This window comes from Petaurus breviceps, unplaced genomic scaffold (genome assembly GCF_028583685.1).
Source record: "Petaurus breviceps papuanus isolate PSGF00001 unplaced genomic scaffold, PetGlider_PUasm1.0 77, whole genome shotgun sequence".
NCBI classification, from domain to species: domain Eukaryota; kingdom Metazoa; phylum Chordata; class Mammalia; order Diprotodontia; family Petauridae; genus Petaurus; species Petaurus breviceps.
Genome location: NW_027186492.1, coordinates 3,005,681 through 3,075,076, shown reverse-complemented (window position 1 = coordinate 3,075,076; position 69,396 = coordinate 3,005,681). Strand labels below are relative to the sequence as shown.

The window sequence follows — 69,396 nt, the reverse complement described above, 5'->3', positions numbered from 1 at the left end:
ATCTATCTATCTATCTATCTATCTATCTATCTATCTATCTATCTATCCATCCCTCTCTCTCTCTCTCTCTCACACACACACACACACACACACACATTTATCACTTCTAAGCTCTCTGATGATTTCTAGTATCTCATCCACAACTGCCTATTGGACATTTTAAACTTGGCATGTCCAAAACTGAACTCATTATCTTTCCCCCCCCAAACCTTCTCCTCTTCCTAATTTCCCTGCCTTTCAGTCACTCAGGTGTGCAATCTAGGAATCACCTTGGATTTCTCATTCTCTTGCACCCTCCATAGCCAATCTCTTATCATGTCTTACCCATATTCTACCTTGGCAACATCTTTCCTAGACTCCCCTCTTCTCTGATGCTGCCACCAGCCTGGCTCAGGCCTTCATCACCTCCCATCTGGACTACTGTAATAGGAGGCAATTTGGTCTTTCTGCCTCAAGTATCTTCCTGCTTCAATGCATCTTTCAGTCAGCTATCAGTGATCTTCCAAAAGGGCGGGTTTTACTATGACTAGGCCCTTCCTTATAATCAATAAATTCCAAGTTCATAGAATTCTCCATTTGGATTTTAAAGACCTTTATATCCAAGTTCCTTCCTATCTTTCCAGTATTGTCACACCTTACTCTTCTCCATGTACTCTGTAATTCAGAATCAATGTCCAACCCAGTTGTTCCTCACATATAATGCTTTACTTTCTGACTCAGGACATTTTCACTGGTCCCAAAGCCTGGAATTTTCTTCCTTCTCATCTGTACCTCCTGGTTTCCCTGCCTTCATTCAAGTACCAAATAAAATTCTACCTTCTGCAAGAAGTCTTTCCTGATCTCCCTTAATGTAAGAACCTTCCCATTGTAATTTTATATATATATATACATCTATACATGTACTACATCTATACATGCATATAAAATATATATATATATACATCGTATATTATTTTTATATATCATATATTTATTTACACATCACATATTGCATTTATTTATATGGACATTATATTTATTTACATTACACACATTATCTATTATACACACACATATGCACATACATGTGTATATATCTTATCTAATAATCGTGTCTCATCCTTCTTAAGTCCTTTCTTCCTCCTAAGCACAGCCTTCAATCACTCTATCCCACCTCAATGCTTTTCTAAGCCATTCCATTTGTTGACTTTACCTTTTCTGCCTTCAAAATCTCAATCCTTTGATTAATCAGTTCAACTTTGACATAGGATTATAGACTTAGAACTGGAAAGGGCCTGGGAGGTCACTGAGTCTAATTCCATGATTTTGTATATGAAAAAACTGAGCCTAAGACTTGCCCATGGTCACACAGTTACTATCTAAGGAAGTATTGGAACCTAAGTCTTTCAACACCCGCATCCAACACCCTAACTACTACACTATGCTAGAATTTGAAATCTCATTGCCCTCTTACCAGACATCTTTTCCCAAACCCTAGCTTATCATGGCATACAGGAACATCACCGTTCTTCCAGTCATCTGAGTTCAAAACATAGGAGTTGTTCTTAACTCTCCATTCTCACTCATCCCCCATGTCCAATTAATTGCTAGGCCTTATAGATTTTCCTTGCACAGCCTGTATCACATTTGTCCCTTTCTCTCCACTAATATTGCAATCACTCTATTCTGGGAGCTAGTTACCTCTCTTTTGGAGTATTTCAATAGCTTCCTAATTGGCCTCTCTACATCCAGTCTCGCCTGCCTCTGAATCATCCCCTGAGCCATAGCTACCAAATGCCATAGTAGCAACATGTAGGTCTGACCATGCCCCTCCTCTGCTCAGAAATTGTCAGTGGTTCTCTTATTTGATAATTAGGATAAAATATGAAATCTTTTGCTTGGCATTTTTAAAGTGCTTTATGCTCTGGGTACAGCCCAATCTTGTAGGCTGATGGTCCATTACTCTCCTTCATATATTCTATCCTTAGCCAATATGTCTTCCCATTTCTTATACACAGCATCCCATCCCCCACCTCTGTATTTTTCATGATGTACCCTATACCTAGAATGCACTCCCTCTCCAACATGGCCTCTTGGAATACCACTGTCCCTTCAAGGCTCTGCTCTGGTTCCACCTCTTTCAAAATGCCTTTTCTGATTCCTCCAGGTGTTAGTTCCTTCCCACCCAAAATAATGTGTATTTACTTTGTATACATCCTGAATTTACTTCTTTGTGAACATGTAAGCATCCCCTCAGTTGAAAGTAAGCAACTTGAGGTCAGGGGCTCTCTCAATTTCATCCGTGCTGGCCAATGCTTAGCACAGTTCCTGGTCTATTGTAGGCACTTAGTTGATCAAGGTTTTTGATCAATGGATCGATTAGGTATAACTGAGGTGGGAGTGAGCTTATCTGCCCTTCACGTGGCTATTAAAGAATCACTTTGATAGTGGATTGTTTCGATGAGTGTTTAAAAAAACATTTATACCAACAAAGCCAATTAGTTAGCAGCTCAGAAAACAAATACATTCCTTCTTTCCAGTGGATTCACAGTCCAAAGCAGAAGGATCTGCTTGCTGAGTTCAAACTTCTGATGGACAGAACTGAGAGATTTGGGGGCTGTCTGAAATGCTATAAATAATTACCTATAAATGCATTCATTTTTGGTAGGTCAGGAAAGAGGGGTGGAGACATTTGGGTCTAAAGATCAGAAGTAAAAGAATATGGTGAGAAGGATACTAAATAGCTACTCCCTCTTGGAGCCAGTGTCAGGAAAGAAAATAGACAGGTCATAACAGAAGAACAAGGCTGCACTATGGAAGAAAATCTGTAAAAAGGTCTTGGAGGTGGGGGAGGGTGACATCTCCAGCCGTGTCTGCCAGCTCTAGCTTCGCCTTAGTCCCTTATCCTAGCAGCCTTAATTCTCTGGATTTCAGAACAGGGAGGATAAAACATCAGTCAGGTGAAGGTGAGGTACTAGCAAATATGCCTTTATTTGGAAAAGCAGCTAAGGCTTCATCTGATGGAAGCATGTTGAGGCAGGTAGCAGGTTCAGTGCATAAAACCCTGGGCCAGGAGTCAGGAAGACTGAAGTTCAAATATAACCTCAGACACTGACTAGCTGTGTGACTCTGGACAAATCACTTAACCTCTGTTTGCCTCAGTTTCCTCAAGTGTAAAATGTGGATAATAACAGCATTTACCTCCCAGGGTTATGAAGGCCACTTGAAATGATGTTTGTAAAAAGGACTTAGCACAGTGCCTGGAACATAGTAGGTTCTCTAAAAATACCATCTCTTTTTGTAATCCTACTTCTCTGTCACACACACACACACACACACACCACACCTGTATACACTGTGTCAATCTGGTATCATCTTGGCTCTGTCACTCATTTCTCTGGGAAGGAAGAGAAGACCACATTGGGGGGTGAATGATACAACAGTTAAGTATGCAGAAGTTATCTTCAGGGCTCTCTCTTTCTTTACTGTTGTTGCAACTGGGTCGGTTAGATATTTTAAGTTCCATTGTCCTTTTTTGGGGGGGTATCCTTATTTTTTTTTTTTTGCTTTTTGGAGGGGCAATTGGGGTTAAATGACCTGCCCAAAGTCATATGGCTAGTTTTGTGTTAAGTGTCTGAAGCTGGTTTTCCTGAATCCAGAGCTGGTGCTCTATTCACTGTGCCACCTAGCCATCCCAAATTTTAGATTTTTATTTTTACTTTTTTGGAGGGCAATTGGGGTTAATGAACTGCCAAGGTCACAGGGCTAGTTTTTGTGTTAAGTGTCTGAGGTCGGATTTGAACTTAGGTCTTTCTGACTCCAGGGCTGGTACTCTATTCACTGCACCACCTAGCCGCCCCAGTTTGATTGTCCTTTAAGAAATATGATTGAGTACAGACTGGGGTCTGTAAATTTATTTGTTCTTTAAAAAAATAATTTTATTTCAATATAATTGGTTTCCTTTGTAATCCTATGTATTTTATTTTGAGCATTTTAAAACATAGGGATCCATAGGCCTGGAATGGACTGGCAAAAGGGTCCATGACAGAAAAAAAGGCCAAGACAGACCCAAAAGGAGACTTAACAATGAAAGACTAAAAAATGAATGAGTCAAAGAACAAATCATAGAAACAATTATGGAAAAGAAAATGATAATGATGAAACAATATAGCAAAATTTCTGGGATGTAGCTAGAGAAATCCTCAGGGGGAAAAGTCTATTCCTACAAACATACATGAACAAAATAGAAAAAGAAAGGATTAGTGAACTGAATGTTCATTTAAAAATTACAAAACCAACCTAAAATAAGTACAAAAGGAGATGTTAAAAATTAAAGGAGAAATAGGCCAATTGAAAATAAAAAAATTATAGGAATGATAAAACTAAAAACTGAAAAGACTAAACAAAATGACAAACCTTTAGACAATCTGATTAAAAAGAGGAGGGCAGAAAAATCAAATCAAAATAGCAAATGGGCAAGGTGAAAGTTCAACAAAACTAGAAGAAATAAAAAGACTGATCAGAACCTAACATGCACAATTATATGTGAACAAAACTGAGAATGCAGAGGAATACTTTCAAAACCATAAAATACTCAAACTAATAGATCAGAAAGAGATCTTAAGTAATCCAATCTCAAAAAAGGAAATAAAACTAGCTATAAAAGAACTATGGAAGTGGGAAAAGAAAATTCTTGGTCCTGATGGATTTACAGGAGAATTCTGTCAACCATTTCAAGAATAATTAGTACCAATGCTATTCAAATTAATCTCAAAAATTGGAATAGAAAGAATCTACCAGATATCTTTTATGGGACAAATGCAGCTGCAATACCCAAGCCAGGGAAGGAAAAAGCACAGAACTGTATGTCATTAATGAATATCGATTCAAAAATTTTAAATAAAATCCTGTCTGACAGACTAAAACCAGTCATCTAAGATAAACCTCAGACACTGACTAGTTGTGTGACCCTGGACAACCTTTCCCAATCAATACAAGACTGAAATCAAAGATACTCACTTTCCCCACTACAGTTTTATATAGTTCAAGAAATGCTAGCAATAGCAATAAGAAAAAGAAATTGAAGGTGTAAAGATAGGTAAAGAAGAGATAAAACTATCTACTTTTGCTTCTGAGATGATAGTTTATTTAGAAAATCCTTGGGAATCAGCATGGATGCTAACTGAGATAATAAATAGTTTTAGCAAAATTGCAGGGTACAAAATAAACCCTCAAAAATCAACAGCATTTCTACATAATAATAACAAAATTCAAGAGACAATAATAGAAAGGGAAATCTCATTTCAAAGAGCTACAAAATGCACAAAATATCTGGCAATAAAATTTACCTAAGTATACAAAATTCTAATACAGCTTCAATTACAAAGTTCTCCTTAAAGAAATTAAAAAAAAAAAAATTTAAATAGATGAAGGAATATTCAGTGCCCATGGCTGGACTGTGCCAATACTACAAAAGTTAATTTACAATCTTAATGCTATACCATCAAATTATCAAAAAGGATACTTTATGGAACTCAATAAAATGATAATTAAATTTATTTGGAAACATAAAATATCCTTAATATCAAGGGAAATTATGAAAAGATGTAGGGGTAGAGGGGAAATAGCACTTCCAGACCTCAAACTATATTATAAAGCAGCAGTCATCAAAACCATCTGGTATTGGTTAAAAAACAGAAAGGCAGATCAATGGAACAGGCTAGACAAGGGAGAATAAGAAACAATGGAACTCAATAACTCAATGTTTGATAAACCAGAGAACATAAATTACTGAGGAAAGAACTTATTTGATTTTTTGAAAATCTGTTGAGAAAACGGAAAAGCAATCTGGAAGAAATTAGGCTTAGGCCAACTCTTTGCACAATGCATTCTAAATGAATACCTGACTTTTAATATTAAAAATTATAAGTAGATCATATACCCTTCATAGCTATGGGTAGGAGATATATTCTTAAGCTAGGCAATTACAGAAGATAAGATTGACTATTTTGATTACAGAAAACTGAAAAGCTTTTGCATAAGCAAAATTAATGCACCCAGGATGAGAAAAAAAGTGGTCAACTGAGGGAAAATGGGTTCCTAGACCTTAGGTATCCTGTCCTGACACTAATTCCCCCCATCAGTCTTCCTAGAAGAATTTCTCCTCCATCAGTGATAGGATTTCATCATTTTGGAGAGAGAGCTACCTATTAGAAGAAAACAAAGAAAACTTCTTGTCAAAAGTCCCTATTTGTGGGGTGGCTAGGTGTCGCAGTAAGTAAGAGCACTGGCCTGGAGTCGGGAGGACCCAGGATCAGTTCCAGCCTCAGATACTTAACACCCACACAAAAAAACCGGCTGTGTAACCTTGGGCAAGTTACTTAACCCCAATTGCTTTTAAAAAAAAAAAAGTCCCTATTTGAGGGAGTAATCATCAGAGAGTTTGGGGCTAACATTTCCCTGCAGTGAAGGGTTCTTATTGAACTGACTGTGCTCAGATGGACTTAGGTGGCAAGGTAGTCCTGATGTCAGATCCATCAAGAAAGTTTATAAATCCCTAGAAGCTTGGTCTCTGCAGCTTTGCACATTGCTTGGGGCTATCTCACTAATAGCTTTTGTATCTGGATCCCCAGTGCTTTGCACACAGAAAATAATGCTTTTTCATTAAAAATCCCTGAATTCTTTTCTAATCTTGGTGTGACTATTTGGTTAAACTTGCATATTTTCTCTTTGGGCTAACTCATATATTTGAAATAATGCTCCAAACTTAGAGATGACCAATCAATCAATTAATCAATCAATAGTGTAAGCATTTATTGATATATAGTATGTAGTTTTAACATGAGAAATTAGTAGTGACTTAAATGCCAGGTAGTGTATTAGGAGCTGGGAATACAATCATAAAAATGAAAAAAGTATTTTTGGGAGAAGATACTAGAATCTCCAAATTAAATAAAAGCCCCTGAAGAAGCTCAAAAGTCAGTCAATCAGTCAACTAGCATTTATTAAGAAACTACTATACGCCGGATGCCATGCTAAGAGCTGAGGATATAAAGAAAGGGAAAAAATCCCTGTTCTCAAGGAGGCCACAATCTCATGGGAGGCACAACATGCAAATAGTTATGTACATACAAGATGTAGATAGGATAAACTGGAGATAATCACCAGGGGAAAGCATAAAGATTAAGGAGGACTGAAAAAGCCTTCTTGTAGAAGGTGGAACTTTAACTGAGGCCTGAAGGAAGCCCAGGAAGCCAGGAGATGGAGATGAAGAGGGAGAGCATTCCAGGCATGGGGGACAGTTGATGAAAATATTTAAAGAGACAGGGTGTTATATTTGTGTATGTTGTGTTTGCCCTCCATTCTCAAAGACCAATGACATCATGAGGGCAATGGCTTGACTGCCTAGTGAATTGGATTTAAGTGAGGCAGAACTTTACCAAGTCACCAGCCTCACTCTCTCCTCCAGAGTAATTGAAGGATTTGAAGAACAGCTAGGAAGTTAGTGTTGCTGGATTGAAGGGTAAGGGTGGGAGGTTGAGTAAGGGTAAGGGTGGGAGGCTGAATGAGGCTGACTGATGACTTTGCAAAGTTCTACCTCACTTAAATTGTTCATCAGAAACAACTTCAAGTGCTTCCATGGTCATGACCCACTGGCCTCCGTATTAATTCCTCTTTTCCCTTCTAGAAGATGAGTTTTTTGAGAGCAATGTTTACATCACATCAGTTGTTGGATCTCCAATGCCAGGGAGGCAAGGGGGGCTCACTCTGAGGCCTGCACTTGTTGTCCTTGCCTGCACCATTTTTTAAGCAGGGTGCTACAATTAAAAGAATGCCAACTCTAGATTCAGGGGATCTGAGTTCATATCTTGCCTCAGACTTTACAACCCATGTGACCTTGGGGAAGTAGTCACTTAACCTCTCTGGGTCTCAATTTCCTAACCTGTAAAATGAAGAGGTTGGACTATCTAGTCTCTGTGGTCCTTTCCAGCTCTTGATCTGTGATACTATGATGTTGTCTAGAAATTGGAGACGATTCCCCTTAAATTGAAAGGTCCCTCCTTTCCTTCTCTCCATGTGAAGGAATTCCCCTGCCAGGGATGGCCTTCCCTTGCTCATCTATTAATCTTCTTTCTGATACAACCAAGTATCTAAAAGCCCACTTCCTCCTGGATGCCTTCGTGGGAAAGGTTTCAGTTGCTTAAAACTACTTTCTGCCTTACCAAACAATTAGAATCATATGTATCTGGGCTGGAAGGGACCTCAGACGTCATTTACTCTAGCTCATACCTGTCAGGTCAATAGCATTTATTAAGTATCTACTCAGTGCCAGACACTAGCACTGGGGATAAAAACAAAGGCAAGAGACTGTCAAGGAGTTCACAGTCTAATGGGGAGATAATATGTAAACAATCATGACAAACATGCTATGTAGAGGCTAAGTAGAAGATAATCAACAGAAACAAGGTGCTAGAATTATGGGGGTGGGAGTGGCAAAGGCTTCCTATAGAAGGTGGGATTTTAACTGAGACTTGAAGGAAGCCAGGAGGCAGAGCTAAGGAGAAAGAACATTCTAGGCAGGGGGACAGCCAGGAAAAATGCCTAGAACCAAAAGATGGGGTGTCTTGTAGACCAGTGTCACTGGAACAAAGAATGTAAATGTGGGGAAAGGGGAAAACAGGATGTAAGAGGTAAGAAGACTGGAAAGGTTGGTGGGGGGAAGGGATAGCTTAAAAACTCTGGACACCAAGCAGAAGATTTCCTCTTAGATCTCAGAGGTGATAGGGAGTCATTGGAGTTTGCTGATCTAAACTGAGCCAGAGAATCCAGAAGCATGGGGGGAGAAGGGAGAGAATCCCAGGCTTAGGGAATAACCAAACCTAGAAGAGAATCTCTTCTACAATATATTTGGTAAGTGGTCACCATCTCCCCAGGTGGTTTATTCCACTTGAAATCTCCAAGCTCCAAGCTCTTAGCAAGATTTGACCAGAATCAAACCTGAATCTGCTTCTAGGCTCCTTCCACTGACTGCTTTTGGTTCTGGTCCCCGAACCAAGTTGTACTAGACTGATCCTTCCCTTTCCTACATGGTGGCCTTTCAAACACTTGAAGACATGTATCATATCTCTTCTGAGCCTTGTCTTCCCCAGGCTAAATATTCCCAGTTACTTTGGGTGGGTATCTTTCTCTATTCTGTTCATCTCCATCTTATTAATGTCCATCCTAAAATGTGGCATCAGAACCAGACAAAATAATTCAGATACAGCTTGATAAGTCAGAATATAATAAGACAATCACCTCATTGAACTCTAATCTTGAAATAAAATACCATATATTATTAATATAGCCTAAGATCATATAGTATTTATTTGTTTATTTTTAGCTGCCAAATAACAACATTATTGAGCAACATCCCATCTTATATTTGTGAAGGTGATTTTTTTTAACACAGATATGGGACTTTATATTCCTTCCTATTAAATTTTATCTCATTGAATGCATGATGGGTGTAATTAGGTTGCAAAATGGTAAAAAAAAGAAAAAAGAAAAGAAGAATTATACAGTATAAGCAATGTAAAGGTATAATCAAAGAAATATATGATCAAAAAAAGATGAGTTGACTACATGGATAACTATATATTGAGGTTGTTGTGGCATTGAGAATTGGAGGGAGTTCCCTAACCCCACAACCTTGGGTGGAACCCTTTTGTGGAATTTCCAACTGTATGTATGGGAAGGTATGAATAGAGTTCCATCTCCGTCGTTGAAGGACCTTCCCACAACAAAGAGATTCCATTTCCATTGGAATATTGAAGTTTTAGCCCAACGTTCTATCAAGATCTCTTTGTATACTGACTTTGTCATCCAGAATGCTAGGTATCCCTCAGCCTTGTGTTGTCTACAAATTTAATGTGTCTTTATTTAAGTGAAAGATAACAATGTTGAGTAGTCCAGGGTTAAGCACAGATCTTCCGGGAGCTCCTGTAGTGACTTCCTCCCCAAAATGGCATTGACACTGAACCATTAACTACATTGACTACTCTTTGGGCCTGCTCCTTCAACCAGTTCTCAATCTACCTATGTTCTCTATTCACAGGAAGTAATCTGTGTTTACCAAAAGGAATCATATTATACATACTGCCTAAAACAATTGTGATAATGAATTTAAAGTTCTATGTGACCATTGTTATTATTGATGACTGACCCAGTCTTACAACCTAGCTATCATTCTCTCTCTCTCACACACACGCACCCTTATTCCCAATGTCCAATAAATTGTTCTCTCCTTTGACGCTACCACCCTACTTCAGGCTCCTAACCCTTCATGCCTTGGCTATTGCAATAGCCTGTGGATTGGACTCCTTGCCTCGTTTCTCCCCATTATTGCAGTACGTCTTCCATCCAGATGTCAAAGTTAATCTTCCTAAAGCTCAGATCTGACATGTCATATGCCCCCTTCCCCACCCCAATTCAATAAACCCCAGGGTCTTCCTATTACCTATAAAACAAAAAAATCCTCTGTTTGACATTCAAAGGCCTTCATCGCCTGGCCCCTTTTTACCTTTCCAGTATTCTTACACCTTACTGTTCAACCTCTCACCGGTATTCTTCAATCCAGTGATGCTGACTTCCTTGCTGTTCCTCGCATGTCTTGACTCTAAGCATTTTCATTGGCTGTCTGGAGCTCTCTCCTCCCTCAACTCCTCTGACTTCCTTGACTTCCTTCAAGTCTCAACTGAAGTCCCACCTTCTGCTAGAAGCCTTTTCTGATCCCTCTTAATCCTATTGCCTTCCCTTTGAGATTATCTCCAATTTATCCCATCTATATCTTGCTCATGCATAGTTGTTTACCTCTTGTCTCCCTCCATTAGATTATAAGCTTTTTGAGGGACTATTTCTTTCTTCTTTCTTTGTATTCCCAGCACTTAGCACAGTGTATAGCACATAGTAGGAACTTAATAAATGCTTGCTGATTTATTATGATTATTTACACTGAGGAAACAAGAGGAGACAACAAGACAGGGTAGATAGAAATCTTCCCCTGGAGACAAGAAAACCTGGGTCAAGCTCCAATTCTGACATAGCCTCTGTAACCCTGGGTAAGTTACTTCCTTCTCAGTTACTTAGGCAACTTTCTATGAATGTCAGTTTCAGAACAGCTGCCAATCTAACCAGGAGAGAGTTTCCTTACCAGGGTGGACTATAAAAGGGTTGAACTGGATGAACTTTAGGTCCCCTTACATTTCAAAACCCTATGATCCCATGAGTGTTTTGCCCGTAATTCAAAGACTTTAAATTTTGTCAGCAGGTACTGCCTCCACCAACATAGATAGTAACTCCTGCTATACCTTAGTAGAATATCTTCTTGAATTGTTGTTGGCAATAATATAGTAATATATAATAAGTAATGTAATAACAACATAATAAAATATATACACACATATTACCTGCTTTGCTCCTCCCCTCTCCCTCAACTAAACCTGAGGCCTCCCACTCCCCACCCCACCATTCTGGTGATGCATTACTCTAAACTTAGCTAAGCCATCCTTCGATGACAGATGCACCGGCCAGTACTCAGACACACACAGTATTCGAGGCTTTGCCAGCTTGGTAGGGCCAGCCAGAACTCACATTCCAGTGACACAGCCTTCCAGGACCTCAACACCACATTGAGGCATTGGAAAAGGACTTTAGCAGAGGCCTTGCTCAGAGAAGGAAGGCATAGTATGAATGTTTGTTGAACTGAGGCAAGTCTGCTCTGGGTTGACTAGAGACTTAACTCCTTTTTTTTGGTGCCATATACCTGTACAATCTGCTGTCATTTCTTGTAAATCTCCAGGGCTGTGTAGGGATGATCCATTAGTTGGCCTGGAATAAGTGTCTGTCAGACAACAACATCCAGAACTATGAAAAGTCTTAGAGATTATTCTGCTCAATGCAGATAAATGAAATGAAGCTGGGAGGGATGATATAGCTTATAGATAGTAGAATCAGGATTGGAACCTCGGTTCTCAGTTTCCTAGTTCAGCCTGCTTCCCAATACACAATCCTGTCCTGCTCTGTCTTGCTTTCTCTGGCTTTGATCCCCAAATTCCCTCCTCCCCTACAGAGGCCTTGGGAGATACAACCACAGGGAGTCTACAAAAGCACAGATGAGAGACACATCGGAACCCTGCCATATGCAGACAGAACAACTTTATTAAAAATGCAGCTGTTAGAAAAACCCTCAGAGGGGATGTCTGACGCAGACAGTGGCTGGCACTGAGAAGTACAAATCTTAAATAAACTCATCAGGATAGGCACATGCAAATACATTTTTCTTTAAAAAAAAAAAAAGAAAAAGTTCTTCCCTCCCCAAATAAAAGAATACAATAAAGAAAAAACCCCACCAATTTGCCAGTTTGTTTCTGATTGCCTGCAAGTTTGAAGAATCATGCAACTCAGTCCTTTTCAGGTCATTTCTTTGGCTAAGGATAGAGAAAGAGTGATGGGGGATGAAGTTTCAATAGGGATTACTTGGTTCGCTTCCTGGTTCAGAACTGAACTGCCCAGTTGAATTTTCATTGCTTAGTTTCTTCCCCTGGAAGAAGAGAAGAACCCAGCTGATAACAGAAAATATACTGAATCTGGCATTGGAGAGGTCATAGAAGGCACTTAGAAAGCATAGCACAGAAGAAGTGGAGGAGGGCAGCCAATACCACGGTCTACCATTATGCTTTGCATGGTTTTGTGGCTGGCCTTAAAAGAGGATTAATGTCACCTCCAGTCCTGGTCATGGGAAAAAGTGCAGCAGGTGTGGGCAGCTGTCAGCTACTGGGAAGAGGGGGCTTATGTTCATAGGCTCATAGATTTGGAGCTACAAGGGACCTTAGAGGTCACGGAGGCCCAGGGAGGTTAAAATACATGCTCAGGGTAACAAAACTGGCAAATATCTCAGGCAAATTTGAATCTAGATCTTTGACTCCAAGTTCCCTGCTATTTACTCTACCATTTTCTCCCCTAGTAGGGGGAGGGCCCAAACCTTTTCTCCAATATGGTCCATTTTTTTGTGTTCATAGGAAGTGGGGACTGTGGGAAATTCCCCTTTAGTTAATACTGGATGGAAAGGTTTCTATTTTCTGGTTGAAACCCCCCAGCCTCCACCTCCCAGCACCCAATAGAAGTAGCAGTGTATCTCAGAATGTTTCTCCAGGGCAAAAAATTCCCACCTTGTCCTGCTCCAAGGCATAGGTGGCTCACAGACCAGCATTTGGACCTGCTGGGTTAGCAGCTGGGGAGTGCCTAAAAGCCTTCAGAAAGAGCCCTTTGAAGGATGACCCCATCTCTCAGCTCTAGTGTCCTGCTGCAGCTGACAGGAAGTATAATTCCCTGGTTACATGAGAATTCTGATCCTTTTTTCCCACTCTGGGGACACTCTGGGATCCAGGCAGCAGTTGGCCTTGGGGTTACCAAAGGACTTTTCCTGGCAGTCAGCAGGGCTGGAGGAATGGTCACTGTCGACAAGCCTCCCTGGTGACATTGGGCAATGGGTAGGCAAAGAGAGAGAAGTCCAGGATATACTTGGGCAAAAGCTCCTGCAGCAAGGCCCTGGGGGTATTGCAGAGATGGTAGTGGAGGCTCTCAGGACTGGCTGGCCTATACCAGGTCTGTCGGGAGGGGAATCGAACTGTGGGTGGTGCTCTCACCCACTCCAACACTTGGTTGGCATCAGCCTCCAGCCGCTCATAGAAACCCACGAAGTCATAGTGCACCGCACAGGGTTGGCACAGTTGGTACACCGGCATCCAGTGCTCATTCATACGCTCTGGCTCTTCATCCACCAGGTATCTAAGGAACTCGGGGAAGGTGACGTCATCACCAGCAGGGCTAGGGCCTGCACCCACACGGTAGCGGCGGACAATCTCAGCACCATAACGCTGCTGGTATTCCCTGATCTCACCAAATTTGTTTCGGTAGGCAGAGAGGAGGCGCTCCATCGGGTCACGGACGAACAAGAATTTGAAATAGTGCTGTAAGCGGTATCGGATCTCCTCTGGACGTAGGTCAGCCAGGAATACCAGGTCACTCCGATGGTCCATCTTGAGCCTCACATCCACACTGTCTAGGGCACCAGCCAGGACCTTGAGGACACGCTTCCAGTTGGAGCAGGCCACTTTGGGGACATAGCAGTAGAGGAAGTGGTACTGGTCACTCACCAAGATGTGCCGGAAAAGAGTCCGACGCTGCCCTGCTGGGAGGTCCCAGGGGTCGCGGGGCATGCCTGGCTGCCCACAAACAGCCCGTAATGTACGGTTCCGGACATCCTGTCTCACCTGGTGGTCCGAGTCTCCATGGTCCAGCAGTATATCTGGACCACCAGCTGCCACCCTACGCCAGTCAGGGTCCATTCTGCCGTGGGGGTGCAAAGGTGGAGGTTTCATCTCAGCCAGGATGCCCCTCTCAATCATGAGCAGCAGCCCACTCGAGGCCACTATCACTCCAAACATCAGCATGGAGGGGAGAAGCAAGGGTGGCCCTCCTGACCCACCCCGACCCCTTCCCGCAACGAGTGGGGTCCTCCTCGATGCCCGCCCCAGGGGCTCCGTGCCCTTCGGGGCTGTCAGTGGGGTGAGAGGTCGGGGGAACATGGGCTTTGCTCCCCACTCCGGGGAGAAGGACCTACTCAAGTGTTAGCTTTTACGGAATGGGGCAGTCACTTGGAGACAACTCAGAGTCTAGGCAGCTAGAAAGGGGATGGAGGAACTGAAAGCAAGTCCAGTTTCAGGCCTAGCCTAGTGGAAGGGTAGGGGCTGCTGGGCTCTGGTTCTAGACGAGAGAAAGCGCCGGGGGACCTGGGAGGCGGCCTCGGGAGGGGCCCAGGGCACTTGACTCCGGCCAGGCGGAGCAGCCCAGAGAGGGCAGCTGGACGTTACCGAGTATGGAGCTGCAGACGCCGCGGTTCGGGCCGGCTGGGCAGGAGGAGGGAAGCAGCGAAGGCCGGATGTCCCGCCTGGCCCAGCTCCCCTTTCTTGGGCTCGGCCCGGCCCCAGCTGTGACATCAAGCAGAGGGCGGGAGGAAGGGCTCCGCCCCTACCCAGCCGGGGCTCAGGTTGGGGGCTCCCACTACCTCTTCCCGCTCGGGATACATCCCGCGCCTCTGGTCCCAGCCCCTTACAGAAGGGATTCCGGGGGGGCATCCGAGCACCGCGGGTCCAAGGTTGTGGGCGTCACAGCGCTCATGGGCCAGAGAATTGGAGCACCCAAGGCTATGAGTGAGCTCAGTCCTCAGTAAGCCTGGCGAGGGTCCTTAAAGAGAGGAACCCAGATGCCCCGCACCTCCCCACCAGCTGCATGGACAAAAGAAACCCTAGAGTCCTCTAAAGAGAATTGGGGCGGGGTGGGGGCGCAGCCAGGATTACTCAAGGGCCTCCAGGCACTGGCAGTCACTTTACTCTCCTTTCCTTTCACCCCATCACTCCCAGCTTCCTACAGCTGAACACCCTGGTGTGCCCGAGGACGGAGGGGGCCCGCCATGGGATGGATGGAGAATGGGCCCTCCCTCTACCTAGGATATTTTCCCTCCACAGAGGTTTCTCCTGCCTAGGTTCTACTCTGTTAAGCTTCATTCAGTCTGAATCCCAGAAAGACAGGAGGCTGTTGGTCCAACCTCACAGCCAGGTTAGGACAGGACTGGGATTCAGATTAAGGTTTTGGCTTCCTATTTCGAAGTTTCGCCCTCGAGTGGCCTCTCCCCACTCAGCCTCCCAAGTCCCTGTAGCTGCAAACTGTTGGACATAGTTTTCATTCAGAGCATGGGGAATTGCGCCATCAGGCACATTTGCAGTTTGGTATAGTCGGTGGAAAGGGCATTGGCTTTGGTGTCTGCAGGCCCAGGGCTTCTCTTCCTCTTTTTGCCTCTGTGACCTTAGCCAAATCCCTGAACCTCCCCTAAGGCTGTTTCCACCTCAAAGTGAGGAGAGGACTAGATGGCTAAGGTCCTTTCCAGCTATAGAACTACGATCCTCAAGCACTGACCAACATTATCACCCAGCTTGGCTCCCTTGGAGGATTCACAGCATGCCTTGCCTATCCACTACAGTAGTAATCACTCATGTAGTTGATTTGCAGTGGAAAGAGACCCAGCAATAAAACACCAGGGTAATGAAATCCCCCAGCTTGGTACCTCTGCTTTGGCACATGGATCCCTGGAATAACTTGTTTGACTGCAAAGTGGGGAGTGGGCAGGGACCACATGAAGAAGAGGAAGGAGGCAAGAGTGACTCCAAGATTGGCCCTAGCATGACTGATAACATGGAATGCCATCAAAAAAATGTGGGAAGAGCTGATTGGGGGAGGAAGTGTCTGGAGCGAATGCAGTCCACTCCAAGAGTTGCAATGAGTTGGTAGGAAGGAGGTGGGGTAAATTGCCTATCCAGATCTTCCCTGTTGGCTCTTCACAGAGTTGGGGGGGGGGGAGGAGAGGGATAAGATTTATATTATTGCAAGTGATTCTCTTAGCAGTCAACATCTACTAAGTTTGAAAGTTCAATATGTAATTGTCTGCACCATTTTTACTTCTCCAGCAGTGCAGATTAGTTTAGTTGATTGCATATGCCAGCTTCTATCATACATTGGAGTCTCCTGATGTCCTCCCTATGCTGCCTGCAGGCAAACTCCCTAAGAGCAGATACAATGTCTTCTGTCAGTATAGCTTTGTCCAGGATCTTTGTTCCATTTGCAAGTTCATTGCTAGATTACCTTTCCCATCAATGCCCCATGGGCAAAACTTGTGCCCATTATCTTTCCAAGGCTGGCACCAAATGTATCTGTTTCTTGCTCCCTCTCAGGCATACACTCCTCAAAGTACACAGAAGAGAGCCCTGACTCCTGGGGGAATACAACCTTAGGGCAACGCCCTCCTCTTCAGGTAAAGAAATTCTTAGGGTTGGGGGAGAGGGGAAACAGTTAGCAGAGTATCACCTTTTACTGGTTCTATACCCATGACACTTAAACGCTTATTATAGTTTCTTTGTCTGTAAAATAGGTACAATAATTGCACCCACCTTACAGGTTGTTGTGAGAATATACAGAAAACACTCTCTAAACCCTAAAGTCCTGTGTGAACTAGTTGCTGCTGCTGTACCTCCCCAGAGCAGACTGGTCATTGGTAAACTGAGAGTGAGAGCTTAAGATCACACCAAACCAACCCTACCAGCTGAGTCACCCTACATCAGTGATGCATTCCCTCCATCATGCCCATCTTCGGATAGAGAGAGAGCACTATTTAGGTCTGATTTGGGACAATTTAAGAGGCATTTCTTTCCATCCTCATGCTAAGGAAGGTAAATTATTGGCAAGGGATGAAAGGCACCTTAGTGATGATCCATGATTCATCTGACCTACCCCTTTTCCTTTGAGTTGACCAGTAATCTAATCAATACTATCATTGCTTCTGGACTAGGAACATCAACCACGAGATGTCCAATGGCATCATCACCCTTTCTTGGCTATGACTACCCTTCAAGTGTGTCCCCTTGAGGGCACTCCTCGAGGGCAGGGGTCACAGCAAGCATTTAGTTGCATATTCATTCCATCATCTTATAGATCTTCAAGTTCCAGTCCCTCCACTCCATCCCCATAAAAGAGTTCAATCCTTGCCCCAATTGCTCTTCAATTTACCCCACAATTTTTTCTGGGGGTGGGGGAGGAAAGTCTTTTGTACTGAAAATTCCCACTTCGAGGGTTAACACACAGACACATTAAACAGACTCACGGGCAAAAGATGACAAGACACTAAAGAAGTGAACCTTTTCTAAATCAATACAATTTCTCAAATTTATTTTTTTCTTAAAGAATTACTTCTAATTTCTCTGTCAGAAGGGGGTGAGAGGGAAGGTTTCTCCCCCCTTGTAAACACTGAAATACAGATCTGGGAAACCAGGGGAGACACAAAAAAAGTGCATTTTACAAAATTATCAACTAAAATATATTTTACATGGATTACACTTCCATTGAAATTCTACCAGCTGCATTTTCAGTTTCAAAAAATATTTCCATATCTAAGAGATTAAAAAAGCATGAAAGAGTCCTGGGTGGCAGCAGGAAGCCCTGCCTTGAGGAGAAGGGCCCGGAGGAGCAAAGTCTCTTCCCTCCCTAGGGGGAGGGTGGGCCTCCTTCTGGAGGGCTAAGGGAGGCTTAGCTTTTTCTCACTAGCAGGATCATCCACGATCCTTTGGGATGGAGCGGGTAAGTGAGGATACCCCGGCTGCTGGGCAGCACGAAGGGCTCCAACCCCAAGCCTCCCTCTCATTATTCCCCTACTGCCTGCTGTGGGCAAGGTGCCCTGAGCACCCCAGGATCCCCATCCCTCCCAGACTGATTTTTTTCCCCTAATCAGCTTGTTTGAGGGGCCCTCAGATTCTTCTCCTCCTTAATTGGGTCTGGGCTCCCCTCTTATAACTTCTCCTCTGTACCCTAGGGACTTCATCCACTCTTTAGTGGATATGAACTGTCCCTCTCCCTTCCCCCCAGAAGCCTCAATATGAAGGGACACAGAGAGGACAAGGACAAAGCAGGGGCGCCACAAAGGCCTTGAGAAGGTCCGGCCTTGCACAGGCTATCCCCAGATCAAGAGGCTCTCTGCCTCTCACACAGCCTGATCCCTTCGACTCCCTATGAATCCACAGCTTCCCTGGGAGCAAGGGTGAGGAGGGCAAACACATTGGTGTGGGGTGGGCAGCTGGCAGCCCAGCTAGAGGCAAGACCCACGGTCTCAGCCTTTCCCTCCCCCATCACGGTCCCTCTTTGGTATGAATAGAAAATAAACAGGGCCTGCTCACTGCTGCCACCTTACCCCCCACCCCCCACCCCCACCCCAGCTAGGCCCAAGCAAGAAAGGGGTGGGGTGGAGGGTGGGGGGCTCCTAACCTGCTCTTTTCTTGGGGTCATCCCTAGGAAAAAAGGTGAGGTCAGAGCCGGGCCCTCAGCTCAGGCTAGAAAGGAAAACGGAAAACCCAGGTCCCTCCCTAACTCCAGGAGCGAGTGGCTGCAGCTCTCAGCAGGTCTGCGGACTGATACAGTGTTGATTCTCATTCTGGTTTAAATTAGTGCAATCTACAAAGGGCTTCCGGGGGGACTGACGGACGGATGGGTGGGCAGGTGGGGGAGGGGGGGAGTGGTAGACCACCCCACTCTCCTTTGGTTTGTTTTAGGACTGGGCTCCGAGAGTTGGGTGTTGAAGGTCTGCAGGAGGCTCTGTAGAACCGCAACGTGTAAGGCAAGAGGGAAAAAAGTCTCCAGCAAATCAGGTAGTATTTTTTTTTTCTCTCTCCCTGACCCCACCCCCCTCCCAAATACCCACCCTCCCCGAAACACACACCCTTCCTTGGGCAGTTTCCTTCTGGGAGCCCCTGGGCACCTTCTCTGTGCCAGGAGGACGGGAAGCCAGACATCTTCAGCTAGGTAGGGCCCATGCTGGGCTCACTCCCGCCCTCCCCCCATGGCAGCAGTATACTATGGGGTGAACTGGGATGAGAAGTAGAGGGGATGATCTAGGGTCCTGGGCCTGGGGTGGGGGGCAGGCCCCTAGCTTAGGGAGAGGGAGTCAAGTGCTCAAGAAGACAGGCTCTGGCCTTCTGAGGTGTGAGCTCAGTGGTCTGCTCAGAGCCTGGGGGTGGGGAAGGAGTCCCTAGGAGTGGGCAGCAGCTGGTCACAGTGTGGTGAGGTAAAGCTGGTCTCCCACTCCCCCTTTCCCACCAAGGGCAGGCTGCAGTGCCAGGAATGCTCCCCTGCTGCCCTGCCCTATTTTGCCCCACCTCCTTCTGGGGAAGGCATTTCCTCCCATGGGACCGCTGAAAAGATTTCCTGGGGGAGACTGGTACCTTCCTTGGACCCTGGCCTGTGCTAGGCCAGAACAGAGATGGCCTGCTCAGCTCCACCCACCCTCAGCCAAAGCAGACAACACCTCCCCCAGGTCCCTTTTGCTCTTTCTAACCAAGTGCTGTGCTTTGAGCTGCTGCCATCCTTGCCCTGGGGAAGCCACGCTGGCATATGGGGAACCCCCCCACCCCAGATGTTCCCTGCCAGCTCTTCCCCTTGAGCTGGGGATTGGGCAGCTACTGTGGGTTCTTGAGGATGCGGCCATGTCGGAAGTCATAGACGTGGCGGCAAAGAAACACCAGTTCAGGGTCTGTGTCTTCGGGCACTGTGCGGTGGGGTGGGGTAGAGTACTCTACCGATGGGGGCACCAGCGCTGCTCTCTGGCCAGGGAGACCTTCACCCCGACGTTTTGCCAAGGCACAGAATCTGTGGGGAACAGTAAGGCCATGATTCGGGGTTTCATCCCCTGAGCCCTCCATCTAGGATACACACTCTTGTCCAAGAGTCATCCTCTCCAATCCTCCTTCCCTCCCCACATGGGAACACTACCACCTCTGAGCCTTCTCACAACAAACACGTTCCAGGTTCTCCACTACCCTACTGGAAATCAACCATGCTTGAAGAAGACCCCAGCAGAGTTTTCTTCTTCTTAGGAAGTGTTTTGGACAGGGTCACCCTCCAGTCTTTCAGGTCACACCCACCCTGTCTCACCCCGTCCCACCAGGCCCAGTCAGTGGTGAGAGAAGAAGAGCCCCCAGGAGAGCCAGGTGGAGTGTCAGAGTTGTCTTGGGCCTCTTCGGGGCAGGAGAAGGAAGAGGTTGACTGTAGCTTCCTCTGGGCCACATCAGCGGCCTTGTTTGAGAAGGTAGGCCCGAGTGGACGGAAAGAACCACCTACCTGCAGTACTCTGCAAAAGTCAGGACATAGCACTTCTCCTCAATGCAGGCCACACTGTTCTCATCCTGGTGGCGGGATGCAAAGATCTCATTCTGCCAGACGGTAGAGGAGGAAAGAAAAAGAGAAGTAAAAGGTTTAGACACTGAGAAGTGCTTTCTGTAGTCACAGCTCAAGCCAAGCAGAGTGAAGAGAAATCATTACTCTCTCTTTCTCCCCTGGAAAAAGTTTAAGCTGATGTTCCCACAATCACCCACAATACCAGGTAGCCATCTTCCTCTAATCACTCCTCCAGACCAAACCCTGAACCCAGTCCTACATCCTACCTCCTGAGCCCTACTCTATTTTCCACTCACAAGGGGAATTACAACTGAGGCCTCTGCCAATAGCTTCCTTTCCAGAGACTCTGTAGGGAATCTGCAAGGTGTTCCTTTCATTTTATCTCATAGCCCTGGTTCCAGCACTGGGGTTTTACAGGGGTGAAAGAAGGGAAACAGTCCCTTTCAACCCAGTCAGCTGAGGAGCCTAGAGGGAAGGACAGGCTCCAGACCTTCTCAAAGCCCCACTCAATCTGAAACAGGCTAGTCCTAGGAGACCAGAGAGAATGGGAGCAGAGTCAAGAATAGAATCCAGGCATCCTCGCACTTAGTTGGGGTGTTCTCCACCTGTTCAGTCTTCTTCTCAGAGAACTTAAGTTTACTGAGGGAATTTGGGGTGCTCAAGCAACCTGATTAACCAGAGGGATCATGCATTCCTTCCACACAACTCCATCTTCAGGAGAGAGGGATTATTCATCCTGCCCCAACTCCATTGCTGTGTAGCTAAGCAGATCCCCCTACCTGCTCAAATTTAGCCAGAAAACCGACTCTGTAATCTTTAGGCTGGAAGCTGTCAATAGGAGAAACTAAGATTCCAGCAGGTTCTAGACACAAGTTCTAGACTCTTGCAGAGTCCTGCAATGTCTTCAGTGACACTCTTCTCTCTCTAAACAAGGTGCTGTTGTTCCCTTTCCCCTAAGAACCAGAAAGGCCCAACAGGAGAAGGTTGCTGGAAAATGGCAAGAATAATCCCCAGTTTTGTAGAGGCATATGCTTTCTGGGGGACCCTGGAAAAGGCCTGGCTAAGAAATCTAGGTTCTGCCCTCCTTTCCCCAATTCTAATCCACTCTCCTTGCATCCATACCTTTTTTCCACCCACCCCAGAGATCCACAGGGCAGCCTATGTTCACTTTTTTTTTTTGTTTTTCAGGTGCTCACCTGATGCATGCTGGGATTTCGGCCTCCCTGAGTATGTTCTGGTCTATAATACCACAGTAGGCTCATCATCAGCTCTCCTGGGGAAAGATAATAGAAGTGCTCAGGGATGGAGTTGGCAATCCTAAAAAGACTGGACTCAAGTTCTCAAGCTGCTGTCAACTCTGGCTAGAGATCTTTGCCAGATTAGATTTTGGTAATGATTTCTTGTGATTCCAACGTTGCCCAGAGAAACTGACCTCTACCTGACCTCTCTCCCTAATCTGAGCTTGGATGAATTTATGGCATGGAAGCACTTTTACGGTAAACAGGATAGATGCTTGGGCCTCAAGGTGTATGGATAAAACCTGAAGAAAAAACTTAATGAGGCATTCAGTCCCTGAGGTGTTATCTTCTAAAGCCTGAGACTTTACTAAGAGAACCTTAACCCAGTATCAAATTCCAGGTGTCATTTGCTTCCTCTCCCTGAGTTAATACCTGTTTTAGGGTCCTCCCAAAGGGCAGAGATCTTGGCCACATAGGGCATGGATTTCTTTCGTGGTCCTGACTTCAGAAGGACTGTATCTCGGACCCGGATCATCTCTCCATCACGCTCCACCGCCTGGTAACTCTTTCGGATGGCTGGTGCTGGTTCATTCTAGGCAATGATATAAGTGGGTTTCAGATTCTGCAGTCTTATAATAGGAGAAGAAACAAATTATAATCCTTTTGACATATACACTCTACCCCCACCCAAGGAGAGAGAGGTCAAAGAATTACATTTTACCTTGCATATTTCCTTTTCAAGGATTAGGGTAGGGGAGAACTTCCAGAGAGAGGTTAGGAAATGAAGTAGGAAACTTTAGGGGACCAACCCTATGGGCTCAGGGCATTAATTATCCTACTTCATTGCCATTTGGTCCCTCACTCTCATATCTGTCCTGTGTCTGTCATTCCATCATCTTGTCTCCCAGTACGTGTCTTCTGGTCTGGGGTGATGGCACTTCGGGGCAATGTCACTTTGGGTTTCCTTAAGGAAGCGATGAGGGAACTTGAGTGTCGTTTTCGCCTCTAGCTCTAATACTTCTGAGTTGTTTTCTTGTGGTTTCTTGAGTCATGGTATCCAGGTTTTTTGCTTGGTCATGCTTTTTAGGAGATATAATGATCCTTAAATACCTTTTCTGGCCTCGTTTTCCAAGCCTTTTACATACCTCCCATGTGCTGCTTTTTCAGTCTTCTTACTTTGTTCTACTATTTCACGTCTCCTTCAAAATCTGAGTTCTGTATGCTCCATTCTGCTTTCTAGGTTGTTCCTGACTTGAGTCATGGTTTCCACCTTCTATTCTAAGCTTATACTCCTATTTTTTTCCTCAAGAGTTCTAATTCCATTTTTTTTGGGTCTCTGGCTTTATTTCTTTCATACATTCCTGAAGTCCTCGTTGCCACGCCCTTTTCCCTCTTATATTTATAATGGAATTACTCTCCTAGATTTACTTCTTGGGTTTCTAAGCCATGTTATTTTTCAGTGTATTAGAGGTTTTCTTCTGTTTGCTCTTATCTTTAGTCTCAGTTCCTAGACAAGACTTTTGTGACAGGTCCACTCTTCTTAACTCTTGGCTGAGGTGCATAGATCCTGCTTCTGACTCTGATAATGTCCTTCCAACATTCTGGATGGGGTGGCTGAGTCCTGCATGCCATTTTTCATAATCCAGACCTGTGACAATGTGTTAGGGCTCAGTCCCTGGCTTCGTTTTCTAACTCCTAATAGTCTACTGGATTTTGTCCCAAATCCATTTCCTTGATCCTCTAGTGTGGCTATTGGACATCAGTGATCTCACTGGCTTCTGGTCTCCTGGAGGGACCCATAGCTCTGTCTGCTAAGGCACTTCTGTTCTGTCTCTGTTTCCTTGGGAAGTCACCTACAGGGAGCTGGCTCTATCCCCTACTGTGGCTCCTGGGATCCCACTGGCTTCAGTCATGTTTACCAGATTTCATGCTGGCTATAGGGTACCCTGGAGCCACCCTGACCAGAGTGTCCACAGGCTTCTGGTCATCTTGTGAAATCCTGGACTAGACAGAGGAGCTTCCTGGTGTTTTCCTTTCAATTTAATGAACATTTCCTTCAATAAAGTAAATGTCTTTACTATGTAGCTCATGGGAGCTACTAACTTGACTGGAGGCTTTCAAGTAGCCTCCTGTTTACCAGAAGTCTAATATTCATTTTCCTAGAGAACCAAAAAGTTTCTTGGAGTGGTTCCCATTTTATGAAGTAGGAAACAGGAAAAAGTGGAAGTTCTGTGGGAAGACTACATACCCAAGAACGTCCAGGGAATTAGTGGCAGGCAGACAGAATCCACTACCAATGATTATTCAGGCTTTGCTCAAAAAAATCAAGTGACTTGCCCAAAGTCACTCAGTGGCAGAATTATGATTAGAACCTGTCTACTATACTACAACCGCCTCAGGTACTTGTATAGTTCCATTCTGGAATTCACCAGATCCCATGAGTTCCTGGCAGGAACCATGGGAATAGGAGGTGAGAAGTGTTTAGTATTTCCTCCACCTTTTACAGCTTAATGCCCCAAAGAGCTCTGCCCTCTATCCCTTGCGTCCCCTCACCAGGTGGTAGGTACTCACCACAACGTACACAGCCTTTTCACAGGCAGTCCCAACAGGCACCCAGCCATTGGTGGCCCGACGACGCTGGATGCGTTGCTGCTTCGGGTGGCTGTGACCACTCACTGCCTTGGCTTCAGAGGGGTGCAGGCAGCTGGGTGCCGTACGCAGGCCAGACTTAGAGCCACTGGGAGGTTTTGCACTTTGTGGGCATGCTCGAGCCATTGTCTGGGGCTCCGAATTGGGTGTCTGCAGATGGGGGACGGGCTCAGCTGCAGGCGGCACATTGGGCACAGGACATCCTGAGAGGGGGTGGGCAGGTGAAGCTGGATGGCCAGCCACAGGAATTGTGAGGTCCAGCTGGTCCAGAGACCTGCAACTCTCTAATGGGAGAGGAAGGGAAAATGTCAGGGAGAAATCTGTAGTTTCTTTCACCCACATTTCCAAAAGCTTAGTCCCTAATCTAAAAGAGAAATTTTGGTATCACAATCACAGGAGGGCCATTGGAGCTTTACAAAAAGTGAAAGAGTTTTAGGTTATTAGTTATGGAAGTACAGTATCAAGGTATCTGTGTATAGAAAAAAGGTGGGTGAGACAAGAGAAGCCATATATTTCCTGCCTTGAGTAGGGTGGAGAGGAGAGGAAGGAAAGGTAGCAGAAGAGTCAGGAAGAACCCTGCCCTCATTTTTCAGAGCTCTAGTCCAACATGGGACCTGGAACAACGAGTCGGGTCAGAGCCCATTGGTCTATAAAGTTGTTTTATAGCCTCCTATAGAGAGGGTGGAGAGGGAGTCACTGGAAAGCCTAACAGCTCAGTGCCTTCTTGACAACTCAGGCTCCTGGAAGCAGGGCAGAGCCACCTGGAATGACTGAGTTATTGCCCCAGCTTATTTGGTCACCTCCCTAGGAAGGAGAGAGAAGGTGCTACAAGTTGTCAGTGTCTGAGTTGGGAAGAAGAGACCCCAAAAGTCATGGCGCCCACTTTCTGTCTAAACTTCTTTTGGCAAGCAGAATCACAGAATTTCAGAGTTAGAAAGGACCTCAACAGCCATTTAGTTCAACCGATACCCAGAAAAGAATCTCTTACAACATAAATAACACAGGCTCATCCAAAGGTCTAGCAAAGGCTAGAAGACCTTCATGAGAGGGAGCCCCTTGCATCCTAAGGCAGCTTGCTGCACTTTCAGATAGCTCCTACAAGACATTTTTCCTAAAGTCAAGCCAAAATTTGTTTCTCTTAACTACTACCAATTGCTCCTTGTTTTGTCCCTGGACCAAAACAGAAGATGCCAGAAATAGCAAGTTCAAATGCCACTGGACTGGTGTGCTTCCTAGAGCACAGTAAGGCTGCCCAAGTGGACCCCTGCAAGGGGTCTGCACACGAGTCTGCTATTGAGACAAGGCAGCTTAGCTTCCCTAACCCACTGAGGACACCAACGCTACACCCAAGCAGACTGCCCTGGACTTAGCCTTGGGAGGAGATTAGTGATTTCTGTCTTCTTAGAAAAGGGGCAATAGCAGCCTGTAAACCCCGAGACCCACAAGAACTCCCCATTCTTTCTTATTTGAGGATTCTACTCTCTAATTTTTTAAGGAGATTTTTTTTTTCCTGCCAAAGGTATTACTTCCATATCTCTGTATTCTTTCTAGTTAGCCTGGGAGGGAAAAAAGATATAGTTGATTTTTTTTTAAAGCAATTGGGGTTAAGTAACTTGCTCAAGGTTACACAGCCAGTTATTTCTGGGTATGGAGATAAGTATCAGAGCCCGGATTCGATCCCAGGTCATCCCGATTCTTGGGCCGGTGCTCTTACTCACTGCGCTACCTGGCCGCCTCTGGGAAAAAAGACATAATAGAGACTGAATTCATCAGGCCTGGAACACATTTTCCTGAGGTGTCTGTGTCTCACTGAGACAACAAGAACCAAGGCTGTGGGCTCAGATACTATTATGCTTAAGCTGTGGGAATCCTGACCTGCCTGACTTCCCAAAGGGAGCGATCCTACCCGAGTCCACACACTAAGGGGGCATGTAAGGAAGGGCAAATGGTCCTTGGCACCAAGGCCAGTGTGCTTGAGGTTATAGCTGCCTTCACTTTAAGGCCTCTATCTAGACTCCCAGTCCCATGCCCCAGCCACCTTTCCTGCCAGGGCTCAGCTCGGCACTCCATAGGAATGCTTCTATAACACACACTGGTCAATACATATGTGGGGCTTTCTGCAACAGGAAAAGAGTCATAGGATTCAGATCCAACGTGGAAAAGCAGAAATGATAAGGACACAACTTGACAAGAACAACATGCTCAGAAGGCAAAGCTACATCTGAAAAGGCACCAGTATAGCCCATTCCACACCCTTAACTGCCTCTGAAAAAACGTATTAGCTGAAAGCAGCTTTAGGAGGGCAGTCTGCTAGGCTGCCAGAGAGGCCCTTCCCCTCATCAGTCAATGTTACAGCAGAGTTCTGAATCGTTATGGCAACATTTGGTTACACAGGCAGGTGATCAAAAACATATGTTACAAAACTACATGCATCTTCTTCTGGATCTACTGGTAGGCAGGACCCTCCAATGAGCATCTCAGGGGCACATGGAATTAAACCTGCTCTAGGTCTCAGTTATACTACACTAAATTTTGGGGTACCTAAGCTTTGACCATAGTACAAGTACTTTCTACAGGAGGCCTTTCCTGATCCCCCAGCCGCTAGTGCCTTCTCCTCTTACATTACCTTCCATCAATTACGTATACATACACACACATGTGTACACATGTACGACACACACCCCTATATATCTTTTGTGAACTTAGGTGTTTACAAGTTGTCTCTCCCATTAGAACGTAAACTCCTTGAGGGCAGGCACAGTTTCTGGCCTATCTTTATAACCCCACTGCACAGCATAGCAGCAAACACAGAGTAAGCAATTTTACTACCCAGCTATCATATCGTGCTATTCTCCATAAAGTCCTGGAAGATTAGCTGGGCACAGCTTCAGCTTTCAGACATGCCTAAGTAGTCTGATGCCCACCAATGGAGAAAAAAAAATAAAACTGAGGTTTTCTTTTTTTTAATTTAAAAAAAATTTTTTTAATAAACTTTATTTATTATCTAACTGCCTTAGAGATTGGACCTTGCCTGAAAATGCCAGAACCAAAACTCTCCCCACTTCTCAGGGCCAGGCTCTCCTAGCACCAGCAGAAGGCTCCCTGATGACCAGACTGTCATCTGCTATGACCCTAGAGAGAATTCTCAGGACACGATGCCATAGGCAAAGACTGGAAAGGTATAAATCACCACAAAAATCCTTTGCCCCAAGGCGAAAGACTTTCCCAGGAACATCTTACCTGCTGCAAAAGGCATTTTGTAGTGACAGCTGCCATGAGTAGCATGGAGGCTGCTGACGCGGCTAAGGGTCATGGGGAGAACCCCGCAGAGGCTGTAGCTGTTTACTTCTTCTCCTTCTCCACAGCAGTAGCGTGATGAACACCAGGGGGGGTGCTGGAAGGGGGTCCCTGTGGACAGGGAGCTGGGGGCCACCAGAAGCCCATCACAGGGAGCAGAAGGGGACAGCTCTCCCCCCTCTGGGAACACAGGACAGGGCGAGTAGCCCCCACACTGCAGTCCGCTTTGACCGTAGTACAAGTAGACCCCGCTCAGGGTGGTAAGCTCAGGGCCACCATAAAAGCAGCCGAAGTCAGAGTGGTTGCCGGGCACAGGCAGTGGGGGCAGCTGGGGGAGAGGGAAAGAGGGCTGGTGTAGGTCTTGTTTGGGAGTGGGGGACTTCTCTCCTGGACGCCCATACTCTGGCTTCATGGCAGCCTGCCCGCCCATCAGCAGGGGCAGCCGGTGGTACAGGTCCCCAGGGCTCTCATAAGAGTGGCTCAAGGATTCAAAGGGTAGGGGCTCTGCTTTGCCACATAACCTAGGGGAGCCGGAAGAGGCAGCTGGCGGCCAGGTTCCCTCAGGGGGTATTTGCCAGCTGGACAGCCCCTCGGTCCCTACTAGGCCAGCTTCCTGCTTAGCAGCCTTCATGCAGTTCTTCCGATTGGCTTTGGCCCATTTAAGCCTCAGTGTCTTAGGGCCTATAGAGTCAGGCCGGACATCCCCATCAGTGGGGTTTCGGGGGGCACGATGTGGCAGTTCCCGCTCCTGGCTCAGCTTGAGGAAGGCTGCTGCATTCAGGCTGGCCAGTCTCTTGGGAGCAGTATCACCTTCCCGGCGGGCACTGTCTTCAAATACTTCCTCAGGCAGAATGTCCTGGCTACTACCCTTGAGTCTTCCTGCCCGAGTTCGGCTCCGTCCCTTAAAGCTTTTGGGGACTGGCTTCTCTGGTGAGGCCCAACTCCCACTCATTTTATCTCGAGCCCTCCTAGTTTCCCCACGGCATCGCCGGGTAGCAGCAAGCCCAGCCCCATCATCCCTCTCTAGGAGGAGGTTATTAAGGGCTTCTGCATTGAGCGAAGCTAGACGCCTCTTTCGTGGTTCCTCAGGAAGGGTGTTATCAGACCCAGCATCCTGCTCCCCACCTGTCTCACCCTTGCCTGGGATAGGAGTCTCGGGCAAGCCAGGTGCAAGTGGCTGCAGCTCCTCAACCCAACCTGAGGCCTCCTTGCCTCTGGGGCTGGCCACATGCTCCAGGCGGGTCAACAGCACTTTGCAGGTCTTGGGCTTGCCTGGGCCCAGAAGCCGCTTGCGTAGGGGATAGTTTTTTCTAAGCTCTTGTAGATTGGGGAGGCTTGGAACCTCTGGAACAGCCCCTGGTTCACTGCCCTCCTGCCGTTCCATCCTCTTGCCTTCCACCCGAAGTGGCTCACGGCCAGTGGGGAGAGAGCTCAGCAGGGACAGAGATTTCCTCCGAGCATGCGTCATAGAGCAGCTTCTGGACCTGTAGGAGAGACAGCAATAGTAATAACTGACAATTCTATGCAGCACTTTGCACCTACTATTTCATTTGATATTTAACAACCTTGTGAAGTAGGTGGTATACAGGTATGACAAGGAAACTGAGGCTGAGAGGTTAACCAACTTGCCCATGATCACACAGCTGCTAAGAGACAGAGAAGGACTGGAGATGAGGTTTCCCTGGCTCTCCAGTCTAACATTCTTGTCACACTACATCTCTCTCTGACCCAGCCTAAGCCCACAGCTCCCCCCACTCAAAGCCCACCCCCATATTCATCAACTCCTCCTCACAGTCAATTTCCAATTTTATTATCCCTGCCAACTCCATTCTACTCACTACCAGAACTCCAATGCATCACCTGGTCCCCAATTTTTCCAAGCCTAGATTTTTCCCCCCTCCAACTCTCCTCTTTTCAAGTCACTGATGGTCCAAAAGGCCTGTGTGTTGTCTCAACTGAAGAAAGGAATGCTCACCACCAAAACCCATTTCCCCCATTAGCCTCCTCGCCCAAGGCTCTTGCCCATCTTGTTCATGCTCATGGAAGGAAAGGGAAAGGAATTATCCATTCAGAAATGGAAGACAAGCAGATCCAGGGATCAAGGAAAAGTAAAAAGGAAATCTGAGAAAAGAACCCAGCCTGGTACTCTACTCTGTTCTAATTCATGTGATTTGGGGATTGTATACTAAGGACTAAGCAAAAGCTGTGTGGTTATGGGTGACAGCACCCCTTGTTCCCATGGGAACAGAAAGGTTCCTATGAAGGTTATACAGCAATAATCCAATTTAAGAGTAAAAGGGAAATGGACAGAGATGGTACTTCTGGGCTTTAGTTTCTTCACTTATTAAGGGGTTGAACTAGATGACCTTGAAGGATCCTTCAAGTTAAAAAATTCTGTAAGAAAAAAGCCACTCCCTTCTCACGAATGGAGAGAGGGTCCCTGTTGGCAAGCGTTAAGAAGTGGCAGGAATTTCTGGGTAAAGCTACCCCCCCCCCACCTCAACCCCAAAGGTTCCAGTCATAGTACAAACCATCCTCAAAGCCAGACATTCCAGGGTCTAGATTCTATGAAGAAAAGGCCTTCAGGGAATCAGAAGTTTTCTCCTTACCCAGCACCCAGGCCAAAGCCACCACCTCAAGCTGGCTCTTTAAGGGCTCCCATAGGCCAGGAAGCTGTCACCTAATCCTGTGGAGCCATCACCAAATGTGGCCCCAGAGGCTCCAATTTCCCTGGGAAGGGCAGCTAACTGTCTGTGCTTGGGGAAGGGAAGATTGGAAAGCTGGCAGTCTGGGACCCTTCAGCCCTTGTGTGGGTACATGTATATGTGGAAGCAGGTCCAAGTCACAGACCCAGAAGCAGATGCCTTAAATCCCTGTTTAAACACAAAGGGATTCAGGAAAAGGAAGAAGCAAAGAACAAGTCAAATAAAAGTTAAAGGGCTGGAGCCTTTCCCCTCTCCTGGCAAGTCCAGTGATTTGGTATTATTCCAGCTTAATAACAACTTATTCATATGGTGCTTTAACTTGTGAGGTAGATAGTGTTAGTATTACTGTGACTACTTAATACATGAGGACAATAAGGCTAAGTGACCTGCCCAGAACCATAATTGTCAAAGCTAGGACTGGAACATAGGGGTCCTCCAGACTCCCATGTCCGTGGTTTGCCACAAAAATCATGCTGCTTCTTAAATCTGAAGACATTCGAGACCACAGACCCCACAGAAGAACAAACCAGATGTAGGAAATTCTTCTTCAACAGTGTGCTCAGGCCAGAGCACATACACATGTGACAGGTAGCAGAGGACCCTGCTCTTGCTCTTAAGGGGGCCAGGAACACTGGGGAAGGAGCACTGGGCAGGAAATTTTCCCCCAGCAAAAGAGGCTGCAAGGACCTGGACAGCCAATGGATAAGGCGAACCTAACTGGTCACAGGGAGTCTTGGAATGCCTATTCCCTGTCAGACCAAATCTGCCCTCCAAGAAACTCAAGTAGCAGCTGCAGCCAAGACACAAGGTGAGTTTCTAGCTTAAGGTCCAACTCAGCAGACCCTAGGTCTCGAGGGGGGTAGCCCACAGGGGCCCAGTTTCTCCCACAAGCTAGGCGACAAAAACCCAATCCTGGCCCCTAGGCTCCTCTGCTCCTTTCTGCCTACCCTCAAGGCCGGCCCATCCCCACTTCCCACCCTTTCCTTCTTAATTTCCCCCACTGCTATTGTTATTCACATACACTCCACTCTAAAGAACACAGAGTTAGAGTCCCTGCTGGGCTAGGATTTAACCCTGAGATTCCCAAACGGGAGTTGGGATCAGGCTTCCTGAAGCCTTCCTTCCCCAGTGATCATGCCAAATACCCATTCAAGATCAGGAACAGGGTGCAAGGTGATCACTGGCCAGCCAGCTGGGCCAGCACCACCCTGAGCTACTCACTTTCAGCGCCTGACATTTCTCCTGGGGAGAACTGGGCTAACTGAGGGGGGTTGGGGGGGAAGGGCTTTGGGAACTGTCAGAAGGACTCCCCTCCCTGCCATAAACCAGTTTGATCAGCGTGGGCGACCCCCACCCCAGAGCCCTGACTCGGCAAACTGGAAAGGGGAGGCAGTGTGCCAGAGAGAAAGCTGTGGCTTCATGTGCTGACCTGCCCTGGCCCCAGGATAGGGCCAAAAGCAAGACACTGGGGGCAGAGGGAGGGTGGAATGGGCGGAGGAGAGGGGCAGGTCAAAACCAAGACCCCTTTCCCCAGAAAGCTCAAGTGACCCCAGGAGGTGGGGAAAGAAATGGAATTCAGATGGAGCAGCTAAGCTGGGGTGGTGGCGGCTCCCTTCCCCCTTCAAGGTCTAGGCAGAGAGCCCACCAGAACAGAGGGGCAGGGGATGGCCTAAGGCCATGAAGCCAAGCTCACCCAGACCGGTGGCCCTCACAGACATGTATGCATACTAAGAATCAAAGCCAAGCTGGGAACATAACTACTAAGCTGGTAGACAGCCGTCATACAGAGATCCAAATGACCAAAACCAGAAAGGCTTGGCCCTTGCTGTGAAGCAAACCAATGAAATAGCAGAGGACAGAGGCAAGTACTCAAGGGCCACTTGTCAATTAACTGAATGGGTAGGTGACCTCAGGGCCCCAACCTAGGAGTCTTTTCCATCATATAAACATGAAATCACCAGTGAATTAGCAAAGGGGGAATAAGGGTCTCAGGGTTATGCTTCTCTCCCTTCTCACAGCTCTTCTCTAGGCCTGAACATGTGAATTTTTTTTTCCATTTGAACAGCCAGCTCCAGAGCCTCAACATTCATGTCTCCCAAGGACATGTACCTACACTGTCTGGTCAGGTGGAGATGTCTCTCAATTGCTTGACCCTGCAGCAGATAAACACTATGACCCTTCTGAGCCTGGGTGAGTATGGGGTGCTCCCCATCCCCCTTTAGTGAAGTTATCAAATCCCATTTAGCTCACGGAGAAAACTCTAAGCCATCTAAAACACCACAGCCAAACCACCCCAGATCTTATGTAGGACCCAAACTGTGAACTGCCCCCTCCCTCACCCCGGAATCTTCCAAGTAGGGGCTGGGAGATTTGGCTCCAGCTTCCCTCGAGCATGCTGAGCTGTGGGCTTTCGAGGCACGCTGAAGAAAGAGGGGAGTGAGTCACACTTTGAAGCCTGACGTGGGAACTACTGCAGCAGCTTTTCCCTGGGGTGGAGCTGGGCAAGGGAGAAGCATCTCACAGCTCTTTGGACATACCCCCTATCCTCTCCCCCCCAAACCCCTAAAGGATCTAACCTAGTTGGGTCAAAAGAGAATCCTAAGAAATCTGAGTAAGGTATGAATCTCAGTACAGTTAATTAGTCCTTCCCTCTCATTTATACAATGGATCAACCAATAAGTAAAATGACTATTTTAGCTGTTGGGAGTGGGGTGCTTACTAGGAATTTGATTCTATCACTGCCAAGAGCCAAGGAAGGCAGCTGTGCTGATCCCCCACCCCCACTCTACTGCTAACTCTCTGGGTTCTCTCTCCTTCTAAGGATATGGTCATTGGCTACCTCCTAATTGCCACTCCCAATAAGAAATTCCAAGGAAAGTGATGCTGGGGAACCTGATTCTACAATCTAAGATATTTCTCATGCCCTAGGGTAATGTCTAGCCTGTGAATACTGGAGAAAACCAGCCCAGCAGTTTTTCCTCGGTGTTTTCCCCTTCTCATCAAACATCCAGGTAGTATGAAACCCTGAGGAAGAACAAGCAGGAGGTCAAGACCTTCAGGAGATAGAGTAATAAGATGTACAGTTTATGCTTGTTAGGTAACTAGTACTAAAATTACTGCTTTTCTTTTCTATTTTAGGAAACTCAATCTCAGAAAAATGACTTATCCAAAGATAAGTAGCTAATAAATGGCAGAACTAAAAATCAAACTATTTCTTCATTCTAAATCCAGTGGTCTTGTCACTATACTACAGTGTTTTCAATCAATGAACAAGGATTTATTTAAGAGGCTAAGATGGGCCAGGCAAATGTCATCCTGGCAAATCTCAATCAGAAAGACCTGGATTCAAGTCCTTGCTGGATCGCTTAACCTCTCCACACTCCAGGCAAATAAGACTGAGTTGTAGAGCAGGAGTATATCTACACTGGCAAAGGGAGTCTATGGAAAAAGGAATTCCCTACATCAGTGAAAACATGGGTCCTATTTTTTAAAAAAAGGAAAAAAAGAACAGTCTTTTCCCTCAAGGAGACTCATGTGAAGTCACCCTAGAGACCGAGCAATCCAAAAGTCTTCAGTTATTGGGGGGCAGAGAGGCTGAAATCAGGATGGTAGAGAACAAGGGCCAGCTCTCTTCCAAAGTCAAAGTATGCTCTTTACTAGGGTTCTGGGCCTCAATTTTGTCTGTCTTGTTGAACAGGACTGGAAAGAAGAAATTAGGATATAGATCTGGAGTTAGAAAGGACTTAAGAAGTCACTGAGTTTAACCCCCTCCCCTCCTTTTACAGATGAGTAAATTGAGGCCCACAGACCACTCAAAAGACCTGAGAAGACAACTTCATCTTGATTCTATACTCTAAAGCTTCAGGCTGGTCTCGAAATGGTTCTTTCTAGGCCTTCCCCTCACACTGTCTCAGGATAACTGTAACTAAAAAGGGAACTGACACATGGCCCTTCCCTTCTCTCTGCAACAAGTACCATAAACCAAAGGTGGTTAGGGCTAAAGGGGTGACAGGGAAGGACAAGCTGAGGCAGGGACATTGTTACAACCTTTGCAGATTTCTAGTCACACACTAGTATACGTCTTGGGTGAGGGGAGAAAGGCAAGTCAGAGAGTGCTTCTGGGCCACCACAGGGCCCCACCTGGCTGCTAACCTCAATGCCACTCTAGTTTTGCACCTTTTTTTTTTTTTGTCAAGATGTTTCTTGCTGATACTAAAGGGCTGGCCTTAGAGGAGGCAGAACCTGGAGCTGCCTAAGTAAGCCCCAGGAAGGTTCCTATCCAAAAAATTCTTCCCCACTGATGACTGAAATACCACCATTAGCAGTTAAACTTTGCCTAGTCCTAGCAGCTTCTTATAAAATGTAAATATTCCTTCAAAGGGTAGCATATACATTCCTAGCGGTGTGAATTTTAGGCAGTGTGGGATAGCAGAAAGAATATTACTTATAGCTTCAGGGGATGCCCATTTCCAAGTCTTCTCAGGTCTATACAGAGATAAGTTATCTAAGGTGCATAACTCTAGACAAAACTCCCTGGACCTCAGTTTCCTCACTTGTAAAATGAGAACGATCACCAAATCTTAGATGTAGAGCTGAAAAAGATAGTTAGAGGCCCTGGAGTCCGACCCATTCTAGAGATGTGGTACCGGAGGCAGCAGGAAGTTAAGTGAATTGCCCAGTCACATAGCTAGGGATCCTTTGAGGGAAGGATTTGCACCTCCCTTTTCCTGACTATCAACTACACCACACTAGACTAACTGATTCCTTCCAGTGCTAAATCCTACTAGTTCCTCAGCTTTTTCTACCAAACAAAAAGGACAAGGAAACATGAGAAGACTGGAACCCTGGGGCTGGTTGCTGAGTTATGGCAAAAGGGCACAGAAAGGAGAGGTGTCCTTATTAGGCTGATTCTCAATATGGCCTAGAGTGAGGGCCACAGGACATGGGACTGGGGGAGGGGAAAGGTACAGAACAAATGGGCAGGGAATTCCTTGTTTTCTTCTACATCCTCCCAGCTGTGCTTATTGTACTAAAAGTGAGACTACTTAATCAACTATACCAAGGGTGGAGATCAAGAGAATCATCAATTCTCAGCTATCACTCTGTGATTCATAACAGACAATCCAAAAGCCATCTTGGAGGGCTGCTTGGGTCTCCCCTTCCTGTCCCTCCTACCATCTGGGTTTGGGAGGGCAGAGAGCTCCCTTACAGCCTGGGAGCTCACTAGATGAGTGACAGCAGCTGGTTAACTTCAGAAGCACCCAGGGTCCGTTCTTTATAGCCCTTCTCTATATTAAAGGGCTGCACCTCTAAATGAGGCCAACTCCCTTTCTTCTCATTTGTAAAATAAAGAAATTCTGCCTGCATACTGAACTCTGTCATACTGTTATAATTCTACATTTTAAAAGTCCAAGCCTTACACCTTGGGAAAATTGGGATCTTCATTCTTTTCTAGTTGTGCTGAGTGTGGTGTGAATTGGGGTCAGGGATCTCTCACTCCAACACAGCCTGAAAGTCTGCTCTCTACTTCTAGGTAGAACTTCAAATTTAGCATAGTAAAACCAGCCAAGAGAAATACTTTTAGCCTCTTTGAGGAGGTGTGTGTGTGTGTGTGTGTGGGTGTGGGTGTGGGTAAGGGAATGTGGATTTTACTCCCAAATTCACTGTGAGCTCATGTCCAGGAACCACAGAGAAATATTACTCCTGAGAGGATAATCTTCCTCAGTCCTGTTAGGTGTCTAGTAAAAAGCTTCATCAGCTATTCAATCCATTAGGACAGAAAATCCTAGACAGTGTTAGATAATACACATAACAAAAAATGAAAACTGGGGTCCAACATAACCTAGGAACAGGCTTTTCCATACACCCCGGAAAGTACACTTACGAACAGCTTCTCTGAGCTTAGGGTTCTATAGTTAATGTCTTAGGAGTGCCATAGTAGCATGTTCTTAAGAATCAAACCCTCCTGGTTGGGAAGGAATGGTGGGATGTTGCCCATATCAAGTTCAACAATCCCTTCTACTATCTCAACACCCTCTGACAGGATGTTGCTAGACTGGTCTCAACATAGCCTAGCTAGGTCACTGATGGGTATTCACCAAGAAAGCTTTGCCCTGAGGAAAAGTGGCAGAGGCAGTGAGGGTAACAGTTTTTCCTAAGTGGGCACAAGTTAGACTGTCTTTTTATTCCCCTTTAGCACCCAGCATAGTGTCTGGTACATAGTAGGCACTCCGAATAGGGTTGCTGAATGAATGAAACCTAGACACCATCCTGGCATGGGCATACATATACTCAGGGTGCTCTGGGGAACAACTCCAACCACCGCCACCTGACCCTGTTGGAAGGTCTGCCTTACTACCAGCTCTGCCTTGCTGCAAATATACTGGCTTCACTTTTCACTCCTCTTAACCCTCTTACAAGTGATGTTCCTAAGGTGCTGGGCCTCAGTGTACCTCTAAAGTCTGTCTGATGCCCAGACCCTTGTCCCACTACATTAACCACAAGCTCCAGTTTGCCCAGCTGAGTATCTTGGTACACTGACCCAGCAAATCTGGGATCTACTTCTATCTTGTTGTTGGGAAATGGGCTTTAATTTGCCATAAGTGAAACTGCAGAAGCCATTTTTCCCCTTCCCTCATGATGTAGTGTTATCTATGTAAGTAGTGGAATTTTCATTGAAGGTTAAAAAGTGTTGACAACTCTTCTCCCCAAATGGGTCTGCCCACAGGGAGAGAGATGTGACTAAGTTAAGGAGAGGAGTCTGAGGAGTCTAAGTCTATAGCCCCTGGGCCCCAGGTGGTGAAGGTTACCCGGAGAACCAGCTATGCCTCTTACAGCACAAAGCAGATAAGTTAGTTTATAACTTGTGCCTCACTGGAAGAAGCTACAAAGTGAGAGAAGAAACAAATTAGGAAGTGATTACTTGCATCACAAAGGGATTCTTCAAAGGGTTCTTTTAAATGGTAAACTCTTCAACTTAAAATGATCCCATTTACAAAACTTAACTTGACACACTGCTTTTTTCCAGGTAGGTCATTATTACATGAAAGAAGGCACACCTGCATAAAGGATTGTGGCCACTGAGGCAAAAGCCTTGGGCTGTGACCCAGCAGGGCCAGGTTCTGGTCCAACGTCAGTCACTGCACCTTCCTCTGGGACCCTAGGCAAGAACTGAGCCTTCTTATCTCCTTCTACATCTGTACAAGGAGAGGCATGGACTAAACAAAGCATGGGCTCTTCACCTTTTTTTTTTTTTTAAGTTCTAAGAACCCCTCTGGCAATCAGGGGAAGACTTCAGTCTCCTCAGAATAAAGATGTTAAACACATAAAATACGTCAGTTTACAAAGGAAGCCAATTATAATGAAAGTTATCAAAATATTAAAAAACAAGTTCATGGACCTCAGATTAGCAACCTCTGGACTAAATGATTTCTAAGGTCCCTTCTAGCCCTAACATTTTATGAATCACTATAAGAAACAGCAACAAAACTTTATAAGTACACAGATCACAAAGGGACACGGAGCGGCAAGGAAGTTGCTATTGTTATTTCATTCAGAATTTGTATATTTAACACATATGTGTATATATATACATATACACACACAATACACATTTCTATGTATGGCATGATGTATGCATAGATGTATAATGTAACACTTTAGGGGGACTCTCCTATGGAGGATTTATGAACACTATGGCGTACAAGAGGGCTTCAACCTGTACCTCCGGGAAGGTGGAGCCCCATGGCTAAGGTCATCTAAATATCTAGACAGAAGTAATTCCAATTATATTTCATTCCTTTTTGGTGTCAATTTGTATTTGATGAAACTTCTATTTTTAATAAAAAAAATAGGATCGTCTTTGCAATTTTCCAAAAAAAGCAATTAACCTGTAACATCCAAGTGATGTGGTAGAAAATGCTTTGGGCTTAGAGTCAGAAGATATTAGTTCCAATTCCAGCTCTGACCCTAGCTATTCGGCCCTAGGCAGAGCCTAAATTTTCTTATCTGTAAAATGGGAGTAAAAATACTTGTACTACTCCTGTCAGAGGATTGCCATGTGGAAAGCACTCTATATACCGTAAAGATTTATACAAATAAGTAAGTCCATATTATGCCATTTCACAATGGGATGCAGACTGACAAAAGGAAGTTTTCAGGAGTGAAGGACAACTCATCCCCTCTACATACCTGAACATCACTGAACAGATCCAGATCCCTGGGAGGGTCTCAAGATTGCAATGGCCACTTGGGAGGAAGCTCTGAATTACATATGACCATTCTGGTCTCTCAATGTCCCCATACTTTCCAGGCTGGACCGGGAAAAAAGTCTAGTCTGGTTGGGAAGCCATTTGCACCATAGTATTTAACAAACTGAGAGACACAAGAAAGGCAGGGAAAGTTAAGACAGACATATGCTCATTAAGCTTCCTTCACTGGATTGAAAACTACATTTCACAGCAAAATGAATGAAATCTTTTCTTCCCCCCTCATATATTTTCAATCACAAACCTTTAGGATGGGGAAAAAGACTCATGTAAAATATATTCATGATTTGCTCATATTCAGAGGTGACATTACTGTAATGCTCTCTCTTATTTCAGGAATGGGGACGGATTTCTGTTCATATAGCCAAACTTTTATGCTGAGACATCTGACAACTAAGGGCACAAATTTCTAAGATGACTCACCAGTTATGGATAATTTTTGGCTGTGGAAAAGACCAAGCTAACTGGACCATACAAAGATTGAATATGTGGACTGGTCTTATTAGTATAATATTCTAATCAACTGAGACAAAAATAGATGCAGAGAATAGAGAGAAGCCAGAAAAACTTCCCCAACAACCCTGCCTCCAGGAAGCAGTTATAAATACCTGAAGTATTCATATCATATACATAAAAAGAATAGGCAAGACCCAAACTGTCCTGGATGGTGGAGAGCATGGGAATACTATCTGACCTGAACCCTAAGGCCTTTATTATTGTTCAGTTGCTTTCAATTGTGTTTGACTTCTTCATGACCCTATTTGGAGTTTTCTTGGAAAGGATACTGAAATGGTTTGCCATTTCCTTCTCTAGCTCATTTTACAGATGAGGAAACTGAGGCAAACAGGGTTAAATGACTTGCTCTGGGTCACATAGCTAAAATGTTTGGGGCCAGATTTGAACTCAGGAAGATGAGTCTACCTGTCTCCAGGTTTGGCACTCTATTCACTACACCACCCAGTTTCCCTTACCCTATGATCTACCACCTCCTTTCTTCTCTTTCAGGGATCATGCATTTTTCCGGGTTCAAGATGAGCTCCGTTATTCTCTTTCACAGCTGACAGCACAGTTAACTACATACATCTCAAGTACTCTTATATGTGCATGTACATCCTCTTTACATCCTTTCTTTCAACTCTCGCCAATTACTTCAGAAAAACACTTCTCCCTCTCTCATTTCATTTGTAAACTAAAATTGACCCTAATCATGTGTGACAAGTTTAAGAGTGGTAGTGCTGATTTACCTTGAGCAAGCAAACAATCAATTAATCAACAGGCACTTATTAAGCACCAGCTACCTTTGTGGTATGGTAGATAGAAAGCCAAAAATTAATGCCCCTGATATCAAGGAGCTTACAACCTATTAGAAAGGGGAAAAAAAGCTGTAAATTTATAAGTGAAATTAAACAAAGAATTTGTGCCCATCAACCTCTTGAGCCCTTGAAATTATGCTGTCTTTGTAATCCCTACAAGTTTCTATCTGCCTTCTCATTCTTCTCTAAATATGCTTTTCCTCAAAATGCCAGCATTCAAAAGAAATAAAAACTAATTTTTTATCTTTAATCTTTTAAATTTTATCATGTGTTACAACAAAATTGTTTTCTACTATTTTTGTTATAACTATACAGTATTCAGTTATATTATAGATTAAATAGGTTTTGGGTGCTGGTCTGAAAACGAAATTTCCATTTCTAAAATTTTTTTCTCCAGAAGAAAACCTCAACAAATAAAACAAATAAGCTCCCAGTTAAAAAAAAATTAATTGGACTTTTGTAATAGAATTAGTTTGTAAAGTGGGGGACCAACTGCATTATCTTATAAGGGGAAGGGTGTTTTGGGGCAGGGGAGAAGAGAAAGAAGAAATTTTTGGATATTTCTCCTATTTTCAAATATTATTCAGGGAAGGAGATTCTATGACTTCCTTCATAACCTCGGAATTTTCTTTATACTTCTCTAAAATTCTCTTGCTACAATCAGCTTTCATTTCGTTTTCAAAGTTTTATTGATGTCTTTTGATTTTACATTTCACTCCTTTTCCCATAATACATGATCCCTCCTTTGCTGCCCCTTTAACATAGAAAATATGGTTAGGCAAAACCAACCAACATAGTGACTGCTACAGTGTATGCAACACCAAATCCATCACAATCCCACCTGTGTGCACCAGGAGTAGAAAAGGTTGTGTCTCGTTATCTGTTCTCCAGGGACAAAAGTGGTCAATTAATCCAAAAACATTTCTTTTACATCTGCCTTCCTTGGAAATAGAGAATAGCCAACCATTCTTTTTCACAGAACCCAGATAGTTGAAAATGCATAGAATTATAGATTTAAGCTGAAAGGGTCCTTTGAGGTAATTTAGTCCAGAGAAGTCCTAAGAGGTCATTTGACTTGCCCCAACACAGGAAGGTCAGAACCTAGATTCAAACACTGATTGCACACCCCACTAAGTACTCTTTAAATATAAAATTGTATTAAGTGATCCCTCAGTCTTCTTTCTCTTCCTTTCCTTTTTCCTTGGTGATTTTACCTTTCAATTTTTTTTCCATTATTTTTCTAGCTCTTTCCTGGATCCTGTCTAGGTTTTCCACACCTGTCAAGTCATGAAGCCGATACAGTGATCTAATAAGAGCCTAACCATTTTGAATATAGTTGGATGATGACCTCATGGCTCTTAAATGTCAACCTTGTGCCAGCACATCCTAGTATCATGCTGATACCCCAATAACAATTTTTCCATGAGTTTATAAGCAAGACCCATCCTCTTTGACCTTTCTGTGTCATTTTACGACACCTAACACTACACCTCCCTCCCCCCCCCCCCCACAGGAGTGCTCTCTCCCCTTGATACTCTTAAAAAGCTGGCTTCTATGACACTGTTCTCTCAAGGTTCTTTCTCTTTCTCCCCCCAGACAATTCCTTTTTGGTCTCTTACTGGCTCTTCTTCCTCCTCCTCCTTCCAAACCCTAAATGTGTGGCGGGGACCCCTGGTCCTGTCTACCTGTATTCTTCATTTCTCCATTCTCTTCTTTGGCTTCAATTATTACATCTAATTGTATATTTACCATTTCTGTGAGGGCATCTCTACCTGGATGTCCTGCTAACATTTAAACTGAACTCATTATCTCTCCCTCTCCCTCCAATAAAAGGAAAAAAAACCCCACCACAATACTCCTAACTAAGCTATTTCTGGAGATGGTACCACCACTCTACCAGCAATGTAGGCTTGAAATAGTCTTCTTATATTTTTCCATCTTATTTGTCCCCACATCCAATCAATGGCCAAGTTCTATCTTAATCTTTTCTTCCCACTCCTGCTACCACCACAGTATTGCCTCCTACTAGGTAGTAACAGTCTGGAACCTGGAATCCATCCTACATATTATAGCCATATCAAAGCAATCTCCCTAAGGTACAGGTGTAATCGCATTGCTTGTCTCCTTGAGGAGGTGCTCTACTCTCTACGGACAAGATAGAAACTCTTTATCCTGACATTTAAGGCTTCTCATCCATTGGCTTCAATCTACCTTTAAAAATTTTTAAAAATTTTTTTTGTTTTGGAGGGCAGTTGGGGTTAAGTGATTTGCCCAAGGTCACATGGCTAGTTTTAAGTGTCTGAGACCGGATTTGAACTCAGGTCCTCCTGACTCCAGGGCCAGTGCTCTATTCACTGCACCACCTAGCCACCCCGTTTTATTTTTTAATGGACAAAAAATCTATTTTCTCTTTTGCCCCCGGCCACTAGAGAAGAAAGGAAAAGAAAAACAAAACCCTTATAACAAATAGGCAGAGTTGACCAAAACAAATCTCCACACTGGCCATGTCCAAAATGATGTCTCATTCTGAGTCCATCACACTTTTTGTCAAGGGGCTAGTGCATTTCATCATTGGCACTCTGAAATTGTGGTTGGTCATCACTCCAAACCACCTTTGTCATGTTGTTTCTCACTGTTTCCCCTTCACAATTTACATTTCGGTCAAACTGGTCTATTAATCTTTCCCCACCTCATCCTACTCTTTCTTGCCTCCTAGGAGGCACTCCATTTGTGCACATCATTCTGACTCCCTGACTCTCCAATCTCTTTAACCCCAATGCCGGCAACGGCCACCTACGTCTTCGCCAACTGAAATCCTTTCTTTCCTTCATGTCATATGCACTGTCCTCGTCTATTAGGTCTTTCTCTGATATTTCTACCTAAAGAAGTGATCCCTTCCTCCTAGAATCTCTAGCGACTCTCTGTTTGACCTCTGATTAGTCTTATTAAGTCTTAACTTATTGGTTTTAACTTGCATTATACTCAACAAGATTATAAACTTTTCTAGGCAAGGAACTGGGTGTATGTGGCTTGTTTGTTTGTTTGTTTTTCTACCTCTGCAGCTTTCCACACCTTACAGTGACTGGCACATGGAATCACAAAATTAGAGCTGCCAGGAACTTCAAGATCAACCCTCTCAATTTACAGATGAGAACACTGAGGCCAGAGAGAGGGGAAGTGACAACCAAGGTCACAAAGGTTTGAAATAGCTGAAATGTGATCTGAGCCCAGGTCCTTTTATTCCTTACTCTATGGTGTATCTAAATGTCTTTTGAATGACAATGACCCTCAAAACAGCATTCGTCAATTCAAATGATACAGGGCAATGTTATTTGGTCTCTTCTGATCTTTCAGTATCAGCTCTAGAGCTCTCAGGGCCCAAGGAACTGGGATCATAAGCAGAGGAGAAGGAGGAAGAATCAGTGGGGTTTTTAACTTTACAGGTTTTTATAAGAATCTTTGGCAATAAAAACTGGCTGTGATCCATAATGACTGAAAAACACTACCCTAACACATGCAAAAATTCATAAAGAATCAGAGTTGATGCCAGTCACTTGGTCCAATCTCTAACTAGAATGTGAATCCAATCTACGTGTCTAAAAGCCATGGCTGTGTGTGTATGAATATAAAAAATTTTAAAATAAAGAATTAATTTTCAAGTATATTCTGCCTCTTCCCAGACACAGGGAGAAAGATTTTTTTATTTATGTAATAAATTATGTAATTTATGTAATACATAAATTATGTAATAAAGATTTTAATGAAGGGAGAGAAGGGAAGCTCACAAAAATTAAGAGGGACCATTTCTGGAACTATACACACTATTCCATAGCCAAAGCACCCAAGTCTTACTTTTGCAACAAAGAGATACATTTTCTTAACTCTACTCTAGATCATTGGTCATTACATTTTACAACCTTGGTCATTATAATTACACAGGGCTCAGTTTAGATTTTTTTCAGGTGAGAATATAATTAAATATACTTAAAGATTTACAAAGCCAACAGTTCAAAGCTGAACAGTAATATTTGTGGAATTTTTAACTGACAAAATCTCCCCTCGCCATTAAACGACAATGGCTCCTGGTATTGACAACTGGATGAAGGGTCAAAATATCTACCTCTATTTCTTTTTCTCTGTGTCTTAGAAACTGAAAACAGCACTATCTACCTAGGGCAGAAGGACCACCAAGGCAACAGAATGACAAATGATTGTTTGCGGAACAACCAACTATGTATCACAGCAGTGAAAAGGAGGGAAATCTGTTCTAAACTCTAGGGGTGAAGTCCAAGATTTAAATCCCATTCTCCCAGAATACATCGAGAAGAAAGAGCTGGAAAAAAGTTACACCTGACTTTGATCCTACAGCAAAGAGGAGATTCACTAACAAGTCCTTTCACTCAAGCAACCTACTGTATGCTACTTCAAGCAGGTGTTCCTTAGGATAAACCCCCATCTAGGCCGAGGTTCCTTTTTCTCCTTGTGGAAGGGCCTTCAAACAAGAGCTCAAGGACAATGTGATTTTTGTGAGATACTGAAAACCATTCCTAGCAAGTGTTCTCCACTGGGAGAGTGGTGGGGTTTAGATGTTCACTCTCCCTGAAGAACCCCTCCTACGCCTTCCTCGCCCACATCTACTCAATGAGCCCATGGACTCAAACCAGTTTTGTCAGGGTCAGGGCTCCAATGCCTTAGCTAACCTGAAGGAAAATTGGAGGAAGTTGTCTGGAGCTCAGATTTTTTAAAGCTATCACAGTAACTTCTTGTTTATTCAGGGCCTGATCAGTCTTCCAACTATACTCCTCCTTCCTTTTAACCATTTGACTTATCTTTAGTATCTCTATCATAAGATAGAGATGGGGGCTTAGGGGAAAGGTGGAGAACCCGATGGGAGCTGAAATTCCAACCAATCTGTCTGACTACAGTTAAAAGAAGGAAGGAATTCAATTACCTGGGACCTCCCTCTTCCCCAGGGAATGGGCATCAGGCTTCAGTGGTCAGTAGCTGGAGAATACCAGGAACCCAGTCTGCTGGTGATTTGATTCCTAATCACGACAGGCTGGATTTCACCTCTCTCCTCCAAGTTAAATAGGCAGCACATCCTAACTATAAGCTGGTATATTCCAAGCCAAGGTTTCCTCTTCCCTGCCCAAGACCCTAGGTCTGGTCCTTTTTGGAAGAGGAGCGGCGACCAACACTCTTCACCCCAGCTTTTGCCCTCACCCCACTGAAGGCCTCGTGTCCCCAGCACAATGGCAAGTTCACAAAGGAAGTGAGCCTCGCCAGACTGTGCTAGCAAATTCCCATAAATACTTGGGCCTGGGGTAGCGCTGCTTATGTAAAATGCTTCCCCATTGAGAGATGCTGCTTTATTTACATTCCTCACTACCCATTCATAAAAAGGAGGCCTTTTAAAGTCGGAGCTGTTCGTATAACGCTCCATAAACCCAGCAGCTTCAGCTGGCAGTCTTAGACCCAGCCTGCTTCTCAACGCCAGAGATTTTTTTTTTTCAGATATTTTTTTTCCTTAATGGCTCACCTTGCGACGAGGCATTGAGGCCAGATGCTGCCAGAGCAAGGCCAAATAGAATAAGAACAAGATAAAATGAAAGAAAAAAATCCACAGAAAAATCCTCCCAACCCCTGAGAGAGCAATACTGAAAGGAATGAAAATAAATTGAAAATTCCTACAGAAGTCCAACTTGGGAGGGGGGGTGAGATGGGCAGGATGGGAGTGGGGGGAGAGAACAGGGAGGGCAGAAAGGAGAATGTCGAGGTGAGGGATTTTCCTTACAAATTTTCTTAAACTTCCTTTATAGATGACAACACTTCCCAGTTTCCCATTCATCCTTCCAGGTGCCAGAGGGTGTGGAGGGGATTTTTTTAAGTTGAAGGTGGAGCTGGTATTGGGGACTTTTAAATTTCAGATAAGGGTAAAAAAAAAAAAAGGATTACCTATGCCCCTTGACCTAAGGGCTTTTTGGTCCTTGTGGGGAAAATAAGGATAAGTTATCCAGACATTGCTTTAGATGAATAAAAATTATGCTGATGCCAGTAAAGAATTGTGTCCAAAGGCCACAGAGCAAAGCAGCTTGGAGCTAGGAATGAACCCCAGTTCTAAGCTGTAGTACCTCTTCTAAGCTACAGTAGATGAGGAGGAAAGGTGGTGGTTTCTTTGATGGGGGAGTGGGCTTTGTTGCCATGGCAACAAGAAGAGGTATCTTTCCCTTCTGGAAGGAAATGCTAGTTCATTTATCATCAAACTGGGGCACAAAAGGGGAGATGGGGGGGTAGGAGAGCTGAAGAATGAATTTTTAAGTATCTAGACTCAATGCAGTCAACAGTCTTATAACCCATTCTCTATACTGGTTAACGATGGGCAGTAACAAAATCCCAAATTTGATAGGATTCCTAATTACTTCTTTTCAATTAGCTTTAATTATGGATAGATCTGTTTTTCAAAGGACCTCTGTCCCAGAGTAGCTGAGACAGAGTGTACACTCCCTCTACACCAGACTGGAAATCAGGAATCCACAAAATCTAGGAGTCTCTATTCTCCCCTCCAAAGTATTTTTTCCTTCATTTACACCCAAGAATGAGAAGAGATAAAACACATGGATTCATTTAGCATGGACGACAAGGAAAATTGCATAACGACAGCTAAGTGTGTGGGTGGGGGGAGATGGTCTGGTTGAGTAGGAAGAAAACAGGATTACAACATTTTCAAAAGCCATCTCTATATGGTGTCATGAGGCCAATCTACTAGGCAGTAACCACCAAAAGTGCAGTAGACGTTATAACAAACGTGAGTCCACAAAATCCCAGAATGCTAAGAGCAAACAAAAATACAAAAGAAAAACAGCAAAATAAGAAGATAGCAAAACCTCATTTCCTCCCCCATCAAATGACCCAGCATGTCTACCTCCAATGAGGAAAGGTCAGAGTCCCTTATAAGGGTATACAAAATACTGGGTATTTTGGGTCAAGTGCTTCTCCAGCCACAATTCAATAGCATTCTTCATTCATTCAGGACAAAATTTTTCACTGAATGCCTATGTGTGCTAAGAGCTACAAGGTATAATATGAAAAGGGAGAGCATACAATCCCTACTCTCAAGAAGCCCAGAATCTAACCATGGAGACAAAACTAAAAAATACGCGAACCAACCAGAAAATAATATAAAACCAAGTGCTTTATTGGTGCAAGCACTTCAGTACTGTGGAGTTCAAAGAAAGAGAAAAGTGAAAGCCAGGGAAGGAGAGAGAACTGGAACTCATTCTTGAAAGATGGGGAGGTGGTATTTGGTTGAGGTAGGGGCAACATTTGGTTAGGGGAGAATTCTCCCCTAAAGTGGTAGAGAAAGGACTGCCCAGGGAGGATTACCTGCTTGGCTGAGTAATGATACTACTACTACTACTAATAATAATGATAACACTTAATATTTTATATAGAACTTATTATGGCATTACCTCATTTGATCCTCACAATAACTCTAAGAGATAGATACTATTGTCATCCCCATTTTACGGATGAGGAAACTAAGGCAAACAGGTAAGTGACTTGCTTAGGATCACATGGCTAATACTTGTCTAAGGTCGAATTTGAACTCAGGTCTTCCAGATACCAGACCCAGTGCTGGTAGTACTGCGCCACCTAGCTGCTCCTAGTAGAAGGAAGTAGTAAAGGTTGGAAGGTCTTAAAATTTAGAGCTGAAAAAGACCTCAGATGTCATCTGGTCCAACCCCTCCTTTATAGATGAAAAACTGAGGTGCAGGCAGGTTATTGATCTGATCTGCTTAATGTCAATAAGAAATAAGTATCAGAGTTGGGATGCAAACCCAGCACAGTTAGTCAGCTAAAGCTTTCATTTTTACCATGCTGTCTTATGGGGCAGGATAGCAGAAGCCTTGAATGTCAGTCTAAGAATTTGGGTGTATTCTGTAGGCAAGTGAAAGCTATTATAAGGTTTGGGGGCAAGGAAATGACTGATCAAAGTGAAATTTTAGGACAACTGTTGTGACCATGTCATGTAGGGTTCTGGGGAGCAGGCTGGAATAATGATAACAGAGACAACAGGTAAAATGCTATTGAAAAATCCAACCATGAGGTGATGAGGGCCCAAACAAGGGTGGCACTCAGAATGAAAAAGGAGAATCAACAGAACACACATGGAAAATTTCATCAGTCAAACTCTCCTAGAGCTAAGTTCCTCTACAACACTGGCTGCATCTGATTTTGGTGGTTTCCCTGAAAGACCCCCCCACCAGGGAAGGAGCAAGGCCATTCTACAGCTCCATTCTGAATTCCAGTTATTAGAAGACATTGTCTCATATACAGCTACCAAAACAGATGAGTGCCTTGGAATCCCAGCCCCTGGAGGCCCAGAGAGCATGAGGACCCGGATTCTCCACCATTCTAGTATGCTTATGCATTGAAACCCTCTCAGTCATTCTCCAGTCCACCAAATCTCCCTCAATTCCAGCGCTCAAGGCTGCTCATGTTCTGGCCCAGAGGCTCCACCCTCAAGGGGAGATGGTAGTGCAGCCCACACTGCACCACTGGGAAGATTGACAGTCTGAGCATCAGCAGCTTCCCATGAGCTGGGATTAGATCCAACCAACAGCTGGTGGTAGCTCTTACTCAACACTGCCTGAGGTGGGATTTGAACTCAAGTTTTCAACCCATACCTCATACAGCCCCTAAACCTCTAATTCTCAATGTTGCCATCTCTTCTATTAAGAGAAATGGCAGCTGAAGGGGAAAAAGGACTTCTGGAGTGTTTACATGACCAGGAAGATAGCTACCAGATTAAAGCCCAATACTGATGTTGGAGGAGGTGTCTACAATTTAAAAGAACAGAGGGCAATGGCTCCCACCCCACCCCCACTGTCCACAGAGTCCTCTTGTGGTAGTGATGCACTCTTCCTTGCAGGACACTATGTCCCTCTAGGGCAAGGTTTAGTCTGATAGGGACCCCTTCTTCCCTTTTTATGGAAGTTTTATGATGGGGGCAGGAAAAGTCTCCCAGGGGGACATCTCGAGGTAACTACGCAGCTTTTTTTTTTTTCCTTTTATCATCAAAATCTGGCCCTGGGCTTTATTAATAACCTCCAAAGTCAAAATGAGAGCATTTTTTCACTAACTAGGAGAGCATTTTTCATTAAAGGAAGACACTGGTGTGGGGCCCTGGAGCTCATTTTGTGAGCCCTAATAGAGATTAGGGTTGTGGAAAGCAGGGGGATCAGAAATGTGCCCCTAATCCAATTTATTCCCCTAAAATTTAGGGCCCTAACAAGACGAAGTCAATTAGGAGGCTAATGCTTATTTGCAAGTCTTTTACTTGAACCTGAGGTCCTGTTCCCCGATCACCCCAGTATAATACATACATCATTCTCTCCCAGTACCCTTTTTCTGGAGCTACTCCCCACAGGGTGATGTCTCAGCTACAGAAAGGGGACCTCCTTAGCTGGAGCTCATGCTCACTGCCACCCCTGGGAGGGAAAGGGCTTCAAAAAATGGGGCAGAGTCCCCTACCCTATGCCTTCCCCCCACTCCCGCCGCCTTCAGAGGCTCCGGGAGCGCCTCCCTCGCCAATCGGGCCGAGGGGCCTGCCTGCCTGGAGGAGCGCAGACGTCCTGCTGCTACCCCGCCCCCGCTCTCCTCGGCCCCCGCCGGGGCCTGACCCCAGCAGCCAGAGCTCTTCCCGGGAAAAAGCCCGACAATTCAGGGAGCCGTGGCAACAGCACCGCGGCTCCTCCTGCAACCGGATCCCCTGGAGCCCGGAGCCCGCTCCTCCGGCCACGCAGTCCCCAGGGTCGACCGAGCTGTCGGGCCATCCCAGAGGGTGGGGGTGGGCGCCTCGGACCCTTGCGCCCCTACCCGACGCCACCACCTGCGCCCCGCTCCCTCATGGGCGCCGCCTTTGTCCAGCGCTTCTCGGCCGCGTTGGCCCCTCCAGCCGAGCTGACCCAGCCCCCCAGGCCGCAGCCGAGAGAAGGCGGCGGGGCGGAAAGGGCAGGGCCGGGCTGGGCTCCGAAGCCCGGGCTCGCTGTCACTTCGACGCGGCTCTGACAACTTCAATTCCACCCACCTCTCCGCTAAGCACCGCAGCGCCTCGGACCCGTGCCCGCAGCCCAGCTCGTCCTCCCCTCTCCCCTCCCCCGCTCCCCCCCCCCAGTTCGAACCTGGTCCTGTTGCGTACCCAACCCCGAGCTTCCCTGGGGGCACCCCGCCGGCCCCCGCCCCCCCCCGCCGGGCCCGGGCCCTGGCCCCCCGCCCCCCCCTCCCCAGCCTGACTCTAGAACCGGCTCCGCTCCCCATCGCGGGCCCTCCGGGGGAAGGCGCTTCCCACAGCGGCGGGGCCGCCCCGGGCCTCGGCAACCCACTCGGGGGGCTGGTGAGGGGGGCGCGGCGGCCCTGGGAGGGGAGCGGGGACACTAGCCCGCGCCCGAAGAGCCAAACCCGGGCTCCCGAAGCGCAGCTACCAATGCCCCTACCTCGGCCGCAGCCCCAGGACGCCCGCCCGCGGTCGGGATGCACTCCGCCGGCCCCTCGCCCCACCCCCCCCCAGCCTCCCGACGCGGGCAGCGGCGGCGGCCCCCGGGGGCTGTCACCTCGAGGCGCGTCGCGCTCCCCCGATGGCGGAGACCCACCCGGGCGCCAGGACTCCCGGGAGAGAGGCGGCCCGCGCGAGCGGTCAGCACCTGCTCAGCGTCCGTCCGTCTGTCCTCATCCCCGAGCGGGGGCGGCGGCGCGTTCGGCGGGGCGAGCGATCGAGAGAGAGCAGGCGGACGGTCCCTCTCTTTCGCCTCCCTCTCTCCCTCCCTCCTCTCGGCCCCCAGCCCCCTGGCTCACCCGACTGGTGGCGCGGACAACGGGGCCCAGGACGCCCGCAGGCCCCGGCCGGGCTGGAATCCGGCGGCTGGAACCCCCCGGGGGCGCTCAATTCCCGGGCTCCACGCTGCTGCGTCAGCGCCTCCTCCTGGGGGCCGGGGCCGGGCGGGCGGGCGGAGCGGGGGCCGCGACCGGGCGGGGCCGTCGGAGGAGCGGGCGGGCCGGGCCGGGGCGGGAGGGCTGCTGGGGCCGTGCAGGCGGGGCGGGCGTCCAGACAGGCGGGCGGCGGGGCCGGGCTCCGGGATCCGCTACGCCGCTCGCGGTTCCCCCACAAACTCCCCGAGAGCGGAGCCTCCGCCGCCCTCCTTCCTGCTTCCTCGTCCGCAGCCAATCGGATTATGGCCCTCCGCCACCTCCACCAATTAACAACAAGCCCTGGGCTGGCCCCCGCCAGCCAATCCCGGCCCTCTGTTCCCCCTCCCCGCCCCGGACCAATCAGAGCCGCCCCCACCGGCCGGCCTGTCCCAACGCAGGGGGCAGCACGAGGCTGCCGGGGGAGGAGGTGCGGGGAGTGGCGGGGAGGGGGGGTCGTATCCAAGGGGTGGATTTCCTCTGCCAGCCCCTTGTACCTCTCTCTTCCCCGGAGCGCCCCCCAACCTGGGCCTTCACCCCCAATGGTCCATACCCCCAGTCTACCGACCCCCAAGACCCTCTCCCCAGAAGCTCGCCCCAGCTAGCCCCCAGGAAAGTCTTACGTAGCGCGCCCCCCCCCCCCCTACCCTTCCCCTTCCCGTCCCCCCCCCCCCACCCCCTCCATCTCCCGCCCTCCCGCCCAGCCACCCATCCAGGGAAACTGCAGGAGGCACGGACACACCCCACCCTAGCAGGCTCCTGCAGCCCGAGGTTAAGCTAGAGGGAACCCAGCAAGAAATGAAACAAGCTTGGACGCCCCCTTCTGCATTAGACCCCAGATCCCAGTGAGAGGAACCCCTTTGCAGGGAGTCGAGTCTCTGCCTCACCCTTCCATCGTCCCCTAGCACAAGTCTCCTTTCCCTTGCAGTGAGGTCAGCCCCTGGCCACGCCGCTCCCCCCTCCCCTTCTAAGCTCATTTACCCCCCTACGATCTTCTCCTCTTGACCCCTCCCCTACTGGCCCCCTCCCTTCCAGATCCTAATTCTCCCTCTTCCGATGCTTTTTTTTTTTTTTTGCTTAGCTTTCACCTATTTCCATCTCGCGGCAAAGGCAAATGTGCGTTCTCCAACACCGCCACCCTTCCCACCCCCTACCCGCCATCAGCCCATTAGGGGAGTCGTCAAGAGAGCTCCCAGAACAAGGGGTGGTTAGTGTGACAATCTCAGAGGGGCTACCTCAGAGTCCTCGAGCCGAGATGCAGTTATTTTGGCAGGTGGGAGTCAGAGCTGTGTAGACACATTCCTGGCTCCCCTCCCCCCTCACACACAGACACGTCCCTAGGAGCCTGAGCATGACTAGTCAACCCGGTGGGCACAGAGGCAGAGCTCAGACTATGCATGGCCGAGGTCTCTAACCTCCCAACACCCGCTCTTACCCTGATCGGTAGGGGAGTCCAGACGCCGAGGCGGAGGGGAGAGGCGAAGAACAATCTAGATCCACTGACAGTCTGAAGACCGGGGTCTGGGAGCAATATGCGCTGGGCCCCAGGCATGGGAGGGAGTAACACCCGAAGAGAACTCGGTCAGAAGAAACCAAGCCTCCTAGTAACCTAAGCAACCCTCCCGAGGGCTGCGGGATCATAGGAGCATAGATTTTGAACTGGAAGGAATCTTAAAGACCCAACCCCCTCATTTTTCAGTTGAGGAAACTGAGGCCCAGAAAAGTCACACAAGTTAGGATTTGGAAATAGGTGTTTTGAGCCCATTTCCAAGTGCTTTTTTGGAGCTGAAAAGGGCCTTAGAGGTCATCTAACTGAACCCCTCATTTCTACAATTAAGGAAATTGAAGTGAAGAAGAGTGATTTGTGCAAAGCTACATAGGCAATGAAAGTGGGGATTGGAACCCAGGTTCTCTGACGACAAATTCTGTGCCCTTTCCTCTAGTTCTCCCCCCTCTTCCTGCCTTATCACTGCCTTTCCTGACACCCAAAGGTAGCTCCAAAAAGATCAGAGCAGCCACCTCTTCCCAGCTTTCCCTCCAACCCCCTCTCCCCCAAAATGCTTACCCATCCCATCTTCTTCCGGAGCCTATACTGGGGTCTTTGCTATCCCTAGCCCGACAGGTTTAAGGAGGGGTTGGTTCACTAGGGGAAGTGTATGGTTGGAGAGATAAGAATGTGGCATTAGAGATCTCTGAGAGGGTACAGAGTTATTCTTAATCCCTTAGCCTTTGCGATCCTCTCAGGAGCACTAGTAAGTGAAGACTGAGCCCCTCCCCCCAAACCTTGAATAGAAATACACACACACTCCCACCTCCACAAAGCAAACTAAGGCATTTCTCCTTTTCCTCACTATTTGCCCCTCAGGGCGAGGTCCCAAATTAAGTCCTCCTCTGAACCAGAGGCAGCTTCCTTAACACTTGCTGAGCTACAGGCTGTGCCTACTCCCCTGCCCCTCCCTTACTCCCATCCCAGGGGACTAAGGGAGTAGGCTGATAACCCCAGTCCTGCCCCCACCCAGTTAGGGATTGTTGGTGAAGAAACAGCAGCAGTCAGCAGAGAGAGCCTTGTGCCCCTGTGCCTTTAACTGAACCAGGAGAGAAGGAGAGGGGAAGGGAAGGGAAAATTCGGAGACACACAGGCTCCCTGTCAGCAGCTGCTCTCACTTGGGAGGGGGCGGGGAAGGGGAAGGGATCTGAAATGAGGTATGGGCTAGAGGGGTTTGGTATCTGAATGCTCAGCCTTGGCTGCAGGAAGACCAGGTTATGCGCAAGCAATGCTGGCAGGGGCTAGGTGGGATGGATTCCCCCCCCCCCCCCAGCTTTGTTGGACTGAAGTTTTCAATGCCCCTCTCTGTGGCGTATTGAAGGAGAATGAATAGAGTCGCAGTGGTCCTTTTGAGAGACAGAGGAGGCATGGCAATCCACTCCAGACTGTCTGCCCGCTCAGCCAGAGAATGTCCACTGGAAGAACTCGCCCCCACATCGTTGCGGTGATGTAGATGGTGAACCTTCAAACCTGCTGGAGGCTTCATCTGATGGGGAACAGTTTTGAACCTTAGTCTAAGAGGTGAGGCCCAGGACATTCCACCTACATAAGTTACTCTGACTCTCCCTTCCCCCGCCCCCCAGTCCTTAATGGCCTAAAACCTTGAAGCCGGAGGAAATAATTAAAACCCCCAAGAGCACCTGTTCCTGTTATCTCGACCCCCCCCAAGCAGTTGAAAGTATATGCCCCCCCAAACCTGTGCCATTGTATTCAAACATGAACTCTGTTGCTGTCCTTATTCACTATAGGAAATGAGACCCATCTTTCCTTTCCCGCTCTATCCTTTGTCCCTAAAAGAGCCTTGTGGAAATTGACTTCCAGGACAGCAGACACTTGGGGGAACAGAGAATCTAAATTCAGCAGCCCCTCCTTTCAAGGCCTTCCTTCTCTCCCTTAATCCCTCAGCCTCAGGAGTCCTTATAGACTTTTCATCCATCCCAAAGCTCCCTTTAGACCTTAAAAGATCAATCAGCCCACTAATCAATAAGCACCTATGTGCTGAGCCCAGTGGTAGGATCTCAGAATGAAAAGACAAAAATAAAACAGTTCCTGCCTTCAAGGAGTTTACATTCCATTGGGGAGAGGACACCTATACATAAAAACATGCTAAATAAATACGGGGTACTTTTGTGAGATTCACTAGTTGTGGGGGCAGGGAGGGGAAGATCAGGAAAGACCTCATGTAGGAGGTAGAATTTGAGCTGAGTTTTAAAGGAAACTAGGGATTCTGAGAGGAAGAGAAGAGGAAGAAAGGCATTCCATGCATGGGGGACGGTATGTACAAAAGCACCAGTGACTACGGATGAAATTGGCTGGACCATAGGGTGCATGACGGGGAGTGATTCTTGGCTCCAATTCCCCCTCCCAGTCCAAAGTCCCCAAGACCACAGCAGAGAAGGACTTCAGGGGGCTGTCAGAAAGGAAAACTGGTACCAACTAGATTTCCCTGAGGGTTAACTCTCCCTCCTCCTCTCGATTTCCCTGGGGGTTAAACCCCCCTTCCTAGGTTGGATTCACTGTGGGCTCCAGGGTGGGATAAAGAGTACTCCCAGCATTCCTCTCCCTGCCAACGAGGAGGGCTAGGAGAGCAGAGAAGGGAAGATGCAGAAAGGAAAAAAAACATGGAGTGCTGGGGGAACACAGTGAACACCCCTCCCCCGCCCCTCCCAACTGAACTGGCAGCCAGAAGAGACAGGCTGCTCTGCATGCAGCCTATGGTAGATGCAGGTCCGGCAGGCACCTCCCCCCAGCTGCTCCCTGGCAGTGAGTGGCTTGTGGGTGCCCACGGAGCTCTGTTGGGTGTTCAGACCATGCAACACACACACGTCCACCATAGGAGAGACCTTAGCCCTCCTCTCCTCCTCCCCCATCTCCGCTCTACACCCCCCCCACCTGGAAGTCTACCCAGTGGGGCTGCTGCTCCTTCCCCAATTTTCCTCCTGAGACTCTGGACAAGAAGGGATTGTCCAAGAGCCCCCAAGGTCACCTAGCCTCAGTGGCAAACCCTGGAACCCCAGCAAATCCCAGGGGTTACTGAGTAGAACAACCGTACTTGTGGGGGAGAAAGGGTGGGAGTGGAAGGCTGCTACGTGTCTCCCTCTTTAAGGATTGCTAAACAAGGGGCTCTAACACCTTAGTCCTCTCGCCTAACTCCCTTCAAAGAAAAGCCCTAAGGGCGGGTAGAGTAGGAAAGCTGGATTTTTTTTATAACCCTTATGGCTCTGACCCCTCCCTCTTAAAGGGGTTGGATCCCCCCCCCCCTTAAAGGGATCTCCGGAAATTATTTGCCCCCGTGTAGGTAAACCATTTAAATGCTGAAAGCTGCTCAGCCTGGTGGCCACCTGCCCCAGGAAGGGGGGCAGGAGTGCTCAGGGTACCTATGAACCCTGGAACCATATAGAAGGCAGTACCCCTCCAAAGAGAACTTTGAGTTCAGTACCTTCATAATAGAAAGCAGTGACTCCCCTAGTGCAAGGACTTCCCCCTCTTTAGGCTTTTATGGGGGCTAGGAGTGGCAGTGAGAAAGGTGGGGACGAGATGTGGGGTTGGGATAGGATCGAACCTGGCTGGGTCACTCCTGAGGATAGAAGGAACTGTTGTGGGCCAAGACAGGGCTACACCCAGCTCCCGTTTTGGGGGAACACATGTCCATTTGCCACCGTGTCCAAAACCCCCATCTGTCCAGCACCAGCCTCCAGATTGCTGGCCGGGAGAAGAATCTTTGCAGACTGTGTCTCCCTGCAGAAGCTGCTCCCTTTTCCCTTCCCCCCACTGCCTGGTGCCCTAGGCCCTCATCTTTTGGGGATCTCTTTTCCACCCTTCATCCCTGCCCCTACTGGGCTGGTTTATGGCTTCAGACTCTACCCTCTCCTCTCCTTCCATCCTCGGGTATCCCCTGAGCTTCCCATCCCCCCACAGATCTACATCCCCCCCTCCCCCCCAGGACTGCCAGAGACATTGGCAAGAAATTGCTGGGAGGGGGTTGGGGGATGGGCACACTGCAGCTCCCAGAAGCCAGGAGCAGCATCCCCTCTCTCCTGCCTGTTCTCTACTTCATCTTTTTACCTTGTCTGAATGGCTGGGGTTGGGGGTTGGTGCAGGATAATATAGGGGAGGGGGATGGGCGAAGGTCTGAAGGCCACCCCATCCCTGAGACAAGGGAGAGAGCAACAGAGACCGACTCACTTTCGCCTACCTTGTTCTCCCCAAGGACTGGGGCATTCCTTCGAGGGGTGTACTTTCTGTAGCCTTTAGAAGCTGCCCAAAGCTCCCCTGGCCCTTCCTAATCTGTGCCATCCCTCAGTGAGTGAAGACTCCAGGGAAATGCTGCAACCCTTTCCCCTTCTCCCATCCAACTGGGAACCTGGGCTCCTGAGTTCTCTGGCTTCAGGCTGACTCCAGAGCTCCAGCTCAGCCCCTCCCCCTCTTTGGGCTTCGTTTTCTCCAGAGATTCACTGACAATGTTTGTTATGAGGAGGGGGGTGGGATTAAGAGTCCACTCCTGAGCACCTGATAGAACCAAGGGGGCAGTGCATGAAGTGGGCTGGTGCCTGACCCACTACACCTTCCCCAACCCCTACTGTCCTGAAGAAAGAAGCCCGGTACCACCTTCAGTGGCTAAAAGGTCTGATAGATACCTCTCTTCTCTCTCCCCCATTCTTTATTCTAGAGCAGAACCTTTAACCAGTGGTCTGTAGATAGATTTCAGAGGGTCCTTGAACTTGGAGGGGGGAAAATGACATCTTTATTTTCTTTAAACTCTAACTGAAATTTAGCATTTCCTTTGATTTTGAATGTACGTAGCCAACATTATTCTGAGAAGGGAGTTTCATAGGTTTCCCTAGACTGTCAGAGCAATCCATGACACAAAAAAATTATATACCCCTGCTCATATATCCCTGTTATATATCCCTTAATTTAACTCAAAACTACCTGGAAACGTTCTCCTCTTCTTCCTTCCCTCTCTCCCTATTGGAGGTTGGACCAGAATGATCACTCCGATGTGGAAGCAGCATAAGCCCTTTCACAATTCTTTCTCAAACTTTCATCCTTCCAACATCTAGTTCTCTCTGGAGAATCTGCATTTTCTTCAGCTCTACCTTCTCTCTAAATCACTGCCTTCCCCTTGCACTGGTCTCTCACCATCTCTAGTATTGCTATGATTTCCAGGAGGGGCACCTTCAAGAAGAAAATGAAGCCTCAGTGAGGAAGGAGAACTTGACCAAAAAAAATAAAATAAAATAGGAGAAAGTAGAATTCCATGGTCTCTTGGTTCTATTCAACTTCTCTTTCTTTCTTACCCATTCCCCTTCAGAAGTTGTAACTGGGAGCTGTGGCTTAAAATGTGGGAATGATGGGCTTCTGGCCAGCGATGGAGTACATCTAACAAGGCCTGGTAAAATATAGATTTGCCTGGAGTCTTGCATATCTAATCAAAAAAGCTTTAAACTAGAAAGTAAGTCAGAGAGAAAACTCCAAGCATATGTCTACCCAATTAGATGCCACAGACAATAGTAACTACAGTGTAGGAAGAACAGCAGTAAAGACACCCAGGAATTTATAGGTGGCAAAAGCCAAGAAAAGAGTCAAGGCCTTAGATGTTTATACATAAATTCACAAAGTATGGGACCAAAAGCAAAGAACCGGGGCTCCTAATGCCAGGAGGCAAATTTTGCCTCTTAGGTGTCTCTAGGTCTCGGTAGGAAGGTAGAGATAGAACACACTGCAGGAGTTCTTTCTCTCTGCCCAAAGCAGGGCAGCTGGGGTAGTTTCTTGACTTGCTTTAATAATCATTTTCCAAAAGGTGAAGAGGAAATGAGGGGAACTGTTATTCAGAACCTGGTTCTCACCAGTGAAGAGGAACTGGATGCTGAGGTAGAAGTGATGAGAACCGTGGGGGAAGGGACCACTTCATTTTAGAGTTTGTGTTAGAGAAGGAGAGGAAAGTAGGACCTGGCATGAACCCTAGATTTTTGGAGAGCAGATTTCAAAGGGTTTAAAGAAAGGATAGGGAAACTCCCATGGCCTACATGGGGAAGTCAGTCTAGGAGGGGTAGGAAAGCCTTAAGAATTGAAATTTTGGTGACAGGTAGAGAAACATTCCGAAGAGAAGAAAAAAGGAAAGTTGCTGAAAAAGACTGAGTAAATGAACAAGGAATTTATTTTTAAAAACACATCTGTAGTGATTGAACACATATAATCTACATCAAATTACTTACTGTCTGTGGGAGGGGGGAAGATGAGAGAGAGAAAATTTGGAACTCAAAATTTGAAAAAAGAATGTTAAAATTGACTTTACATGCAATTGGAGGGGGGAATAACATTATTAAAGATACAAATGCAGAAGATAGAAACAAGGATGATTAATGGTACAAAAACATAGCAGATTTTTAAAGAATGATGTCAAGTCCAATCATGAGTTCAATGCACTATTGATGAAGCATGCCTCCTCTTCAGAGAGGTGGTGGGCTTTAGGGAATAAGGAAAGGAATTGAAGAATAAATAATGTTATCAGATAGGATACTTTATTCCTGAATTTATTTTGCTTGAGTGCTGGGCCTGGAGTCAAGAAGACTTCTCTTTCTGAGTTCAAATATGGCCTCAGATACTTACTAGCTGTGTGACCCTGGGCAAGTCATTTAACCCCATTTGCCTCAATTTTTTCATCCGTAAAATAAGCTGAAGAAGGAAATGGCAAATCACTTCAGCATCTTTGCCACTGAAAAGTGACAACAACAACAACTCCTTGATTCCAGTTAGAGTTAACTTGGAGTTAGGGGAGTCACTAGAAAATGACAGTAATGGGGGCGGCCAGGTAGCACAGCGAGTAAGAGCACCGGCTCCAGTGTCAGGATGACCTGGATCAAATCTGGGCTCAGATACTCAGCACCACACCCAGAAATAACTGGCCGTGTAACCTTGAGCAAGTTACTTAACCCCGACTGCTAAAAAAAAAAAAGAAAGAAAATGACAGTAATGTTTTAAAAAGAGCATCAATAAAGCATTTAATTAAAAAAGAATGGTGACAGGAACTTGAATACTTAAGATGGTCGGAGGCTGTTGAGGAAAACAGAATAAATGCAAGGAATTTTTCTATGTTGAGGAAAAGGGGAAGAACAAAGAAGAGAGAGGATCAATGATCAGGGTGGATAGAAAGACATCAGCCAACAGAGGGCAAGCAGAGGCATTCAATATTTGCTTCATTTCTGCTTTTTCTGCCATAAAGAATAGTCTTTGAACTGAAAATGACAGAGTCAAAATGGCTAATATTTTATAAGGTAAGATAAGAAGAGGAACATGGTAGAGTGGAAACAGTGTTAGGTTTGGAGTCGGAAGACCTGGGTTCTGCTATTGGCTACATGTATGACCTTGGGCAAATCCCATGCCCTTTCTGAGCCTTGGACTCCTCATTTGTAAAATGAGAGGGCTAGATCCCATGGTCTCTAAGGTCCCTCCCAACTCTAAAGCGATGATCCTAGTCTCCTTTTGGAGATTGTAAAGGGCTACTTAGCTGTCATTGAGGAATTCAAGTCACTGGGCCTAGATGAGCTATATCCCAGGGTAGGGAGAGAATTGATAAATATGATGGTGAAGCCACTTCCAAATAATATTGAAAGAGAATGGGGCATGGGACAGGTGCATTGGGATGAAAGAAAGGCAAATAGTGTCTTAATATTTTTTAATAAGGGAAGAAATTAGATTCTGCCAACTATAATCTGTCTATAAACATATATTAAGTATCTATTACATGTCAAGTATTTCACTAAGTGCTGGAGATAGGAAAAAAGGCAAAAGATAATCCATTCCTTCAAGGAGTTCACAGTCAAATGATTGTGTGTATATGTGTATGTGTGTGTGTGTAAAACAACATGCAAATTGAATTTGAACAAGATGTTGCAGGATATATTGCAGGAAATTAAAAGAAGGAAGGCACAAGAATTAAGAGGAATCAGAGAAGGCTTCCTATAGAATTTTAGCTGGGCCAGGGGGCTTCGCTTCCATTCTTAATGGAATTCCAGAACCTATTATTAATGGATGGTTAGTAAATATATAGAAAAGTAAATGAGGATCACAAGGCAAGCCAAGCAAATTTCATGAGAACCAGGTCTTGCCGGACTAACCTTATTTTCCTAGTTGGTACAGTGGATAGAGTACTGGACCTGTGGTCAAAGTCTTATTTCAAACACTTACTAGCTAGATGACTCTGGGCAAGTCACTTAACCTCTTCCTCAGCCTCAGTTTCTTCCTCTGTAAAATGGGCATAATAATGCTCCCACCTTACAGGATTGTTGTTGAAGATCAAATGAAATAACATAGGCAAAGCACTTTGTAAACTTTAAAGCGCCATATAAACACTAGTTATTTTTTGGACAAGGTTACTAAGCTGGCAGATACAAAACATTTGACAGTCTCTCATACAATTCTTCTGGACAGGATGAAGAGATGTGGGCTAGGTAATGGGACACTTAGAAGGAGTGAGAAGTAGTCCATAGCAGGACCCAAAGAATAGTCATCAAGTCAATGTTGTCTTAAAAGGAGGTCTTCAATGAAATCCATGTCCCCTCTTCCACACTCCTCAGGGACCAATGCTCAGCTCTGAGCTGTTTAATATTTTTATCAATGACTTGAATAAAAGGACAGATGGTGTACTTATCAAATTTCAGATGACATAGATCTAGGAGCAATAACTAACATGTTAGATGTCAGAGCCAAGATCCAAAAATATATCAATAGACTGGGCCAAATTTAATAAGATGAAATTGAACAGGTATAAATGTAAAAATCTTGCATCTAGGTTCAAAAAATCATCTTCCTAAGTACAGGATAGTGGAATTGTGGTTAAAAAGTAGTTCATTTAGAAAATATCTGGAGCTTTTAGTGGCTTGGAATTAATATGAATCAACGTGTGATAAAATAGTTGCCTCCTCATTTCCATCCCAAAGCTAATGTGGTATTAGGCTATATTGAAAGCCTTACCATCCAGGTGGGTGAGAGTCCTGATGTGTTCTTCCCTAGTCAGATTATGGCTGGTGCACTGTGTGCAGTTCTGGACACATTTTAGGAAAAACATAGACAACCTGGAACATTTCTAGAAAGAGAGTTTCCATGGCATGGTAGCATGCCATATGAGGACTGGTTGAAGAAAGTGGTGTCGTTTAGCCTGGGACTTCACAATGAACCTTCAAGGGAGTATGACAGCTATCTTTGATTATTTGAATGACTGTCATGTAACAGGGGAGATTGGGCTTATTCTGCGTGGTACAAGAAGGCAGAACAAGAAGTGCAGGGGGGAAGTTGTGAGGAGGTAGATTTGGGCTCTATGCACAATCAGTTAGAGGTACCCCAAAGGAGGAGGAGTTGCTTTGGAAGGTTTTGGTCTCCCCCTTATTTGATATCCTCAAGCAGACTAGATGACCACTTGTCAGGTGGATTATAGAGAAGATTCTTGTTTACTCATGGGGTCTCTGAGGAACTATCCGATTGAGATTCTGTGATTATATGATTCTGTGAGATTCCCTAGGGCTGAGTTTGTTTAATTCATGCCGTTAGTGACTGGAGCGATGTATGTAAGCAAGGAGGTGTTGCCTGATAATCACTGGATAGAAATCTTAGTGGAGTGAGGGAAATTTGTACTTCACTTTTTTTTTTCAGTTACTAAACATTTATTAAACATCTAATATGAGCTAAACTTGTGGAACAGTGGAAAGGACAGTGGTTTCTAAAATGACTTCTGATGTGTGACCTGTGTGACCTGGGACAATCTATTTAACTTTCCTGGGTCTCAGTTTCTTAATCTGTAAAATGAGAGATTTGGACTTTCTGAGGCCCCTTCTAGCACTATCTAGATTCATGATCTTGTGATACCCCCTTTGGGGTTCCCATTCTTTGAACTTCCAAAGAGGAAGCACCCTCAAGACTTAGTTATCGCCTTACTTTGATTTTTTTGTTGTTGTTCAGTCATTTTCCATCATGTTCCACTCTTCATTGCCCTATTTGGAGTTTTCTTGGCAAAGATACTGGAGTGGCTTGCCATTTCCTTCTTTAGCTCGTTTTACAGATGAGGAAACTGAGGCAAACAGGGTTAAGTGACTTACCCACTGTCATACAGCTAGTAAATATCTGAGGTCTGATTTGAACTCATGAACATGAGTCTTCCTGATTTCAAGCCCAGTGCTTTATCCATTACGCCACCTAGCTGCCAACAGAGTGACAATAATCAACTACGGATATACTAGTATAGAGAGGGGCCAGTATCTTGTTTTAGTGCTACCCCTTAAGGCTCTCAACAATCAGGCTCCACCAGGTATTCAATCTTACCTCTTATTACCCAGACTTTCTTTCACTGTCTATCTCGTCTCTTGCCTGTCCTGTGGAACAGGCCACGTACACTCCCTCCCGACCTCAAGGTTTTGGTCATGCTATTCTTCCTAGTTGCAATTGCCTTCATTTTCTGATACCTGTCTCTAAATCCTACCTATCCTTCAAACTCAAGTTTCACTTTTTCGAACTGTTATAACCCTTCTTGCACATGCCACAGAAAGGTGTAGTTGTTCAAAGTCTCTGTGGTGTTTGAATTTCCTCCTCCCTGTTCAGGTCACCACTACCTCTACTAGGATAGGTAGGAGATCATTTCTTGGGGTCTGTGGATATGGAGAAGAAGGACTAACCTATTATATTATATCCACGACAAATGAAAGCCAAGAAGCTGCCAATTTCCCAAACTGTCAGTCTTAGGAAAAGGAAAAAAAGGGACAAATTCTAAAAAGGGAGGGGGAGAAAAATACAAAGGGACAGATGGGCCATTTTTAGAATAGAGTCTAGGGTGTGAAAATTTTGTTGCATTTTATTTGGAACCTGAGATCTGAGCACCTTATTCATTCTCTGGTTAAACCACTCTTTGCTAAAAAAAATCTTCACTGGCTTCCCATTGGCCTCTGGAGTGAATCTCAAGTAACTTTACCTGCCATTCAATGCCATCTACAATCTGGAGCTATCTTACAACCCTCTCTCATGCGTTTCATGCTCCTGCCAAATTGGGCTACTCTCTCACAAACCCAGAAGACACAGCATTGGTCTTCCTGGGTGCCTTTATTCAGTTTGTCCTCTACGTTTGGAATGGCGGGTGCCATTTGCCTATTGAGTCTGTAGTCAACTTCATAAAGTCTTCCCTGATTTCCCCCTGGCTCCAGACAATGACAACCTCACCCCTTGGATCAACCACGTCATTTGGTTTGTATCCTTTAATGCTTGTATGAATTTCATATTATAAGCATTTGTGTTTGTATCTTATTTCCCTGTTAGACTACAAACTCCTCTGTAATAATGACCCTGTCTTCTCTTCTAGACCCTCTCACAGAGACTCTCTCTGTACAGAGTGGGCACCCAATAAATTTTTTTTAAGAATTGTACTTTTTCTTTGTACTGTGGAGGTAGCATGGTAACATGTAAAGAACATCGAGCTTGGAATCAGGAGAGACCTGGGTTCAGATACCAGCTCTGATACTTTACTGGCTGTATTACCATGGGTAACATCACTGAGACCACTGAGGTTTGGGAATCTCTACAAGATGGAAATCATCATAGAAACACATTACTGAAAGTTTCTAGTACAACTTGTTCCTTCACAAGAAGTCCCTCTACCACACACCTAACAAGGAGTCATCCAGATTTTGCTTGAAGACTTCCATCAAGGGGAAACCCCATATTTTCCCACGGCATCCCATTCCACTTTGAAATAGCTCTAACTGGTTGAAAGTTTTTCTTTCTATCAAGCCTAAATCTACATTTCAGCAATTTTTGTTTGTTCCTAGGGACCAGGTACAGTAAGACTAGTCTTCTATTCCACACAAAAGTCATTCATATATTTGGAGACAACTTTTAGGACCCTGAAGCCTTCTCTTCCCCATGCTAAACAACTCCAGGTCTTTTAACTGATTGTTCTATGATATGATATTGATAGCACTTCTCTCTGGATACTTTTCAAGCTTATCAGTGGTTTCCCTAAAGGCTTCACCCCAAAAGGTACACAACACTTCATATGGTTTGAGCAGGGCAGAGGACAGCAGAATTATCACCTCCCCGCTCCTTCTGGACATCACACCTTTCTTAATATAGCCTATAATGTAATTGGCAGGTAGGTGGCACAGGAGACAGAGTACTGAGGGTGGAATCGGGAAGACTTCTTTTCCTGAGTTCAAATCTGGCCTCAGACACTTACTGTGTGACCCTAGTCAAGTCACTTAACCCTGTTTGCCTCAGTTTTCTCATCTGTAAAATGAGCTAGAGAAGGAAACAGGAAACCACTCCAGTATCTTTGCCAAGAAAACTCCAAATGAGGTCACAAAAAGTCAGATACAACTGAAAAGACTTAACAACACATAACATAATTAGCTTTTTGGCTGGCTATTTTACATACAACAGAAAGGGATTTTTGTGATGTAGGTGAATGCTTTTAATTATAACATTTGATCTTGCAAAAATCTTAATGGACAGTGGAAGAACCAGGAATCTCGGTGGGTGGAAATTTTGTACTTGAATTTAATATTTATAGCACCTACCTCATAGGACTGTTGTGAGAATCAAATGAGGGAATGTGCATAAAGTGCTTTGTAAACTTTAAAGTGCTATGGAGCACCTACCATGTGCTGGGTACCGTGCCAAGCACCTCCAGATTCTGCTGTTTTCACTCTGTGTCGTCCATACAAGTCTTCCAGTGCTTCTCCAAATTCTTCACGTTCTTCATAGAACAAAAATGTCCCATTATGTTCTTAAGCCATCATATATTCAGACATTCCCTAGTGAATAAGCCCATAGCTTGTTTTGCTATTAGAAAAGGTGCTGCTATGAATATTTTGGCATATATGGAACGTTTCTTTCTGTCATTGACCTCCTTGGGGGGTAAACTTAAGAGTATATCAAAGGATCAGCATAGCGATTTCCTGCATAGTTCCAGATTGTGGCAAGATCCTATAAAATCAGGGTCAGTAAAACTAAACCTCAGAATGAGCTGAGAGGCTCATAAGGAAAGTTGAGGAAAATAAAAACGAATTTTTAAAAGCTACATTACAGAGCATTTTGGGGCAAGGGGGGGGGGCGGGAAGGGGAGAGGAGAACCAAAGAAAGAATGGAATTATGTGGTGGATAATTAACAATAGTCACTATAGCTTCAGCAAAACCAAGTCATGCCAGACTAACCTTATTTGCTTTTTGGACCAGGTTATTAAACTATGAGATCAAGGAATGCCATAGATATAGTATACTTAGATTGTATACTGTCACTAAACTGAATTACTTGCCATCTGGGCCATTGGGCTTTACCATATACCCTGAAGCCAAAGCCACTTGTATTTTTATCTCCTTCTACTAGAATGCAATCTGCTTGCAGGTATTTCTAGAGCTTAGCACATAATAAATGCTTTTTTTATTCTTTCATTTTATCAAAGCATTTGATAGAATGTCTCATAGTGTTCCTGTGAAAAAAATAGAGATCTGTGAATTAGAAGATAATATAATTAAATAAATTGAGATCCAACTAAATGGCAGAGAGTTTTTGTTAAGACAAATTTGGCAAGAGGTCTCCAGTAGTGTGCCTAAGGGATCTATGCTTGATTTTGTGCTACTTAACATTTTTATCAGTGACTTGGACAAAGGGATAGATGGCATGCTTGTCAAGTTTGCATATGATATAACTAGGAGGAACAGGAAATATACTGGATGACAGATTCAAGACTTAAAAAGATGTTATTAGGTTAGAACATTGGACTGAATCTAACTAGATTAAATTTAATAGATAGAAATGTAAAGTCTTACACTTGGCTTAAAATTTGACTTCCTGTGTACAAGATAGGGGAGGAATGGTTAGTGAACAAATTGTCTGAAAAAGATATGGGGGTTTTAGTGGACTACAAGCTCAACAGAAATCAGAAATGTGTTTTAGAAGAAAAAAAGAATTAATGATATCTTGGGCTACATTAAGGGAAGGATAGCTTCTAGGAATAAAGAGGTGTGGGTCCAGCTGTATTCTGTCCTGGTCAGACTTCTGAGATTTCTAGTTTAAGGTCACTAATAAAGTGGAAAGTATCCAGGAGAAGGCAACCAGGATGGTGGAAGGCATTGAGTATCTATAATTTGAGAACCCACTGAAGGAAATGTGGGTGTTGAGCCTAGAGAAGAAAAGGTTCAGGGGGAACATGATAGCAGTCTTCATGTGTTTGAGAGGTTCCCATGTGGAAGATGATTAGACTTGTCCTTTTGGATCCCTAGGGTAGAATTAGGAGTAATAGGGGCAAAATGCAAAAGATAAAAATTTAGGTTTGATGTTAGGAAAAACTTCCTATAAGTTAGAGTTTCCAAAAGTGGAATTGGGGCAGGTAGGTGGTGCTGGCCCTGGAGTCAGGAGGACTTGAGTTCAAATCCAGTCTCAGACTTACTAGCTTAGTGACCTTGGGCAAGTCACTTAACCATAATTGCCTCAGTTCCTTATCTGTAAAGTAATGATACACTGGAGGAGATGCAAACCACTCCAGTGTCTTTGCTAAGAAAACCCCAAATAGGGTCACAGAGAGTCAGATACCACTGAAACGACTCAAAAACAGCAGCAACAAATTGAATTGGCTGTCTGGAGAGGTCATTGGTCCCCTCTTGTTGGAAGTCTTCAAGCAGAGGTTGCCAATCTCTTGTTGGTTATGTTGTAGTGATTTCTGCTGGTATGGACTGGAGTAGCCTGCTGCTACAGTCTCTTCCAACTCTGAAATACTGTGATCCCAGGATTCCATGAGCCTATGGATCTGTGGACCTGAGATTCTGTTTTCCAGAATAGTTGAACTAATTCCCCAACTCCACCAGAAATCACTGGTGTACCTTTCACTTGAGAAGTTGGTGGTCAAAGTGATGGCTAAACATGTCTCCAGAGGTCCTTTGATGAAGTATGTTAGAGAAAGAGAAAAAGGACCCTTAGTGACCCCATTTGGAGTTTTCTTGACAAAGATACTGCAGTGGTTTGCCATTTCCTTCTTCAGCTCATTTTACAAATGAGGAAACTGAGGCAAACAGGGTAAAGTGACTTGCCCAGGGTCACACAACTAGTGTCTGAGAGTAGATTTGAACTCAAATCTTGCTGATTTCAAGCTCAGCACTCTATCCACTTCGACACCTAGCTGCCCTAAGTGACACAAGGTACAGAGACATACATTTTTGAACATGATTATCACATAGTTTTGTTTTTCTTGATTGGGCTCATTTGTTACAAGGGTTCCTTCCCTTCCCCTTCTCTCTGGAGGAAGGCTGGGGTGGGGAGGGGGTGGTTGGGTGGCAAGGTGTGTGTGTGTGTGTGTGTGTGTGTGTGTATGTATGTATGTATGTATGTGTGAGAGAGAGAAAGAGAGAGAGACAGAGAGAAAGAGAAAGGGAGGGAGGGAATTAACAATAATGACACTAAAAAAGACCATTGAAATGTGGATTTTTAAAAATAAAGATAACATAAGAAAATTCATAAGGACAGTTTTGAAAGTAATGTATAGAATTTTAAAAAGTAATCTTTGTGAAATAGAGACTTAATTTCACATAGAATTTTTTCTTTTTGTGTATGGAAAGCCTTCCTTTTTGGTGTTTAAGTTCAGAATAAAAAAAATAAATGAGCATGTACATTTCTTACCACACCCTGGATTATTTGATCTTTTACTTTCTTTGTCAAATTGAAGGAAATGAAGTAATAACTTGGTGTTATTTTAATCAGCATTTCTCTGATTATCCGTGGGGAAAATGGCCTTTTTGACCTTGAAATGTCTTCAGAGTTCCATTAGGGCTGCTAGAATGGAGTGGGGTCAGGGTTTCCCCTACACGTCAGCAAAAGTTGGCAAGGGTCTGCGTTTGCTTTGGGGCTCCCTAACCCCAGATAGAGGAAACATGAGGTCTCACAGGTCAATGAATTCTCTCCTGTTTCATAGCTCCTGACTGACCTTGCTTCTCTGATGTTGGATGAAGCTGGGGAGATCCTGATGGCCTCCAAATGGCATTTAACCTTGTAATTCACTTCAGAGCCCTGAACATTTGGAACTATTCGAGAAAAGTTGCTAAACTGTTCATACCCTTCTATCCATCAACTCTGCCACAGAATTTATATCCCAAGGAGGTCACTGACTACTCTAGAAAGCAAGGATCCACATGTACCAAAATATTCACAGCAGTACTTTTTTTTTTTGGTAAGAGCAAAAAGCTGGAAACAAACTCTGACTGTAGCCTTTGGTGAACAGCTAAACAAATGGTGGTATACACACGTAATGGAATATTACTGTATTTATTTGGGGCAAGAGAGGAAACTGTAGGGGTCAGAGAGCTGGCCTTGGAGTCAGGATGACCCTGGGTTCACGTCTGCCTCTGGCATACTCTGTGACCACGGAAGTCCCTTATAACGTCTCAATGCCCCCATCCACATTTTGTTACCCATCCACATTTGTTCTGGGAATTCTTTATAAAAATGAAATCATGGGTCAGGGCAGAAAAAAAGAAGTTATGGGTAAGGGGAAAGGAAGCCATGGTGTGATGAAGAGAGTACTGAATGTGCAATCTGGAAGTCACAGGTTCAAATCTCACCCCTGACATAAGTTAACTTAAACTCATTTGGGCATG

At 45.6% G+C, this 69,396-nt stretch overlaps 2 protein-coding genes and 1 long non-coding RNA gene across 4 annotated transcripts; 1 reads left to right on the top strand and 2 right to left on the bottom strand.

Moving 5' to 3' along the window:
* Positions 1 to 12,143: 12,143 nt before the first annotated feature.
* CHST14 (carbohydrate sulfotransferase 14) lies at positions 12,144 to 15,041 on the bottom strand. The gene has a single exon (XM_069105745.1). The coding sequence runs from the start codon at positions 14,604 to 14,606 to the stop codon at positions 13,470 to 13,472; it is 1,137 nt and encodes a 378-aa protein (XP_068961846.1). The 5' UTR covers positions 14,607 to 15,041; the 3' UTR covers positions 12,144 to 13,469.
* Positions 15,042 to 15,775: 734 nt separating this feature from the next.
* On the top strand, positions 15,776 to 22,090 carry LOC138175391 (uncharacterized). The gene is made up of 3 exons (XR_011171988.1): positions 15,776 to 16,885; positions 19,170 to 19,265; positions 21,979 to 22,090. It is a non-coding gene; the product is annotated as an uncharacterized lncRNA (long non-coding RNA).
* On the bottom strand, positions 17,763 to 53,494 carry BAHD1 (bromo adjacent homology domain containing 1). Of its 2 annotated transcripts, none has more exons than XM_069105743.1 (7): positions 52,660 to 53,494; positions 27,918 to 29,458; positions 24,600 to 24,961; positions 22,461 to 22,620; positions 21,987 to 22,063; positions 20,734 to 20,825; positions 17,763 to 20,262 (listed from the first exon to the last, which is right to left on the bottom strand). In XM_069105743.1, exons 1-7 carry the CDS (start codon positions 52,863 to 52,865, stop codon positions 20,073 to 20,075), a joined length of 2,628 nt encoding a protein of 875 aa, XP_068961844.1. In that variant the 5' UTR covers positions 52,866 to 53,494; the 3' UTR covers positions 17,763 to 20,072. The 2 variants fall into 2 exon arrangements, with proteins under 2 accessions (XP_068961844.1, XP_068961845.1); XM_069105744.1 differs by lacking the exon at positions 52,660 to 53,494 and adding an exon at positions 51,114 to 51,242.
* Between the last annotated feature and the right edge of the window lie 15,902 nt (positions 53,495 to 69,396).

Coding starts and splice junctions, on each gene's coding strand:
- CHST14 (XM_069105745.1), bottom strand. CDS start 14,606: ATGTTCCCCCGACCTCTCACCCCACTGACAGCCCCGAAGGGCACGGAG.
- BAHD1 (XM_069105743.1), bottom strand. CDS start 52,865: ATGATCCCGCAGCCCTCGGGAGGGTTGCTTAGGTTACTAGGAGGCTTG. Junction 29,459..52,659: donor GGACTCCCCTACCGATCAGG/GTAAGAGCGGGT, acceptor TCTCTCCTACAG/GTCCAGAAGCTGCTCTATGA. Junction 20,263..20,733: donor ACTTTTGCAGAGTACTGCAG/GTAGGTGGTTCT, acceptor TGTTCCCCACAG/ATTCTGTGCCTTGGCAAAAC.